Below are 59592 nucleotides of genomic sequence, written 5' to 3' on the forward strand. Positions count from 1 at the left end.
CAGCTCTTGGTCTTAAGTTTACACATCACAAATAATATTTACAAGTCACTGTAACACGTTCTCATGTTCCTTCATTAAGTATTAAGTATTTTCATTATTTCAAATATCATTCAAACACATGTTGCATCCACAATTTGTAAACATCATCGTAAAATGTAATCAGCTTCTTTGTGCATTTGCCTGTTCCAATTTGTATCCAAATCCACTCATTATTAAGATTTTGATGATTTAATTAATCATTTTACTTGTGCCGATGACCAACTGGTGCAAAACTATCTTCGTAACAATAGATAGATAGATAGATAGATAGATAGATAGATAGATAGATAGATAGATAGATAGATAGATAGATAGATAGATAGATATTGATTATTTGATTGATTGATTGATAGGTGAGAAGGTAAGTTGATAGGTAGTAATAGATAGACTGACTGACTAACTGACTGACGGTATGTTGGTTGGTAGTTTAATTGAATTATTCATTTGATTTGATTAGATTAGATTTCTTGACTGACTGATTTAACTGATATGATTGATTGATTGATCGATGCTTGTCTCAATACAAGAAAACTGCTAAATACATGACGACAGAGTTCTTTAGCGAAAATTCCCACTTATGAAAGGCTGTTTGTTATTGCGAAGTTTGACGCCATCGTCATGGTGACCGCTTGTTTGTCTCGATTTCAACTTGAAGGACACACGCACACTCGTTTGAATACACACAGGGCCTCCTGTCTACGTAATACTTACGATTAATGTAGTGATGTAAGTGCAACATGCGTTTGTATACAATTGGAATCACCCAGTGGGTCGAAGGTTTTGAAAATGATGTAAGGTTGAGTTTAGAGAAATTGAGGACGAACAGAGGGGATCTGACTAAATTTAAATCTGTTGACAGGGAGCTTGAAATGATTAGGATTCGATGAGAGAAATCGACATTTGATATGATATCGATCAAACGTCACGTAAAATTGGTAGTTTGCCCCTTTACTTCAAAATGAAATGTCGCAACACTCTTCGGGCGAAATGTTTGAATTCCGGGGTACTTTCACCATATTTGAACCACAGGACTGCTGTCTTTGTGCGAGCACACACTTTCGACGAGTGCGATACCGAGGATAAATCGCTCTTCATGACAGTTCCTGTTACTGGGTCCCTGCCAAAGTTACATGATTGTCTTGACACACATTCAACTCAGCAGTCAACATCCATGGAGTAAAAGTAAGGGAGCATTCTTTTTCACGGGGAGGAGGGTCAGTGGAAATAGGGGGTTGAGTACTTTCACAAAACCGTGTTTTAAGTGGGGTCAAATTTTACAATCAATGATTGGGGAGTCAAATTTATAATAATAATGGTTTATTTGCCTCAAAAATGGTGACCTTTAGGTCAAATTATAAGAGGTACAATTCTAAGATTTATAAAAATACAGAGTCGTACTCTAGCAAAAAATAAACGCATCATCAACAACGACAAACAACAATTGATAAAACGCATTCAATTACGTAATAAATTAACACTATAAACAACTGGGCTGGAATCTTTACGCTTGGTTTTTGATTGAAAACTTCTAATGCTACAGTTTCTCGTTGGATATCTGTGGTTTATTTTAGGTTGAACAAGGTGATTTAATTTGTGGTCTGGCTTTAGAATACTCTCACCAAATTTCTTACAAATATCTTGTCTTCTTTCTTCTAATGATTTTAGTTGAAGCATATTTTGCGCTTCCCTATATGAAGCAAATGGGTAAATAATTTGAAGGCCCTCTTCTGAAGTTTTTCTAACTGTTGTTTTTGTTTTTTCCGTTAACCCTCCTGCCAGACCACACAAGCATATTCTAATGTTGACCTTACAAGTGAGACATAAATGCTTTTCAGATCTTGCACAGATGCACCGAATCTACTTAATACACGTAAGATATGCAACCTTTGTGAGGCCTTGCTAATCAATTCGCTGACATGTCTATCCCACTTCAACTTATTATTTATAGTCAACCCTAGACATTTAAAATTGTCAACTTCACCCAGCTCAATATTAGATAATGTGAGGGGCTGAGGTTTGGTGAACTGTTTTGCGAAACATATCATGATTTCTTTGCATTTTTTGGATTTAATTTCATATATTTTTTGTCTGCCCATGTACTTACATCATCTAAAACTGATTGCATTATGATAGAAGAATGAATAGGTGTTCTTGAATGAAAACTCTCAGACAATGTAGTATCATCCATAAAAATATAGTGAGAGCATTTGATACTCTCTTGGATGTCATTAATCATTATTGTAAAAAGTAGGGGTCCTAATTTTGTACCCTGGGGAACACCCGCCCGAATACCTTGCCAGCTAGACAAACAGTCACCAACCTTAACCCGTTGGTTACGATTGTACAAGAAGTGTGCTACCCATTTAACTAAGTTGGTATTTATGCCAAGTTTCAGTAGTTTTGACATCAAGATATTATGATCTATTTTGTCAAATGCTTTACTAAAGTCTAAAAAGCACACTCTAACCAAATTTCCCTGCCCTTCTAATTCTTCTATCCAATTTTGCAACATATCTACGAGCGCAAATGATGATGATGATCTTTTACCGATGCATATTGTTTTTCATCAATTTTACCCTTTATTTCATATTTTATCCACTTCCCAATGATGCATTCAAATACCTTTGCGATACTGTTTGTTAGTGAAATTGGCCTAAAGTCATCCAGCGATGTTGGGTTACTGGTCTTTGGAAGGGGGATTATGATTGCTTCCTTCAGTTGTGATGGTACTAAGCCCTCCTGCAACGATGCATTGAAAATGTTAACCAAGGGTAGGGCTAACTCCTCAGCAAATTCAGACAGAATTCTATTTGAGATGAGATCAGGCCCCCTTCCTTATTCATCGGTAGCAACTTCAACAATTTTACAACCCCCTCATAAGTTATAGTGGAAGAGCATCATTTACCGAAAGGTCCTGTACAAATTTGTCATAATCAAGTGGGATATAATCCTTAGTTATATTTACAAAGTGTGAATTAATTGCATCAGCCAAATCAGTGCCATTTAATTTCTTTCCATTAACTTCAATTTCAGGTACCACCCGAGATTTAGTACGCCCACATATTCTGTTGATCTCTTTCCACCACTGTCTGCTGTCTCCTTTCTTACAACTTTCTATCTTTCTTGAGTAATACTGTATCTTATTTTGATGTATTGCTCGCTTCACTTTGTTCCTCCAAAACCTGTAGAGAACTAGTTTATTACTATTGTACGCTTTCTGGCGGTTTATATTCATACGTTTAATTTGTAAGGTAATGAAGGGTTTATCCGTGGCATGAATTTTTGTTGTTTTAAGAGGAAAGTACTGATTTATGGCAGAAGTAACAGATGAGAGAAATGAGGTCACTTTATCCTGACTTGACACTCTATGGTAGACTGTGTGCCAGTCCTGACTAAATAACCATCTCACAAACTCACGTTTGCTAGAATCTTTAAATGGCCTGTAACTGACCTTTTTAGCAGGTTTGTATGGAGTATTAATAGTTTGGTAAACTTTTTGACCAAAAAGTATATAAAACACAGATCACGAACATGGCTTCGTTCTGTCTGAACAGCTGATAACACGCAGAAAAGAGCACTTTTGTTCACAAAGATAAAATTTTTAAGTTGACCTCCCGTCAAACCGCCCCCCCGTAAAAAACAAATGCTCCCAAATATTGTTTTCGTAAGCTGTGTTTTTATGCTATACAGTTCATCGGTCTTACAAAGTGATAGCTTTAGAGTCAGTCATATTATTTTTACACATCATAGAATACTACGAGGTCTCGTAACTAAACGGTGTCCAACTTTGATTAGTTTAAACAACGTAAATTGGAAATATTACAGCTTGTGAAAGGGTATCATCACGTGCATTGCCTCAATAGCAATCCTGAGAGAATAGGGCTACCCAATGATAGTACGTAAATCCATTGGCTACTGTATCTCACAAACTGTGACTTTACAGTTGGCAAATGGAAATATGTCTCTATATTCTAAAATCCCAAATTTTCTTAACATTTCATGAAATGATACCGGGCGGTTAATTAGGAAAAAATAATTTAACATCCACAGTGTGTTAAATCAGGCTTTTCAGTACTTACTATTGTCACTTGCCTTGGAAGGTGTTTTCACTGGTTTTGCCAGCGCTCATTTGTGTTGACTTGATGTCACACTTGTAGGTTGAAAAGGGCGAACATTTGTGAATGGACAACTCATCATTTTGACGGTGAACCAAAGTTCAAGAGACAATGAAACAGTCTACAGTGATGTACATGTAATTAGATTTCGGTGTAATACGTAAACATATTTATTTCTTGGACAACATCTAACTGGTAAAGTATATCGAGATTTTACGGTCAATTTAAGAGCGAATTCACAGCAAAAAGCCCTGTCTTCGTGACATTTTATCGTAGTCTCTTATCAACGCATATCAGCTCATTATTATTAAAATTTTGATTCATTTTCCACCTTTCTAATTCAGAAATACGATCTCCCTGAAAAAACTAAATGTGTTGCGATGATCTATGAAGAAAACTTTATCTCAAAACTTTAGCCATTCCCGAGTGGTTTACGCCAAAAGTTGAACTGGTGTGTAAGAAGAATGTAAAGAGTGTTAGAGTTTTAAATCCGAAACCTTGGTCTTCCCCTTCTGATGTTTGTAAAATCAGCCTAGATGACGATAGTTGATGGACAATATAGATTTCAAATATTAGTGACTATATGAACTGTACTCTACTTGTTTTGCTACCATAGCAACGATGTTTTCGCAGACGTTAATTGCCGTAAATTGCTAGGATTTCACTTGAAGGGCACCGGGTAACCAGTCAATCCATCGGGACCATCCTCTGCGTGAGTTGACGAGTGACCTCTTTTCCACCGGTTCACGTGAAGGGCAGCATCTGGAAAACCAGACACAAAGATTAATACAACAGTCCCATTCTTTGTGATGGACACAAACACATATGATTTGACTTTGGCCGGTGTGGGGGTTGGGATGGGAGAGTGACCTGACTAGTCTTTCCGGATGCTTCGAAGTCGTTTGCCTTTGCTACTGGGGAAAGCGCTATCATTACATTATCAATCGGTTGCTCTCAGAAATTACGTGCTACTCGACATAAGCATTAAATATTGTCTGGAGAAGTTAACCGATGAATGCATCATCCACATATGACTTCTACAATATGGACTGCCTATCCAAATTGGATTCCCATGCCAAGTGTGTGATGATCAAATCGCAGTTTCTTACAAAAACGATACAAACAACTAAACACCTCGCGAACAGAATCGGTGAAATGTTATTTTTCATGTTTGTCTGTAACACTGGAGTTCGCCGACATCCGATTCTTTGAAGACGAACGTCAATACTTTGTTATCATGAAGGCAAAGTAACAAAATAAACACAAAACACGCACACGGCATCTACAAACAAAGAAGACTTTCTGTGTTTGCTTTGTTTACAGCGGCCGTATCTAGGTAGCCGGCGGATAAAGGACGATTGAAGTGAGGCTGTATGTACAGGGTTCGATTATCTTGGGAATTTAGCTGACGTCTGCCTTTACCAAACGAACTTTAAATTAGGGTATATTTTTAACATCTAACGGCAGCAACTAAAAACAAGGGCAGCGCTACGTTGTGAGTCAACAACCTTCTTTCCCGTTTGCCGTAAAACTGGCAAGCTGATGTCGCTTTGCAGTTTAGGGAACTGAAATACGCTTTGCCTTCAAAACGAATACTGTTGTTGAAGACATTGTCAAGTATGCGTGATTCCTCGGTTGGGCCACCCGTAGAGGACGCTGTTCAAGCGACTTGTACTTGATTTATGAACACGGTGGCATCGGCTACCCGAGATGGTTTACCCACTACGTTAACTTCCGTTACTTTCCGGTTCACCTTGTGACTTCTGATATTTCAACATTAGTTTTCTTATCGGGATCCCCCTATTTTTAGAGAGTTTAGGAAATAATTCGGTCAAATGCGGAGCGAGCAAACAAACATTGGGATTACATTTCTGCCAAGCTGGAGAAAGGTTGGCCATCAATCAATCGCGAACGTCTACTGCGTCTCATAAACATTCAGTCACTACCCATTAGTAAACGTCACTTAGACTGACATTTTAGATGAGAAACGCTTGTATAAATGCGTGTTTGGTGAAAGAAATTGTATCGATACCACCGTAACTCTGCAACTGTTCCTGTCAAAGTCTGGCCGAGCCTTAAAGTTATTTGGAGTAAATGAATCAATGAACTTTTCTGAATATCATAGGTGATGAGTAAATATCCACCGGAAATATGCGTAAATGCTGTATTGCTAAGTTATTCAATGAACGACTTAAATTGGAATTAGTTTGGTTGAACTGACGGTAACAGACTGGTTAATTCGGGATCTTGCGGTCTCCCTCTACACATCTGCATCGTTGAAATGCTGCGAGTTCAGCGTTATGTCGAACCATTTCGCAGCATTTCGCAATAAAAGCAATTATACGCTGATATCTTGTCAAATCTCTCTCTCTCTCTCTCTCTCTCTCTCTCTCTCTCTCTCTCTCTCTGCAATTTGCACTACCAATCACCACCGGTTAAAATGTTACCACAGTGTACTAAACTAAATTGGTTTAGTTAGATAATACAGTCTGTTGTTTTTATTGCCCGCAAACCACAACATCTTGGATGAAGCGTAGCGTTGGGAACTGTGGTCAATATTAAAACGGCTCAGGTGTGTTGAGATCACGTGAAGTTCCATTAATTTCCCTTTTCGTCTTTTCTTTCATTCTAGCTTCCGGGGCATTTTTTTCAGAAGAAGAAACTGAAAAGCCAACACAAGTTCTACTCCCTCGACGTGCGCTATTTGGATTGAATATACCACCTTTCAATATGATATCTTTTGATTGATGTCTAGATAGATAGGTAGCAAGTAGACTGACTGACTAATTGATTGGTAGATAAGCAAACAGATACACGTTTCAATACAAAAGAGAATGGCTCAATACGGCAGACTTATTTATCAAACTACCGTACAGCTATCACTGAAATAAGGCTGTTTGTTATTGCGAAGTTTAACGTTATCGTCACGGCGGTCGGGATTTTTTTCCCCGTGATTTCAAGAAACACGCACACAGCCAATGCCAATGTCGTCTACATGATTTAATTAGTTTAATAACATGTGTACGTGAGTGTGTTCAGCTTTGAAACAAGCAATTTCGCAATAAAATATATTATTATGAGCTGATATTTGGTTAGTTCACCTTACTAAATGTCTGTATTTACCTGTCCTTCTGTCGCCATTACACAAACACACTCTGTCTGTCTGTCTGTCTGTCTCTCTCTCTGTCTCTCTCTCTCTCTCTCTCTCTCTCTCTCTCTCTCTCTCTTCTCTCTCTCTCTCTCTCTCAGAGAAGGGGATTACGAAGAAAGAAATCGAATATACGAGTAAACGGACAGACAAAGACAGAGAGGGGCTCGACAGAAAGACAATAAGAGATAAGATGAGACAGTTGCTGGCAGGCACACAGATAGGCATAGACAGTAACAGACTTTGGCTACACGATCAGACAAATTGGCGCAGAGGGAACAGTAAAACAATTGCGGCAGATGGCAAGAAAGGCGAAGAAGAAAAAAAGAAAGTCGGGGAAAGGTACTAGGGACAGAAAACATGGCCGGAACTTTACGGCTTCGAGGAAATGAGAACTTGAATGCATCCATGCCGAGTACAAGTAAACAAAACACGACATGAAACACTGACTCTTCTCGTTATCAGTCTGCAGCAAAGTTGGCGTTGAAGAAGCTACGTTGTAGCATGTGCATGACATTTAAATAACTGTTTTCAGGTTATCATGGCGCTCATTGATGTCTATAATGATGTTGAGTTGTACTTTTCAATTTGAACTCCTTCAAATAGATTCCAATAAGCTTATAAACCAATGGATCGTTATGCGCAGACATATCAACACTCACTAACACAACTGGGCCTTGGTAAACACGTAATTAAAAGAAATGACACAAAATTTGGATGATATTGCGTGGAAAGGTGAAAAAATGATAAAAAACTAACGCAGCAACCAGGACTTTAAGCACAAATATTTCCAAATGGAGCTTTTAATTGTCGATTGTTTCAATCGGGGGGGGGGGGGGGGATAATAGCACTTCGCAAAGTTTATCAACGCGGAAATATCAGGATAGCTACAGTTTCTTCCTGGTTTGTAACCCTATGACAAAGATCAGTAAAACATGTTAAACCAAAGTAAAAACGCGGAACGAACACCATACTTCTTTACAACAGATATTTTATACCAATTGTAACATTGCGCCCTGAAAATCTGAAGATTTTGAAAAACTCCTTGTTTTGCTAAAATATGACATTGACAACGCACTTTGCATTTGCATGGATATGTCTTTTAAAAGTTACTTTCTAGCAGCACCATCGAATAAATCACTAAACTATCCGACAGTCAATGTAAATGTTATATGTGATACGACTTGATTTAGCATGGCGTCTTGAATGTAAACATATACCAAATCACAATAATGAATACAAGCAAAATAAGACAATAAGCTTAAACGTTGACCCAATTTATCTAAAACTGCCTACTTTCAATCAATCGTCTTCATTAAATATCCAGTCTAATTTTTTCATCGGCAGCTGATTAAAGCGACACATAGACTACATTGCAACAAATATTTTTGGAGTAGCTCTACATTTCAACAAAAACAGGAACGAAACTAACTCTTTTCCTTCATAGCTATCGGCGACGAAACCATATAATTATACGGAAAATGAATTATTGGAGCTTAAATTTCCTGTAAGCGTACATACATACAAATTTACGGAAAACAGCATCGCGGCAAACAAAGACAAACTGTGCCTAGATAAACAGTTTATTCAGTAAAAGCAAGATTCAAAAACGAGTACTGAAAGCAAAATGTAGAGATCAACTTTCCTTGTTGTCAAACTGATATCTGATACAGGCCAATGAGGAAATGTCGCTAAGTGTCCACGCAGTGTCCACTTCGATTGCAAACTTACATTATCTTCTGTACACTATGTCAAACGTAGAGCGTTAACAATAACAAAAAATTTCATGCATCTTGCAGTCTTTAGAGAGATTCTGCTTTTCACTTTCTCTTTTTCCTATTGGTTGATGATTGGTAAGTACCATTACCTTGCGATTTTAGGTAGAGTTGAAGTTCGATAAATAATATTTGTTTTGATAGCGATATTTTGAGACCAGCTAATCTTTGACCATGTTCACCAGTTCCAACCGAGAAGTATGGTTGGGTAAAATTCAAAGCCAGTTGAGGATTAATTGGATGTGATTAACACTGTGACTCGGAAAAAGGCCGAATGTATGTCCACCCGTTACTTAAAGGGAGACCGTCGTCGGAACTGCGCCTGTGCGAGTTTCTTGTTTACAAACAATGTATTTCGTGCATGATATCTTGATGCACCTCATCATCATAGTTGCAACATTGAAATTATACGATGTAGATTATGACAGACATGTTTTAACTTTCATCAATCACCATCGTACCTTGGATACAGTGTTTACACTACTCGTATGGGTCCCATACGACCTTTGCGCGCAGCTTCGACGACTGTAACCTTTAAGCACACTATATATCTTCCTCATGATGGTGTCGACGTCATTAATGTTCTCAATGAAATTATTCACTTTGTGTTTGAGGGTGGTACTAAACAATAGGTGGTTCCTCCTCTGGGGCATTCTGGATGAGGAAACGAGATACAGAGACTTATTTTACCAAGAGCAGTTTGAAGATGGCGCTTCGACATCTCATTGTTGAGAGCTATTTCCCAGTTGGCAACAAACTGCTCTTTCAGACCATTGGTATTCCGATATGGATATAGATCCTGCACAATTTCGGGCCAATATGAACCCATATCACTATTGGTTGTTTCAGGTACATAGATGTCTTCAAAGTGTTTAAATGCTAGCATTGACTTCGGTAGATCTCATTTACCCAGAATCTCTCTCATTTTAACTTTGAGCACAACAGTATGCATGCTACATTTCTTGAGATCAATATTATCCTTCACCATGGGATGTTTGTTTACAAACAATTTGATAAGAGAGATTAACCTCTCTTCATTTAAGGGTAGCACAAGCTACACTTTTGTTAGAGGATTTCAGTCCTCGTATGAGATGGACTGAATGTTGCACAGGACGGTGATGGAGAAATTATTGATATCATCAGAAATGCAGTCGCACAAGCTGGAAGGTTGTGGCCATGGTGGTGTCTGATCAACACTGCTGGGCGGGGGGGCTAGGGAAAATCTGACTACAAGTATATTGATTTCAAATTTCTGAAATACTCACTAAGGCAAACAACTGATGAACCCCTTATTTTTTCAAGTTGTAAGTCCTTCTTACATCATTCATACCACATATGCTGTTTGTCTATCTCATTACGATGCACTATGCTATATGCTATAGTAGTCGTCCGAGGCTTCACACTGACACGGTTTACATAAGACCTATGTAGTTGATTATGTTAATATGTACTTCTTATAATTAAACACACACACACACACACACACACACACACACACATACACACACATATATATATATATATATATATATATATATATATATATATATATATATATATATATATATATATATATATTATATATATATATATATGCAATTATGTAATTATTTCATACATACTGACAATATTGGTCTCAGTTGCCTCCTGTGAAAGTCCCTACACAACAAATACCTGGTATTTGTGATGCCATTCTGTGTTACATCTAGTACAGACAGGTCAAAGTTTACCAACAGCTTTTCTTATGGCAGCCTGCCTGTCACACGTTAAGTTTGTAATGTTACTGTTAAAACTGCATGTTATTGCAGACTGGAATTTATTCTTAAAATGACATCAATGCATATTGTGCAAAAAAATTGATTGTGTTCGCTCGGCTAATATTCCATAAATTGTAAAGAGATCAAGAAATTTGCCTGTTTTATAGAATAGAAATAATGAAAATATCAAAAGTATAGCTTTGTTGCTTTAAACTTGCTTCATCTGTTCTTCATAACATGCATATTTATTGAGAGACAAGCGAAGACGTGGATAGTTGCCGCTACGCTTCTTAAAATCTTCAATAACGCTATCGGGAAGGAAAGTAGTCGGCATGCAACCTTTGACAATTTGTTTTGGGGTGTTTGGCGTTCAGCAAATAATACTGCCTAATTATTATTATCCAATCGCGATGATTATTAAAGGACGAGTGTCGACGTCTCAACTTTGTTCATGATTCTGGGGAGTATGTACATAGTGTGAATTGACTTACGTTTTTCGAATAGATGCGCGTTGACCACAGAATTAACCGTGATATGAAAGCAAAATAAAGGGAATAATCTGTAGATACATTTTCTGATGTTGCGATTAATGTTGCTATCAAGACTGTTAGAAGTCTCATATGGAGAGACCTGTTCCGGCTTCACATTGCATTCCGCTTGAATAAGATGAAGAGTTGTGTCACAGTCACTTGTGATCCGTCTATTCCGCTCGGCGTCTGTGCCCCCATAGACGTGTGTACATATGCCTGGTTTTTCTCAGGCATATGTACACACGTCTATAGGGGCATAGACGCCGAGCGGAATAGACCGATCACAAGTGACTGTGGTTGTGTGTACTGAAAATCCATCACTGGGATTTATCAAATTGGGTGAAGTGATGGCGTGTATATCCTGGCGGAGTAATGTGCCTTACCAAATGGCATTTGTTTCTACGTGAGTTCCGCCATTCTTGTACAATTGCACCATGTTATACATGCTCGATATGTATACTATAAGCAAGGTAGTCGAATTTCCCCCTTCCTGTTTGGTCAACCGCCAGTTCCTATAAAGCAGAGTTTTAGGCAGGCGTTTTGTTTTGCTTGAAAGAAGAGAGAGAGAGAGAGAGAGAGAGAGAGAGAGAGAGAGAGAGTTATTGCGTCCTCGTTTTTGTTACCTTTAATAATTTTTCCGAACAGATTAATTTTGTTTTGTTATTTCCAAGGTTCTGTAGCTGGTAAGTGGCTGCAAAACTCCCGGGAGTTTATCATGTCGCTGATTGACTTTTCATCCTTCTTTCTTCCTAAATGATGTGCTTTGTGTCATTTACTGAATCCGAAGAGATGCACGCTTGGTTGGGCAAGTGCGTCTGCGAAGTAAACGTACTGACATGAACGGGAGAGGGGGCGCGCGGAAGTCATGGTCACGCCTTGAGATCACGGCCACGTCCTGATGTTACAGTTTACGCGTCACGTAACGTACAAAGTGGAGATGACCTTTTTCAAGGTATGCTCCCGAACATGTAGTGTGACGTAACCACGAGGTGACCTAACGGAGGAGAGATGCACTGCACTGCAAACAGCTGTGGGACCACTTATCATATGTTAAAATGACACGTACAATATCAATTTCAGTGTCACCAAGCGCTCTGTTCATCTACATGTATTTCATCAATAGTACTTCTAGCGACTTGTTAAGGGACACGGACGCGTCTCGGTGTCCTCAAGCAATACCAGCATAAACTGCCTTTATTTACACATAAAACCTGAAAAATTTTACATTTTTTTGCGAGAGATGCATTTTTTCTCGTCAAGTATACAGGTTATCAAGGTTACTATTGTCATTTTAGAGCGTGTGTCGTTGAACGCCTAGATCATATATCATATCACTTTATTTACAAGTGTTCGCCACGGTAGGTGAGTGGAATCTGTATAAATAGAGATTGCGGGCTTGAATATGATGAAGAGCCCATCTGATTGCAAGATCAACGATCATGCGTTCGCCCATTCGCGAGCCAGCCAGAATAAAAATCATATTGGTGCACGCCCATTAGTGGCATTTTAAAGGCTGTCCCCGGTCTTGTAAAATATTTGTCGGCCAATTTCCATTACACCATCAATCATATGTATCTAAGGGTTTCACTGGCCGTTTCTAAGGCGACGGGAAGATACATTGTGACGTTTGTGCAGACAAAACTTCATGGGAACTACAGTATACTATGTGACGTCAGCGGAAACTGCTGACGTACAAAAACGCGGCATTTGTTCAAATATGGGCACATGCGACAACCAAGTACTGGCTTCACTCATGCAAGAATGAGAGAAGTTAAAAATTAATGAATTCAAAAATGATAGGAGCAAGTCGCGAGATTGGGGCCTGTACTCAGTGACCTGACACATCACGACTCGTAAATCTTATCGCGTTCACAGGCTGATAGCAGTGTCTGCAGTAGAGTACATATCAAGTGGCCACTCTCTGTTCGCGTGCCAAAAAAGACACCAGCGCTAAATTAGGCCGACTAATCCCCAAATCTTTATTGTGACAAAATTATCTGCCAGTAGTTCAATTACTGTCGGTCAATGTCTCGTCCCTCTGTGAGGGTGTCGACGAACGCCGTGCACACGCGAGACTGTTCCGAAAAGGACGTGCAGAGCGTGGCGTTTTGAAGGTCGGTGAGGTCAGTGAGAGACAAACAACAGAGTGGTGTGCGAAGGAAGGGCTCACATGGATAGATTTTGGTGTCCGTTGATGTAAGAGCCACAATATTGTTCATATTTTTCAAGCGCTTCACCCGAGGAGTGACCTCTGCAGCTTCTGAGCACATTTCCAACTTTACTGGCACAATTTACTCTTAAATGTACGTTTCAAAAGCTGTCTGGGAGCAATAAAATTGTGGCAAAGAGTCTAGCTAGACTGCGGAGTATCTTTTTTGGAAAGACCGCCATCTAGTAGGAGAGAGACGGCACAAGGAATTGAATTAATCTTCTGGTTCAAGCCTACGTACACAAGTTAATGTTCTGTGTAATTTCGAAAAGTCATTGTTCGCGAAATCGCTTGTAGGCGTGAATTTGTTGTAATCCATACAGGAAAGCTTGCTTTTAGAGGGGTGGAATGCTTCTCGGAGGAGAGAGGCCCGGTGTTTATAACCTATTTGAAAAGGTCGTCTATATGTCCTGGGTGAGAAATGGTATAGAGTCTATCATTCACACGTGACCTTTTATTGCTAATGGCCGAATTATCTTTTCATGTAGTAAACACGTGATCTGCTTCGCCCCTCAAAATAAATGGTTCAGTCCAGGATAGGGTTTCTTCAATGGCTTGATTTGGAACATCGCTGTTTATATTGTGTTCACCGAAAAAAAAAACCATCACAAAGTTTCATCGCTGTCAGACCGACTACTGACAGACTTCGTCAAAATCTTCACCGTATTGAGCGACAGTAATCGTAACCAAGAGACGCGTGACGTTCGAGGGAAAAAGTTTTTGTTTGTTAACAGCGGATGTTGGATGTAAATAGCGAGACAGAGAATGCGTGACCGGGTCGTCTAGTTTATGCATATTAAGCAACACACAGCGAGAAGTCATTGTGTGAACGCTAGTCACTGGGACAGTATAGTAATACTAATCACAGCCGCTGACATCCCCGTCACATTCCAGGCAATTTCGCAGTCTCTCCTCCCCAGTCGGGGCTTCGGCCGTCAATACAATCAACATAGTCGTACTAAAGGATAATATGGGGGATTACGTATCCCCCAAACGTAGAGCGATCGTAGACCGTCTCCGAAAACGGATTGAGTTATGCAGGAGACACCACAACATTTGCCAGGCCCGTTACGAGCGAACGCAGGCCAGTCGATTCGACCAAGAAGCTCACGAAACCTTCCTGCTTCACCAGAGGGTGTTGGAGTCCAGAGCCAAGAAACAGTCAAAGGGGCTGAAACAGGAAAGTGGACAGCACAAGGGAAGCGCACGTTGCGACAACAGTAACAGTACTGGCACGGGAAACGAAGCCAACAATCACTTACGGAATCAACTGCTCACGGTAAGCCCCACTATTATGCATATCTATTATTCTCAAAGTGTTCTTTCATTGTCAGGCCGATCGGCTAGGTCCCCAGTCTGCTCCGTACTTAGAGGCTCCCCTTCCCGCCCAACTCGACCAAACCACACGTAAAAGTTTGTGCAATCGTCGGTGTTGACGACAAAATTCCCCCTGTCGGTGTGGAGAGATCGGAAATAGCTCGTAAGCTGTGTAGGCCGATCTGAGGAAGTGATCAATACATGGTCTATGTTGTGAAATCGGCGCTGCCATTAACAATTACAATAATGTCACTATAGCTTTGTACCCGCCGCGGCTCACATTTCACAGCCGTTTTTCTGAACTCTCTCTCCCGGTCTCTCTCTCTCTCTCTCTCCAATGCCCGCATAGGGCCGAGTTGTTGTTTGGCCTCATCGCTGACACCATTAGAGCAGCACACAAGTCATCAAATATTTTACAGCTTGATAAAGTACAATCACAATAATGATAAACCGCCACTTCGCAATGCACGCACCGGCTGCTATTATGGGAAGCCCCTCTCCTTATGTGGAGTGTATGACCATGATTAATAAAGAAGTTCCCAACAGGAAAGGAGGTTGACATGTCAACGAGGAAAATTTTGTCGACATAATTATGGCAACTAATTCCTCTAGGAAGGAGAAAACAGTTCGAACTTAATCAGTCATGATTGCCAGGATTTTAGTGTAGTCTTTGGCACAGAAAAACCAGCAGGACGTGTACTAGTCATCGCTGTTTAGATCTTAGATAACATTAAATGTGTCAATTCATGTTGACAACAGACAATGCCAGATCATCAAAAAATAGAAATTAAAAAAAATTAAATTAATAAGTAATAGAAATAATGTCCAGCTTTCTTGAGTAATTCTAATATTTCTTTCTTGGCGGGAATGTGTTTTCCTGAAAATGGGCCTCATTTGGTCTTTGAAAGCATTAGAATCTAGCAGTAACTTAATTTCACGAATCGCTTGAGGAAATTTGCATTGACTCTCGGAAGGTATATGGTGAATATTATTACCTGTCTTGGCAGGTAATTCTGTCGAAATAGGATTTAGACAATGTGAGAAGGAAGAAAGCTGATCCATGGGTGTGTGGTCTCAGAGATTTTTAAGTGATCTTAAACAAACTTAACTGTCTTGTCATAGGATCTTAATTGACAACAAATGATATTGTAGTACAATGAATGCAAATAGGGATTTTTTTTCATTGGACAAGAAAGATTCTCTTGGATATGGGTCACTGTCAAGTGTAGTTGTCACTTATTTTGTACATGATCAGCAACGCTTTGTCAGATTGGATCATGTGGTCGCTCATTCATGTTCCTTGCAACGCAATCTGCATTTAACCACGGTCATTATGGAATCAGGTCAACTCGGCAATTTCCTCAGTTTTAAAGCCGCCTAATAGCACACATTTTGACTTCCCTCGAACACATCATTCGTTATTTTGACTGTCGCAAAATGCTGCCCTCAACAACCCCCCACCCAACCCCCCTGGGTTGCTGTTGTTACTGGGCAGTTCCCATAAGATTTTTTTGAATGAGTTGTTACCATAGCAATTTCTTTGATGGAAGTATTCGAGGTATGCCAAATTACAGGTTACAGTATTGTCAGTGTCCTGTTGGAATTGTTGTTTGAGTTATGACACTGCAACTATCTTCTTGTGATGGCCAGTCCACAAAGGGGCCAATCTCTGACCCCGTTCTGATCATCCATGGGTTGGCCTGGGGCTATATGCAGGAAACCGTCAGCCCAATCCCACACACGACAAGCCCACTCCCTAATCTAACTACTGGCACTGTCTCATAGTAAATGCTACAAATGTGTCATCACAACCGCTGTACAATGTGTGCTTACAGTCTCTCTGTTTGCTTGCTGAGAAAAAAACACTTATTAGATATCTATTTTTAGATCAATAGCACTCCTTTGAGTAGATGTGCAGTCATAATGTATATTTCATTAATTATTCACCATAAATGCAATCGGGCAAGGGCCAGTTCACCATAAAATGCACAGATTAATAGCATGCCGTACAGAGAAAAGGAAAATATTGAGGTCACAAGGGACTCAAATGAAAATTAGCTATTAGAAAATGACAAAAAGTTAGTGTTTTGTCATGGAAACTGCAACTTGCCTGTCATTTTATTCACATTGTAGCCCCTCCCCCAAAGTTCTTTCAGGTCAAAGGTTAAAGGTCAGACATAATTTAAGTGCATTTCAGTTCATTGTGAGGTATTTAAGCTGACATTAAGTCAGTCAGTCTATTAGTAAAAAAAATATGCGTGGGAGCGAGATTTGACAATTTACAAAACCTCACTAGTTTTGAATTGGATATTATCCATACAAGGTTGAAGCACTAGCAAATGAGTATGCGCAAGACAAGGCATTTCAAAATTTGTCTGTTTTGAGAACAACTTTAAGAACTTCATGAAAAGTTTATGTATTCATTTGGAGTTTTTGTGATGAAAGATTATTCTTTTCATTGCCTATGGTAAATGTATTTGTTGTCAAGGACACTTATACACCTGTCATGATGATGGTTTATAGAGGTTCCTGGACTCACAAAGGTGTTAAGTACTCGGCTATGAGATCGCTGTATTGCCATATCAGATATGACAATCTAGTCCTTTGTCTAACATACATCATGAAACTTCATCCACCTACAAGTTTCAAGGGTTATACATTTTGTTCAGTAATTTTTGGGGTTTCAAATTACAATTGCAAAATTTTTACGACCTATAGTATTTGCCTTTCAACTTTCTGCCAAGTGATATCTTGCGAGAAAAACATGGTCTGTTGTAAGTTGCAATTGTATGCACCATGGCGCCACTTGTAACGTGCCTGGTGACACCCTTGTATTGTGTTTAAAAAAATAGCTGCTGTGTGCTATATTCATACATCTAGCTAATATGTCAAGTACTTTGACCTGAGCATGGGTGACCTTTGCCCTTACAGCAGACAGTGTGATGGTACAGTGTACACATAAACTGGTGTACTGTAATGCAGTACCTGTGACTACAGTTATGCTACACCGATGTGTTGTCCAGCCAGTGTTGTGATCTGATCTTGGCCAGGGTGATCAGGGCTGTGAAACTCAGAAAAAAATTTGTGTGTGAAAGCACATTGAGGAAAAACTAGCAGTTCTTGCATACCAAAATAAAAATGTTAAGAAAGAGGGACTCAACAGAAGTTCCCTCTTGAACTACCAAGTGAGGGAAATTCAAAAGAGTTTGACTAGTGGAGATTTAGAAATTTACTAACTGACTCTCAACTAACAGCAAGAGCTGTTACACATTGACAGGAAAAAAAACGTAGGAAACAAAAACCCCAAACAACAAACAACAACAACAAAGAAAAGAGGAAATGGTCTGAGACTGTGAAGTTCCTGTTGAAAGTGTATCCACACCCTTGATAATGCCGCTTACTCATAATGGCAGAATACAAGACTTAGTGACGGCAGATTGCTACTCTCTTGTAGCAGAGCACACACGTCACTTCACCGGAAGTCCTTTTTAGAATGGCTCCTTCAAACGGCCATCCAAAGTTCCTGTTGACAGGACGTTAAGACTTGCCCCCATTCATGTAATAACCTTACCATTGTCAACTGGTGCTCAACAACAGTATGATACACTCTTACAATGGCTGCATGGAGGGCTGTGTATGTCACTCACTACCTTGACAAGTAATGGTATGGTTTAGTTGGAAGAGTTTGGCAGCTAGCCCACAAAAACGTTTCCATTTATCTTTGTCCTTTCACTTCTTCATCTGCCAAGTCAGTGAAGAGCGGTATCGAGCCAAAACCATATGTATTTTCACCTACTTGGTATGATATAAGCTCGTTTAAGTCACTAAAATCATGTTTGCAGCATCTCTGTTTTCAGGGGCCTTCAAATGTTCATCTTTGTGAAAATGAAACATATGGGACATGTTTTATGTATATGTCACAGGTTTTGACCAACTTGACTCAATGGTATGACATATGAACTTGGCAGGATATGACTTAATGGGTATAGCATTGTCTTCAATTGGGCTACTGCTTATGACTTAGTGTAAGCATCTAAAGTCAATGTGATAATATCTCTCTAAAATTTTGTATTCGTGTTGCATTTTCATCTTGTTGCAAATCATAACATCTTTAAAGCTGAACTAGCTTGTTTCAAATCTTGTCAGCAATTTCTGTCTCACAATTTAAGCTTCGTTACCACAAAAGTCCTGAATCAACAAACCATAAGTGTTTGACAGCTGCTGCCCGGAAATTAATGTTAATTTTTTGGAGGACATCTGCTAGCGTTATCAATTTTGCTTCAGCAGGTGTTATGTAAGTCACTCTGGCAAGCAGTATTGGAACAGTTGAGATTTCAAATATTCCACATACTAGTAATTTAATCATCACTTGTCATATTCAAATCATTTCATCTATATATGTTGCTGGAAACATGTTGCTAAATTTTTCAATTGAAAAAAAAGGGAAAGTGACCTAAAGAGCGGCACAGTTTGTTTATGGGAAAATATTGCAAACATTCGGATATAGGCACAGATAGAGAAGAGCAATAACCATTGGACACAATCATATGTCACAAGTGACCCACAGCAGGTGATAAGTGGACGCTTCACTTTTTCACGTTTTAACAAGCAAGCTTTTGTGCATTTGCCACTTTGAATATGAAGTCAGCGTATACTTTAAGCCTCTGAAAGTCAGCACTCAGTCTATCTGATCAGCCCGGCACAACGTAAATCAATTTTTTCGCCATATCTTGGTAATCTCCTACACTTAAATTTTGAATTCAGTGGACACTTGAAGAGATCAGTACTCAAACTGCTGCCCATGCGACAACAAGCTTCCATGTGCTGACATACATGTACATGTATTGTCTTGTGTATTATTTTATTATACAAATGGTCTAGTTTCACATTATCTTATTGAGTGGAAAACTTTATAAAACGCTGTCCCTTCATTTCCTTGGTCTGCGGAATTGATAAGACACATTACCTGTAGCACAGTTTAATAACCCTTACTTTATTACTTGCGTGTTTCTAATCTACTTTGGATCGTACATAGTTTTGATTCATTACATCAGAATTGCATGTACCGGCATTTTTAGTCGCAGGTGTAATTTCAGCATGTCATCCACCCACAGGTTTCCCAAGGCCCAGCCCTGCAAAAGGTCGTTATCAGTTCCTATAACTGTGTTCGGCAACCTTTGTAAGGGGGAATACATACGCCGTTGCACCAGTCGTTACCTCACTACAGAGAAATGTAATGAACATATGTGTCTTACTCTGCAGTGCTACTGACATCCCCTTAAAAACCCCAAACCAGCATTATGACACACACACACTCAGCTCAATATACCTCCCTGACTAAATCTCAATCAATCCATCTATTTATACATACAGACAGTCAGGCTGACACATATACAGTCAGTCAGTGAAACCTCTATACTCGCACACATCAAATGATCAAATTGAGATATATACCAAAAGTAGGTATTTCAAGCTGCAAGTAAATCGAGAGAATGCTACCTCCCCGCTGAGGAAAGCCATCAATCATGGACACTAACCATCCCAAATGGTATTCAATAGATAGACAGGTGTTATATATATATATATATATATATATATATATATATATATATATGTATTATCGGCATAAAAAAATCTGACCAAAAAATAGTTACAGAAAATATGTATGATGTTGTATGACGTGTAGCCATATATGCATAGACATTGGTAGATGCGCCTGAGATAAATATAAATTGTTTGCCAGTTGTTGATAGTGATTGATGTGTTGACTAGCTGCGGAATTCTGCTCTGCATTTCAATTGTATGCTGAAGGCCAATCGTGTTGGAAACCTGCATACACACATCAATATTACATTATTCTGTTTTTCAACATACCATGGCCTTCGGGAGTTGATCTCCAAGGACAAGGCTTGGTCATACTGGATCAAAAACCGTAAAAAACATTGTGATTGGAAAACAGAATTTCATGATATATTCTGTGCTGTTTATTAAATGCTACATCAGTGACATTATATGTAAGCAGTGATAAGGCTCTAAAAAAAACCTGAAAAAGTACAAAATAGATATTTTAGTATTGAAATGGACCATCACTTCCGTCCATGATGTGTCATATTTGAGAAATGAACTGCATTATTTGTGCACTTTACAAAGGTTTGATAAAAGCAGAACACCTTTATTTCCTTCTGTGTGCACATCTATCGCTATTTCTATGAATAGGCTTAGTAGTGTTGCAATTTTTGTAGGAATAAAAATTATGGATGATGACTGTAATTGCTTTGGTTTCATTAGCCCTCTCACTGCAATGGTATGGCCTAAACCTATTGTTATCAGTGGTGTTTATTGACCTGTTTAAAAAGAACAAGGGGTTAACAGCTTAACGCTTTCTTTGTAAGGATGTCTTTTGAGACCTGAAATTTTTTTGATGCTGTAAGTTTGTGGACAGAGTATGAAATGGATGTGAAATATACTTCTTGTTTATCAGGTTTCTCATTTCAATGCAACAGAAATGTACACAAATATCACTACATCACCAAGGTTTGCATCACCTAGAATTGAAAGAACACAATACTGGTTCATGTTCCTTCAAATGAAGTCATTAGAACTACGTTAGTGGTTTCAATGCTGCACACACTTCATAGGATTCCTCAGTTAAAAATCCAGGTGCTGACAGAAAGATGGAATATAAATGTCATCAATTTCACCGATACAATTCTCATCCAAAGCTGTTGCTTGAAGTTATACGAAATATGACACAAAGTAATGTAACTTTTACAGCCTGTGCAAGTTTCATCAGCAAGAACTCGTACAGAATTTGGCAACCAGTTCATAGGTTAAATACCAAATTTTATGTGGAAATGGTGAAGTTGTTACACATCTTTATATTTCAAAAATAAAGATGAAGCATTCGGGTGTTTATCAGTTTATGTTGCTATATCCTTTTCCAGTCAGTCCAGATTCAATTTTCTTTAGATTACAATTAGCTCTACCAGGTTACTCTATTTTTCCTCAGGTGCCTGCATGCTGGCGTTTGTCAGACAGTCACCTTTGCTGAGATCCTTGCTCCTAACACAACTTGGCACTTACACAAATACCCGCTGTAACTTTTGTACAATAAAGGTTGTTAATAATATTCACTGAGCATGGTGGAAATATTGTCTTTTGTTGTAATAGCTCTAGGACAGAGAGTGTTCACTTATTTGTTGTATTAATTGACTTTGAAAACTGAATTGTTCATCTGAACAGAAAACTCAAACTCAATAGGGCTGCATTTACTGTATAACTTCCATAAGTCTCATATAATGCATATGTACAGAAGTAAGTGAAAAAATTTGAAAGATTATCACATGAATACCATCAATGAGTAAAGTACCTCTTTTGAGACTGCAGTGTTATATATACCTGTAGTGGAAACATATACATGTACATTTCAACTACATGTATAAAATACTTAACTTCATGTCACTTCTTCTTGCAACAATTATCTTTATTCGTTGAAAAGAAAGACTGTGATCTTGTCTCTCCAACACTGACTCAGTAGGATAAGATTTAAGCCCATTGCAACCTGATGGCTTTATTGAACACTTACCTTGCATTACTAGAAATGAAAATTTCTGCTCCCCTCCACATTCCTAGGTTGAATGTCACCTTTAAATTTAACTTCAGTAATTTGTTTTCCAACTGTAGAGGATAAAAAGATAAGTTGTGCCGGTGTATTTAGTGGACTTGTGCCAGAGTGTTGGGTGTCAATTGGTGGCCATATTCAATCTGAATGTGTTACAGGTGTTACAGTGCTTCTGGCTTTGCCTTTCCTGAATAATTTCTGCCTATGATACCATTGACAATGAGATCACAGTCCATTGTCATTTACATGTAAACTGCAGTGGCATATATGATAGGAATCTGATAAATTTAAAATTTTGGTCAGAATGGTATGTAGGAGGGGAGTAATCAAGTCACAAAATTGGTGGGTTTTTTGTGGTGATGCAGATTGTGGTGCATGGTTTGGTAATACACCTCTCCAAGGTCTTAGTGTTCAATAATCTGCAAAGAATAAGTCTGTGACTGTGAAAAGATGTGCGAGACTGTTCACACGTGGTCCTTTGTTCAGTGTCTGGCACACAATCAGATCTGAAAGGAGAGTTTTGTCTGATTTATAATAGTTTTGTTTTCTTGAAAACACTGTACGCTTGCATGTGGAAAATCGAGACTAATGCTGGTGATCCTTCCAGTCACTTGTGTCTGTTGATATTTCCAGTAGGTTGCGGAGCTGATAATGGTTTTGTCGCAAAAAGTGTATCATAGTTTATTAGAAGTGATTGTACAAGTTAACATACTTGTCAACAAGCAAACTTACAGAAATGGACCAATCGTTTTAAAGCTGACAAGAATACTGACAGGTCAGACCAAAATCCAAATGACTTCTGTCCCACTGCGAGTTCCCTTGTCTGGCACAAACAACTTGCTGTGAATGAATATTCATGAGTCCCATCAGCAGGATACAAAGAAAATTCCTGAACTTCACAGATTAGACTGAAATTGGCCCGTAACACCAGAGGGCGTTTACAAGTTCCATAAGACAGGATTAGCAGTGTCATGTCTATGCTAATGTTTCTTATACTCCTTGAGTACAATCCCACTTAAACTGTCTTTGCAAATCAGTGTTAAGTCCACTACCAATAAAAACATGACATCAATTGAAGGACATAGATATGTTTACATATATATATATATATATATATATATTATATATATATATATATATATATATATATATATATATATATATATATATATATATATATATATATATATATATACTGTATGTGTACGTGTACATGTCTGTCTTTCTGTGTCTGTGTGTATTACACACACACACTTACTTCAGTTTATTAGGTTCTGCATCTACATCTACTTTGGCAGCAAATGAATTTTAATCACAGGATCACCAAAAAAAAAAATGGCAACACTGCTTTAACAAGTTTACCAACTCAAGTCCAACTTTATCAACCTTAGGAACCCATAATTAAGCCACACATAAAATTCTGACATATCACTTATAAAACATGGAATATAAGACATTTAATTGCACTGGCTCATAAACACAACAGATTAGCAAGCAGTTATTGTTTTTCAACTCACTGTGTTACATATCAAATTACAACTCTTCATGTTAATTAGAATGAAATAGCATCGCTATGGTAACTCAGTATCCATTATGTCTCCCACATCACTCATGTTATCAATTCTATATTATGTCTATTTCATCCTGGAATGAGGAACGGGTCATAATTTTCCTCATGGCGTTTGGAAAGAGGCCATCACTGGGCTCCATGGAAAATGCTTTGGCAGGTACTCAACTACAGTGCATTTATTTTTCTCCAAGTAATTGGCCTGAGATTTCCTCTTCTGTTTGTCTTTATTTCATTGTTGAGTTTTTGAAGTGCAGACGGTCCTAATCAGCCTAATGAGCACAGGAACAATACCGGAGTGTTTGTTCATTCTGGCGTACAACTCCAATCCAAATAGTTTGACAAGCAAAAGCGTAACGTCTTTGTTTTTGAATCCTCACGGCAGATAAACACCAGATAGCTCCCTGCTTCTGTGTTGCCACGTCATAATTTTCATTCAAACACCATGGCAATTAGACATAACAGGACCTGTGCCAACCTGAAATATTGATATCACAACCTGTCAAACATTTTGGAAAACTTGTTGCAATGATCTGAAAACTCTGTTGCGTGCTTTGAAAACACAAGAATGTATGGCATTTTACCGGATGAGAATTTTACAGTAACAAAATTTCCGTCCAAAGAGAATTCCATTGTAGCTAGATCACAAAGTGTGACTCACATTTTTTTATACGTGAGAAAAGCTAACAAAGTTGTCAACATTTTAAATAACTGCATCTCCGGAAAGGAAACTGTGTCCTGAATGATATGTGTCCTAAATGAGATGAGAGTCTCCAGCCAGAAATAGAGCTGTCTTTAATAGAATTAAATTAATAGACAGATATATATATATATATATATATATATATATATATATATATATATATATATATATATATATATATATATATATATATATATATATATATATATATATTGTATGTGTGTGTGTACTTGAAGTAATGTTTTCTTGAACTTGTGTGTGTGTTTGTGTGTGTGTGTGTACACCACCAGTTTGCACAAGGATGTTTACATATCAACAGTCAATGAGATGCAACAGTGCATAAATATGAACTCCGCAGTCCCTCCACCTGGAGGGGAACTTGTGGAGGTCAAACATTGACCAAATAACATATAAGAAATCTGTATTAATGTGAAATCATCTCTAACACATGAATTTGTGTAAAAAACCTCTTTGCTCTTGCCATTATAGTACCTGTTAATAATTGTGAGCCTCTACTTTCCAGTGAACACAAGTAACAAAATCAACAGATACACCAACACAAAATCAAGTGGTATATAAATACACGTCAGTGATGATTTGTCAAAGCAACCACCTGGCCCAGAATCTGACTTTTATTTTAAGCAATGACAATACAATAGATATCATTTCAGCTTTGCATGCATACATGAGTGTAGTATTGTATTGATTTATGACAGGGAACGGTGCATGTGTCCACATGGAACTGGTAGAGATCAATGACAAAATCTGCACTCCCTGCATGACTATTGATCAGCTAGGGTTTTCTCTCCCCGGCATATGTGATTTTATTTCTGTATGCAGGGCAGAGCTGTGTTGTAAACTTTCAATCAATGATTGTTTCAAAGGAAGATGGTTCTCAAGGAACATTAAGAAAAGGCATGCAGTGATCATGACTTGTATGATGTGGTAGATATGTGCATGGACAGCAAAATCTGGAAGAGATGTGATTCGAGACTGAAAAGTGGCCCAGACGAACATAAAACGAAATATGAAACCCATCAACTCCACCCATTGAAAAATGTAGATCACTTCAACCCTACAAGGAAAACCATCAAGGTCATATTTTCACAGATTCAATTCCTACCAAATCAGAAATTTAGATACATGTATACCACACTTGTAATTTGGAAACCAACTTTTTTCTTGAGATTTGAATTTGTGACAGATTTTGAAAGCTATTATGGATATAGTTGAAAAGGTACTTGCAATATGAAGTTACATTAAAATCATACATTGTACAGCTGTAAACGTTGGAATCATCATAACCGACCATGAGAGATATAGGTTTCAAAGTTTAATTGCCAAACATTCTGTAAAATCTAACCACATGCACATACATGTGTATTACGTTAGTTCATTTGTGGAGATACTGGAAAGACAGATCACAATTTGAACAAGAGCTACATGCTTCGAAACACTGATATTGTGACAGCGTTTTCAGTTGTTTATTGAAGTTTTTTATTGTCAGAAACTGATGGCAAAAAGAACAACAAGCATGCACAATCTGCAGATGTGAAATTAATATATAGATTTGAAAATGTAAAAGTGGATAAGGAATTTATCAAATCAAATGTTAGCATACATGTATGTAATTTTTAAAACTGAATTGAATACAGTTTGCTCAATGATACAACGTAAGATATGGTTTGATGTGCAATTTACTACATAAGACTGGTACACTCCCTGTACCTGTCAGGAGTCTGTGCATGGCAATTGTACAACTGTATCTCCAACTGAATATACGTTACTAGCTCAGTTGACACCGGGAGTTGTTCCTTTTGATAAATTACCTTTCACTGCTATGTCGATAACCAATCATGACCTGAATGAATTTTTTCCGGAAAGTCAGTGAATGGTTTAAGTAAATCTGACGCAGCTAGTTTTCTTTTGAAATGTGAAATCAGGGAGAATTCCATGGCTGTTGGGATATTCAAAAACTTGACAAATACAACGCTCAGCTTACATCAATAAAACCAGCTCTAATATTATAAATGACGTATCTATTCCGCCTCTCTTAAACAATCAGTGAGGTTTATTCTTTAGCAAATCACTTTAAATAGCACTGTTTTTTTTTTTCTCACCCGGCAAAAACCTTTGCAGTTATTCAGTTCTTGGATAGAAATCAAGACTACAGCAAAAAACAAACACACACAACACAAAAATCCAACCAGTACATGAGATCATAATGTGTGTAGTACCATTTGTATTGTTGGAGGGGGTTCTGTTGTTCGCGGGTTGAAAGCCTGAATGCATGGATAAACAAGAAAAGTGGATATTGGCTGCTTTTCATTGACTAAAGCCAGTTGATGCCACTTTCCCCGCAAAGAGAAATAACGGGCAATGCATTAAGATACGCCCTTTGTTTGTGTGAAGTGAGAATTGTGTAGGTGAAGCAATATGCAGAAGTGAGCTTCTAATGACATCAGGTGTCTGGTTGAGGGCTTATACAAGTAATAATTACTGAGGCCTTTGAAAGGAAGGAGGGTAATACAAAGCAGCTAATTGGTTAAGACAGTAACTACGGTTACACGTATTTGCTGAATAAAGAATGCAATAATATAACGTCAAAAACTGAAATTTGCATCCTGACGGATCATTGCTAATTTGCAAATAGCTTTATTTTTTGCATCTCTTTTTTCGCTCTCCCTGTCTGCGATGAAACATTACTTACAGTGAGAATAGCTATTCAAGCTTGAGACTGTTAAAATGTAAGTCTGTTGAACAGATCAAATATTATCTGTTGAAAATTGCATCTGACATGGAGAAACAAGCATATTAAGATATTGATTAATATCATTGCTGTTGGCCGTGAGTCGACCGAATTGCCTCCGCACTCCATATGTCTTTTAATGCTGTGCTGAGGTCCTTATTTCACTCTTAAACAATTCTCGGAGGCCATGCTACAGAGAGAAAAAAATGCCAGCGATATTGTAAATTATAGACTGACATATTGCAGTATCATAATGACCCGCGTAGATTTGAATTACACCCTTCTTTAATATGCAGAAATAATGATTTGACATTTGCATTGTAATTGTTGTCTAATAATATATTGGCGATTCTTTGTGTGAGAGTTCCAGTCATGTGTAAAATGTCTTTCTTTCTTTCTTTTTTCACCTGATTGGAATTTTAGAAGCTTTTCTGTGCAAATTGAAATCATTTTGTCGAAATGGCTGTTGATCAAACAGCATGACACTTTATTCCATGGTGCCACACTTTAGTTCAAATCCGCTGCTTTACAGAATAAGAGTCAGTCGCGGTGGTGTAGAATCATATTATTTCATTTTGAATATGTCGGTACATTTTGTATGTGTTACCTTATCTCAAAAATAATATTCCACTGAATGCAAAAAGGCAGAAAACAAAAAAAAGGCAGAAAACAAAAATAAAAGGGCAGGTACCTCAACAGAATGATGAGCTTTGTAGAAGTAAACTATTACATTTCATATTGTCTGTAATTTTTGCACACACACAAAAATATATAATACACACAAACAGATTATATATATATATATATATATATATATATATATATATATATATATATATATATATATATATATATTATATATATTATATATATATATATACCGGTATATATATATGTGTGTGTGTGTGTGTGTATCAGTAGTAGTCAAAATTTAACAGTATTTAGAAAATATCATAGTTGGCCAAAATAGCATCATAGGGAAATAAACATACGAAGTTTACATTTTTTGTGCAGGTTTTGAAGGACTGTCAGTAACCCAGCATTAAAATGTGATCAAGCACCCGTAAAGTTCCACTTTGCCACAGTGACAGGGTATCAAATGTTAGCAACATTGTGCAAGTTGACTTTATTAATACAATTATAATCAATTCTTGATAAAATATGCTTATAAAGTCAAATGCATGCAGTCCCTATTACAGCTTCCATATAATCCCTGCCAGTCTATCACAATGACCAGAACACTTGCTGTAAATGCTGACTTTTTCCTCACTGCTGCAAAAAGACAATTAACCTCAAGTAAGATGATGTGGTTTGTCAATTTATGTTTTTGTCTTTACCAATCAAAAAATAATCCCCTCCAAAGACCAAACCATTATTATAGTTCTCATAGTGTGCTGTCGGTTAATTGTATACATGTATACCAGGTAGAGCTCACGGTTGTTTTTTCACAGTGGGTTCTTGAAGTTAACATGGGCATACATGTACAACTGCATGTACATAATACTTCACTAAACCATTTGGTTGAATGGGTTCTGAAGATGTTGAAAATTTGTCACAACTTAACTTACATGTACATGTACAATAGCCCAGTACAGTACTAAGCTCAGACTTTGTACATTCTTGTACATTTGCATTCCCATCTTGGCTTACCCCCAAACATTACTGATTCAGAATAATTATTTGAATATGCAACAGCAATTTCAAAAATAAACTACTCTTATAGGCCCACCGCAAAAGCAGTTTCTCTTTGTTGTATGTTAGTGTCAGCATAATTTACCACATTCAGATGTTGGTCGGGTCAAAGTTCAGACAGACTTGATTAATTACTTTGAGAGGTCTGGGGGTGACAGACTCCAACAGTACCTTTTGGGTCACAAGCATGGATCATTTTAGGGTCAAAGGTCGGTACATTAGGGTCTCAACTCCAGACAGTCTGCATGATTTTTCAGTTTTAAATTCTTTTGAGGGCAGCTTTCTTATGCAGGATACCTGCTGCAAATCAGAAATTTCCTCATATTACACAGTCTGTCATTGATATGCTTGTATTTCTTTGACTTAACGTTCAATCAAAACAAGCATAGGCAGACTTACAGTACATGTACCTTGTTATTAATTAAATCTTACTAAAATACTGAGAAGATTAATTGCGTCAAGGCAGGATGAAAACAAATTAAGGAAAACTGAATTTTCATCATTCTGTTGCATTCCAACATGGCAATCATACTATGTAATACAAACTTTACTCTTCTAGCCACAAACTGAGGGTCAACAAACTGGATAGTGGTTCATTTATTTTGTCTAAGTACTCTGACACTGGGCTAGCATTGCTATTGTACAATTAGAGGTCCTTCAGATTAGCCCTTGAGTATGTTCAATATTGGCAACCTGTAGTGTCTGGTCTAGTACCTCATAAAAATCCAACCATTCCTAAAAATAAAAAAAATGCTCTTTGTTGTTTCCATCATCCCCGACACAAACACAGACAAATATATTGATATTTCAAACAAATTGAAAATGTCAGATAATGTTGATAAATGATTCAGGCATATGTATTATTCAATTGAATATAACATGATGTGTACCGTTTCGATCTTTCAGCATGATAATTCCAAATGAAAATTTTAATGTAAAATAATCTGTGCTGAATGGGAGTGGTATTGGTCATAGATTGTCCCCAAACACGGCAACACATACATGTAGATATTTGTTACTGTGACGTATGTGCCACAGAGCAGCAATACTGTGCGGTACCAGAAAAAGTATCATTCCTATTGTTGATTACAGTGACGGGGCATTATACCAAAAATCAAGGATACAGTCTGAGAATGAATGTCTATAAAAAGCTGCTTTTCATCCATAGTCAAGATTTTACTTTTAAATCCAACTTAAGGTTTAGTTATCCAGACAGTATGAAATACCATGTCTCAAAATCTGGTCTGTTTTATATACCCTTTCTGATCCTTATGATTTCAAAAATTAGTTGAAATAAGACTCAATAAGCTCAATTATAATGTAGCTTTTTTCTGTATTCTTTCACAGCAAAAAATAAAAAGGAAACTGGAGACTGGTGGGTCACCCAATGCCAAGTTATCAAATGGAGATAGTACATCAGTTGTCAATGGGCATGATAACACGCCTTCACCAAAGCGACACTGTACGCAGCCACCACCCCATGGTATGGACGTGTCAGTATCCATCGTACAACAAACTAGCGGTAATGAACGGATTCAGACAAATGTGGATGTCACCATTCAGACACAGCACAATGGACAGGCGCCTGCCGACCAACCCCATGTGAACATGAAGAGTACCGAGAGAAACACTACTCAGAGTGGAGTTTTGAGTCACGGGGAACTGGCAGCAGGAGAGCTGGATAAACCAGTGTGCAAGCAGGAACCAGCCAACTTCAACAATCCTTGTGCAGAACAAGGAGCATGTCCAGATGATTTGAAGGACATCCCCAACATTGATCACTTCCTCAACCTTAACGGCTCACCCATGAACGACAACATGATCCAGCAAATCTTGGAAGATCTCATGAACAACGATCCAGAAAGTCTTGCCAAACTAGAAGAGGACCTCAAGCAAGAGGAAGCAGGGATAGTAGAGAAGCTGAGAGAAATGGATGAGCAAGTCAATTTGGGTTTGAAACAGGAACCGATTTCTGAAAGCAAGCCCAGTATTCCCTGCAGCGGTGGTGCACCAACACCAGTGACTTGCACCAGTGCCGGCACAAGCTCCTATACACCAAACGTGACACCAACGCACTCTACCATGGACGGGTCTAACATGCAAGACACCAACCCCAGTCTGACTCATTCTGAACAGTTGAAACAAATGGCAACACAGAAGTACCTACAACGCCATCAGAACCCGAGGCAGCATAGCATGAACTTCCCGTACGGCAGTCCCATGCCCACTTCAAACGTGGTGAAAAGTGAGACGTACAGCTCTGCTATGCCACAGCCGTCAATGCAGTCCAGCCAACAGCTGACGCAGCACCAAGAGCTGAAGAGGATGCAGCAGTTGCACCAGCTGCAGCAGGCCAAGCTGCATAATCACAAATCAGCAGCGATGGTGCCTACAGCCAATGATCAACACTTGAACTTTGCTAACACCAAGCCACTATCCCACATGCCAGATCACTTAGACAATGGGACAGCACAGAACAATTTGACAGTGTCACAGACAACCATGGCAGCATCACAGAATAATATGGCAGCATTACAACCAATGGGTCCAGGAAACAGGGACATGCAGCAGGGTAGCTTCAAGCAAGAGCCTGATGCTGCACTTTGCTATCCAGGACAGAACTTCTCAAACAGTCAGCATCAGATGGTGCAACAAAACAGGCTGCAGCAGTTGCGAGAGCATCAAATACACCAACAACAAAGAACTCAGTTCATGGCCTTGCCGCCTCATTCAACAGAACAGCAGCAGCCACAACATCGTCTAACAATGGACGAGAGTCTCAGACGCCAGAAACAGGAGTACATCCGCCAGCATTTAATAATCAAACAACAACATGAGCAAAAACTGAGGGAGCAGCAAAGACAAATACATGTACTTGAACAGCAAAAGCAACAGCAGCAACAACAGCAACAGCTCAGAGATGAACGACTTAGGCAAGAGCAGATCCAAAGGTATTTGAATCGTCCTCCACCGGAATACACCCGACCTGCCAGCCAACCACAAACCACACAAGCAGCTGTTCAGCAGCCTCCTCAACCCCAACAACAGCCGCAGCAGCCAAGCTTCCAAGCAAGCAGGCAAAACAGCATACCACAAGTATTAGCTCCAAACATGCGCCAGGGGGCTTCCAGTCATCATTATCCATTGAATAATACTCCAAGTACCAGTCAGCCAGCATACTCACAAGGCAACCGCCACCACTTAGGTCACACTGTGCAACATCCAGCCAGCAACATTCAGGTACAGACATCAACAGCTGCAGCACATCACGGCAACCCCTCCACTCCAGCAGGACCAAGTAACAATATGGCTTCATACTTAGGAATGAACAGCAGAAATCCACCTCAACCACATCAGCAGCAACAACAACAACAACAGCCGCTGCAGCAGCAACAACAGCTTCCAACACAACAGACTCTTATGAGACAGAATCCTGCTCTTGGGCGAGGACAAACTGCTCAGCTAGTCGGTGGCCAAAATCCAGCTTTGGTTACCGGCCAGAACCAAACCATGGTCAGTGGACAGACCTCAATGGGTAGGGGTCAAAGTGCACTCAATCAGTTTCCAGGTTACTACAATGGTGATCATCAGCTGCAGAGGGAGAGAGGTCTGAGTGCTGCTCTGGCACTGAGCAGTAGGAACACGCAGAATACTAGCATCTATGCAAAGCAGGCCGCTGCCGCTGCTGCTGCTCAGCCACTTAATCCATCTGGCCCAGGTTGGAACAGAGACGGCCTTCAACGACAGGCATCCCAATTTAATACTAACCAGCAGAGACAAAGTAGCCAACATAACAATATCGCTATGCCAACCACCAGTAACTTTGGAAACTCAAGGATAAGTAATCCAGGCTTTCATAGCCAAACGCTAAAAAAAGAAACAAGCATGTCTGCCAGTGTTTGTGGGCAACAGAGCCAATTGAACTACGCTTTACAAAGACAACTGAACCAAAGGAGTGGATCAAACAGACCTACTATGCCAGCAGTCAGCCAACACAGGCTGCCTAATGTACCAAGTAATACTGCACACGGAACATTTAACAATGCCAGTGCAGCAATGCAGCCGGACTTCCCACTTGACCCAGACATATTAGACAATGCCACTTTAGGGCCTAGTGACGCTGATATTCTGGATACACTCAATAATTCGGACTGGGACGAAATACTGAATAAATTGCCAGTATGAAAACTGTCAGACCCTGATCAAATATATACCAACACAGCACAATCTTTCCAAAGTGTCAACTTTTGATAACTTATTTTCAACACTGTAAATACAAGTACAATGAAGTTTGTATATAAGTCTGTGTATTTTCCCAGTGTCTTTGTATGTTTCACAAGAAAAGACAAAAAAAAATTACAAAAAAAGATCTTTCATTTTACACCTTCATTTTTGTAATTCAAGTAGCTGTAATAATATTTTCAAGTATATAGATCATTATGATTTTTTATTTTTTTATGCCGAGAGGACCAAATATGATGGAGAGCTGAAGATGTTGGTTCTGTGAAAATTTTGCCCTTTTATTTTTAAGAAGATCGCGTAATTTTGTCATCGTTAAAGTGATTTTAATAGCAGGCTTTTGTACATTTCAAGTAGTACCTTCTAAATGTATCGTTTTTAACTACTCTTTTGTCAACTCTTTTTATTTTTGCATTAATGTCAATGGAATTAGTTAATTTTCCCTACGATGTTGGCTGTATATAGCAAGCCGACTGAGACTTACTCACCCATTGCAACCCACCTTCATGGAAAATGGAACAGTCCCCCTCACATTTCAGTAGACGTTGATTATATCACTGTGAAGTGGGGGTTGGAGTTTTAATGTAAATATTCCCAGTGTATCAAATATTAATGATTGCTTATAAAGCAAGACCATTTTTCACAGTCATTTCCAGATTACACTTTGAGATGTGGCCTCTTCGTCGCTAGATTTTCATAGTCAAATATTTTTTATCAATCCAATAATAATTGTGATTATATCAGTACAACATCAGCAGTCACAAGTATGTCTCTTTTTTTTGCCCCCTACCCATGAAGTCTGCCTCACAGCAATGAACTGTCTGTCTGAGAAAACCCCGTTTTAGTTTTCCGACATATTTTTCCATCAAGTATGCACATCATTCATATGTAATTAATGTTATTCAAGCAAATATGTTTACTTGGCAAATTCTGTCGACTTGTTTTGTGGAACTAGCTTTTCACATATTCCAGTTCATCCAACTTTACACCCATCCAAAAAATGGAAAAGTAACATTGACACTCAGCTCATTAAAACCGATATCAAATCATGATTTTTTTTTAATTTGGAAAATAATGGAAAGAATACTTTTTATAGGTTTCAATAAGAGAAGTCAAAATCTCAAGGTTGCCAGGATTTTGGGTTTTTACATTAAAACCATTGAGCCTAATGCTATTGGTATAATAGGAATTGTTCAATTGTCTTGAAAATACAATGGCAAATGCCAATAGCAAAATTATTTCACAACAGACCCACACAATCTTCGGCATAATGAAGTATGAAAGGAAATTGGGCGACTGTTAATTTTTCTTGCATTTTATCCTGAAGGTACAGTCAACATTAAATGTCATAGCGAGAAAGCCATAAAAAATATGCTGATATAATTTGCCTCCGAGGTTGCTATTTTGAGTCATTTGATGGCAGGCATTACACTGGGGACCTTCCCCTTTCTGTAAATGTTTTGGTCGGCCTGTTTCATTTATCAATTCACTCAAATATTGTTGCTTTAATGAAGCCTCTTATATGACCACACAGTCGTATCATAATTAGCTTGATTCATGTCGCTGACAAATTCGTTTTGGAATATGTGATGGAAAAACACCTTGTCTCATCCCCCCAACTTGCACCCCCAATACTACTGAACAACATTGGTATAAATGACAGGATGGACTTTCTCACATTTCAATTAGCAATGCAGCAATTTTGTTGGTCTGTCGACATTTTCACTCTTTGATTTATGGTTCAAGTTTCCTACTTATCCTTTGGCTTACCTTTAAGAACATCATTACGGCTTCTATATGTTCTGCTCCTACATTGTCACATGAGATATGGTCAGTATTATTGTCTCCTGATAGCCAAGGGCAGTGGTGACAAGATGACTTTGCAATTGTTTACAGATGTCCAATGTTTTAAATTTTCAGTAATTGAGTGTTTCCCCCTCATCACATCCTCTGTGGTCTAAGCACACTAAAATTACCTTCACCTATAACATGTCATTGAAAATAAAATTGGAAACCTTCATCTCCAGAAAAATCAATCATGCTAAACAGATGTTTTTCAGTTAATTGAATGAGAGCTAATTGTCCACTTGTCACACTTCAAAATGTCATCTTTTAGAATTTCATAATTTATACATGGGCCCATGTTGATTCAGGGCTTTACTTGTACTTGTTGGATAGATCTTGGCCAAGTTGGTTATATTTTGGCAGTGTTTTCATATGGCTCTACTGTTAGGAGCTGGTTTAAAATATAAATATTGTATATCGCAGTTAACATTCAGAGGCTGTAGCAAACATTCATTGAGAACATGTCAGTGCAGTATTGGAAAGCTATTTTAACATTTGTTTAAATCCACATTTCTCACTGTGTATAGTGAGAATGACCTTTGTAGTACCATACAAATACCTGACTTGTGCACCGTGCACAGTCAGTCTGTCTGTTTCACTGATGATAGTCAGTATATCGGTAAGCAAGCACCATCGGTCTATTTTTCTTGTGATAATTAGTATATTGAAGCAAAGATGTACATGTATATCGGTAATAGGGTCAGTACACTCCTGAAGTTCGCTGGTTAATTCATTTCCCTACTTAGCCAGTCAATCAACATTATCCCGTCTCATTGGCCATACTTTAGTCTAGTGCAAATATCGGCTGTCTTTCTGTTGTTCTATCAGAACAACATTTTCCCATTCTTCAAATTATGTCAAAATTCCATTAGGTAAAAAAAACACTTGAGTTCAACCCCCCTCCCCCCCACCTAAGGCCCAAGCCAAACTACAACCACCTGCAACACAATCATCCTGAGTATTCTCATTGTAAAGGTTACTAGCCAGCTAGTACATATACATATACTAGTCACCTGACCAATTGCTCAGAGTCATTGGCCATGCCCTGTCTGTTATTCCTGTCTCTTGTTTGAACAGTCCATCAGACTTGCCAGTAAGGAATAAATGAGGACTATTAAAGCCACTATGGCGGATATTGGTATTGTGCTTCAGACTTAACAAGATCTTAAAATTGTAGTCTGACCACTGCATCACTTGAGAGCTGCGAGTACATAATTTGTCTTAAAAACACCACACACAACATAGTGTATCTGTGCTCTCTGTGCTGTCATAAATTCATTGAAAACTAATAATGCACCATTTAAACGAAAGGAGATCTGTGCCCCACAGAACAGGTTATGATCAACCAGCTGTCTTTTCTCAACCAACCTTGCCATGGATACAGGGATATAGGTATCCCCTGCTAGCAAATGTGTGCACACGTCATGATTCTATTGATTGTGTTGGCTGACATGTCAGTCACTTCAGCTGCATTCTACATGCAGTCTAAAAATAATTGGAAATGATAAAATTGATTTTGTAATCAGTACCGCTATTGAGGTGAATATGAATAAAATGCCACAATCAACCACTAAATACCCACTCTATTGTTAAAAAATAGCTTCAAATTTCCCAATAAAAATACATAGTATATCTTTCTCTCCTTTTTTATGTGTAAAAGCTAGTTGTATGCACATTTCAGACGAGTTTAGAGAATTTCACCATGTTCAAAGCCTGCGAATGTATTAATATCAAACACGGTGATATATTTATAGACAGCCAATCTGTCAGGTCTTTGTTTGACAGCAAATAATTCAAGTTACACTGCGATTGCACACTGGCCATATTATTGTCAATGCAGTACAGAGTTTCAATTTGGGATGCGGTGAATCTGGTCGAGAAATTTATTCGCACACATTATTTTATGTATTCAGCATGACAGACAGGCATAATTGGAGAGATGTCACAATGATTGGTGACTTCACAGGACTAGCATGGCCATATTCTCCGTTCATTACCATACATATTACACAGGCACTGATGTTTTTTTCAAAGGGTCAATTTCATATTAACACATGACTGATGGTTTAAGCATACTGCCTTGGACAACTGGCACAGAAATGTACAGTTCCTAAACACAAAAAATGTTTTTTTCTGTTTATCCACATCTTGTGAAAAAAATTACATTTTTCAACTTTTATGGCTCTAACTTTTCTAAATAAAAAAACTGAATACCATTGATTTACTTTCATTGACTGATCGTTGAACATTGCGTAGCATTATAGCTAAAACAAGAATTTTATCCATTGCAGGAATATGGTTTTTAATTTCACATCATGTACAGATTATTTCTACACAGACCGCTTTTGTCCTACTTACAGTCTGAATGAATTGTTAGATAAATGTTGCAATTTTATCCATGTGACCTAGAGTTTAGGGTCAAAGGTTAAATGATGGATGGGAATGTGCAGTGCAGGGTGATCCATGTCTGCACTGATCTTCAATGGCGACATTTCTTTTAACCCGCAGCAATACAGGCTTACCATTTCTTGGGTGTAAGACTGAGACAGGAACGCGATAAAAATTAACATGCTCAACTGCTATCAAGTGATATGGCAAAACTGCATATACATGTATGATACAAAGCAAATCCCGAGGCCGTGGTAACTTTTCATCCTAAAATAAACCACGCAAATCTGCCAGTTTTGAAATCTCTATTCGTTACATTTTTTTTATTTACTTTTTAATCTTTACACTTGGGTCCATCAATGAATAACACATAAGCAAACAATTGGTTGATATTTCGACTCCAAATGGGAATAGAACAATATACTCTGCACTATACTTTTTAATACACGTCTTTGTCATAATCAAAGGGTTCATTTTCAAAAATATTGGTACATGAGATGACGCAAAGTGTTTTCTGATACAGCAACTTGTCAGTAAACTATGCAGTACATGATTACTCTCTTTTAGAAGGTACAATGTAGGCTGCTTTGTTTGAAGAATGACCTTTGACTTCTTGTTGCCAGGACAACTACATGGGGAAAACGGGTCACCACCTTACCATTATTGCAATATCATGGCATCTGGAACACTAAATATCTGCTCATAACTTGCCCAACCATGTTTTTATGTGCATAAATTAATATGTCACCTACGCAGTGTGTTTCCTGAATGATGCATTTTGTGCCAGAAATTCTTGGAAAGTGGGGATCCAAATTCACAAATAGCAAGCAATCGTCTTTCAAGGAATACTGCTTCCAAATGGCAGTATTTATAGTACATTTACCGTTGCAAGGAATGTACATGTTTAAGTCATTCACCCCAGTTCCCTGTATACAGGTCCAACTTTACCATAGAAAACGATGGATTTGGACAAACCATGGTGGTGAAAGGGTACATTAAGTCATAGATCTAAGACTCTTACTCAACAAAAGACTCAAGATTTCATTCAATTAAAACATTTTGAAATTCAGGTATCTATATTTGATTCCATACTGTCATAGAATCTAAATTTAGCCACATAACTGACATTTTTTTAACCAATTGTACTTGGAAATAAATGAGAACAATTTATTTTGTACAAAATGAGACATCTGTGACTTTTTACAATGTGTATTGTTGGAGAAAGCAGGAATAGTATGCTAGCAATTGACTCCAGAACATTGGGCTGCTGTTTTGACCAAAATGTTCATTTGCCTCAATATTAATGATAATAATTGAAGGATTTTTACTCGATATAGCAGGCCGCGTGCAACATTTGCTGCGGTCAACAGAAATCGCGACAATTTTTTGTCTCTCTATACAGTCTTTACCACTGTTATGAATCCCTTGATATGATACTTTTACAGTTTCACTCAAGAAATCTGTGGTATCAAATATCACCAGTCCTGCAAGAATAATTGCTGAAGGTCTAATAGACATTTTCGGAATATTTATATTTGCATCGCAATGATGGAACTCTAAATGACATCATTACAAATCAGCCCTATCATGATTTTTTGAGCCGAATTCAAATGATAACAGAAGTGCCAAGGAAGCTACTGTGTTTCTATTCTGCTTAGTTCAAAATCACACCTGTCCATCTACTGTATTCTTCTCCTGTCCCGTGTGAATGAAAGCTTTCAAGGATTGTTGTGACAGATGTTGACGGCTAAATAAGCTCCGTTAGCTGCAGCAACTGTCAATGTACAATTATTTTTTTGGTATAAATTTTCTCTGTATACCGGTACACAAAGTATACGTTTCTATAGTTCTGCTCCCAAAGTCGCATAGAAATTCCTAAAGTTCAACATTACAACACTTTCTGTACTTGTGTTAAATCAGTATGTTATTGACGACATTATTTCAGTTGGGGTCGAGTCAAGTACCATAGAATGATCAGAGCAATTAACACTGCATAAACACCGACAAAGGCATTGCATGTTCACAGTGCTAATACTTCGCATTCTAGTACCTTTAGGCAAAGAGGAGTTTCACAGCAATATTATACTTTTGCTGGAACAAAATTGCTCATAATATTATTAAAAGCTACAGCTTGAGGAGAGTGTACAAGATTGAATGTGTGCACACACCAAGCAAGTAATGTATCAATGTATGGGATTGGCTGCATATAATATCATTATTTCATATGATAGTTTCAACAAGAAGTTCAATGTTTGTCTCAGCAGAATTACCAATCTTGTATGCAACAGCTATGCAGTTTAATATTGACATGATGATGAAGGTTATGGATGTTTCATGCAAATCAGCATACAGCTACGTAACTGTGACAAAAGACACACAAAACAATCCAATACCCTGGGAGATTGATCATATCAGTGCTTGGTATTCTGTATGCTGTGAAATAGAAATTGACCTTTTCAATGCTAATTTACACATTTGCAAATAGTCATAAATTGCAAGTTTTAATATTTAGAATATATCTTTATCAGCATGTGAACTTTGTAAGAAATTAAGGAGATAATATCACTACCGAAACGGTGAGATAAAAATGGCTCAAAGAAGGTTTTCACAATAATTTTGCTAAAAAAAGTATTATAAATCTGTATATATTCACTTGTGGAAAATACGTGTCCTTCTTTGCTGGTAGAAGATTTATGATTTTATGTGTTGTTTATTTTCATATCTCCTTGGGGTGCATCTTTCAGGTTGAATTCTGCTGGGCTTTTAGGAAAAAGAAGCTGAATGGTACATGCATATTACTAAAAAAAATTGAACATGATTTGCATAATGTTTCTTGTGATCAGACAATGTTTTGTGAACTGTCACTATCGTTATTGTGAAAATCATCCTGTGTTTGTTATATTACACTGTTTCTGAAGGTTGCTGAGTTTGCAAGAATAATTGAATCAATTTAAGTTACCCAGAACAATAGGGAGTCACCCATGGACTCATTGACACACAATGTGAGTTTTAAATTCTGGTTTTGCGTAACAAAATTGATTCTTAGTGATGCCATGTAGTTGCATGACATGTATATATGTAATGACAATATTAGTTTAAAGGTTTTGACAAGACAGAACGGAATGGAGAAGGTTACTAATGAATGACTTCAATGGTACATTGCTTCAACCCATATTGCAATGAAAACAATAAAAATTCAAATCAACAGCACAAATGATAAAAAGAAAAAAGTAATTCAGACAAAATCTAGAAATTATATTGTATGAATTCCAGCTTGAGCTTTTGATAATATCTTTATCGTATTTGTTTTGTATCATTAAATTAATACATTTTCTACTTCATCTCTAACATATTTAAAAAAAAACTGTTGAAATACAAAGTAATTTCCTTGAAAACACACCCTAACATACTTGAAAATACATCAAAAAGTTATAGCTAGGAGAAAATGAAAGGTTCCAGTGATGAACTATGGGATGTTTGGAGAAATGTACAAAGGTTGCCTGCAAGAGAGATTCTTGGAACCTCTTCAAATTGGAGAGAATTCAAACAATACACGGTACTTCAGTGGAATCTAAGTGCTGAATTAAATGTGGATTATCAAGTGATAACTTGAGAAAAGTTGTCAATATGCTCTGAAGCAAAACCTGCATTTCCTACTCAGTAGTCTTGTTACACATTCACTTTTCACATAAACAGTGACAATAATGATATATGACAACATAAACACAATCATGTGATAGTTGGGTTTGAATTATTACCACTAGCAAAGATCTCAGAAAAAAGCACTAAATTGTAACAGTTCAGCAGCAATGATGGTTGGTATACAGGACAAATCTTCAAGTTTCAATACTGTTACAAAGTCTTACAAGTAATCAGGATCTTAGAAAGCAAAGCTTTGTCACAAGAGGGCGCCATTGCTATGATTTTCTGGGATAACTAAACAGTGTGGGCTTTAATAGCACACCAAAAATGGGCAGAAAGATACAGCATTGCAGTACTGTGTTAACATCATCATGGACACTTACAATAATTTTTTTTTTTTTGACTGCTGAAAATTCCATAGTAAAGTTCTACTCATGAAAATGTGCGATAGAAATCTTTTCATTTTACACACTGCAACATCAAACTTCAATGTTTGAATGCATAGGGATAATTGAAGTAATACTATACTGCTTCATTCTTATATGTGGGCCTTGCTATATTTCAGCTCAATGAATGTTAATTTTAGCAAATTTCAATGAAAAAAAATTCAGCCAGGGGTCTTAGGAAAAAAGATGGCTCACTAAGGTGAAAAGAAAAAAATCCATCAAAAGTTACTTTCTGGAACACATTTTATTTTCAGGATGCCCTTCGGGTGCCAATTGAAGACTGTATCAGATACACAATGGTTCTTTGGCAAAATACATTTCGGAAATGCTACATTTAGATTTTAATGTCTTCCTCATATAGCTCGATCCCAACGGTATAATTGTGGTCAGCTCATGTAGCAACTTTTTGCTTTTTAAACTTCTTGTTCTGTTTGTTAGCTTATTTCTTTCCACAAGATTTTGATATCACAATGTAATTTTGGATGTAAACGTAAGATAATAAAAGCATATTACATCTGTTATTGTTCACTACTGAACTGTGATCTTTACGAAATATAAATGAGAATGCTATAATTTCGACAGCTTGCATAAAAATGGGAACTGATTATCTAATGTGCAACATTTTACCCCACACACAATAGAGGACTGTACATTTGTTGTTGGGGAAAAAGTGGAGAGTGTGAGAAAAAAAGTTACCAGTAATCAGAGAGTGAATTAATTCTCAAGAGAGTGAAAATATCAAATGGTCCACCCCTTAGAGCACCTCATATGCAGGTAACTGAGTTCGTATTTAACCCTATGTAACGTTACCAGGTATATTGGCATCAAGGAAGAAATGCTTTCAGCAATAAAGTAAATCTATTCATGAGTAGCCTCACATAAAGTATTACATGTAAGGTGTCTTTGATAATCTATTCCATAGAACTGACATATCTGCACTGGCTTCTGCTAATGTTAGGTGTCTTTGATAATCTATTCCATAGAACTGACATATCAGCACTGGCTTCTGCTAATGTCTTATTACATGTAAGGTGTCTTTGATAATCTATTCCATAGAACTGACATATCTGCACTGGCTTCTGCTAATGTCTTATTACATGTAAGGTGTCTTTGATAATCTATTCCATAGAACTGACATATCTGCACTGGCTTCTGCTAATGTCTTATTACATGTAAGGTGTCTTTGATAATCTATTCCATAGAACTGACATATCTGCACTGCTTCTGCTAATGTCTTATTGCATTTAAGGTGTCTTTGATAATCTATTCTATAGAACTGACATATCTGCACTGGCTTCTGCTAATGTCTTATTACATGTAAGGTGTCTTTGATAATCTATTCCATAGAACTGACATATCTGCACTGGCTTCTGCTAATGTCTTATTACATGTAAGGTGTCTTTGATAATCTATTCCATAGAACTGACATATCTGCACTGGCTTCTGCTAATGTCTTATTACATGTAAGGTGTCTTTGATAATCTATTCCATACAACTGACATATCAGCACTGGCTTCTGCTAATGTCTTATTACATCACTTCTCTCTTCTCATCAAGAAAAAAATGACTTCATATATTCACACTTAATCTTTTTCCCTAATTTTTGACTTTCAAAGCCTTACACCATACTTGACTCAGTTTTTTGGTTTTGTTTGTTTGTTTGTTTGTTTTTGTTTTTTTTGTGGTTTTGGGGTTTGTTTTAGGGGGAATGTGCATCATTTAGTAAAATGTTGTCTTGGTTCTCATAACATTCACATCATACAATTGAAATTCTTAAAAGTTTGTCGAGACTGTTTAGGGTTACCATATTTTTGATAAATATACATAGATCTACAGAACAAATCTATATTCAGTATATCCTTCAAGAACGTCATCTTTAGTTGCTTGAAAACTGAGAAATAATATATATATATATATATATATATATATATATATATATATATATATATATATATATATATATATATATATATATCTGAAACTAATTCAAGTACAAATTAATGATGTCTTTTGCAATCTTCAGACAGATCAGGCATTTCTTTTCTCTTTTTTGTCATTTACATCGTCAGGACATATCATGGTACTTTCAAGTCATATAAATAAGACACAACAAATTACAGATATTGTTACTTTGCGCTCAAAGTAATTCCTGTTGTTTTTTGTTTATAATGCTCTGCTTTAACTGGCATTGAGACACTGTGGATCTCCATGGGGACATCTGTGTAACTGTTAGATCTGTATATCTTTCCCATCTCAAGGTATAGATGTCTCGACAGTACCCTGAACAATATGGTAACACTAACAGATTTATATACCTCTGTATGTGCTAAAGGTTACATACCTCTGTATGTGCTTAAAGCTCTCTGTATTGTAGAGACCGACATACTTCAAGAACGTCATCTTTAGTTGCTTGAAAACTGACTGGACTTGTTTCTGTCAAACCATATTATCTAAACCAAAAAATGGACAAGATATTATGGAAATGGCATAGGAATAACCTAGCTTGTATCAAGTGGCGCCTCTTGTAATTGTAAAACTGAACTTCACTTCCTGGGACGAATGAGGTAGAACATGTCAAAGAAACAGTGACCATACATGTAGAAATGAATGATAAGTCTAACCGGACAAAACCTGAGACAGAAGTCACCATTCAATTGACATTCTATTGGACATGGTGACCCTCTCATTAATGCAGTAGACATGCTTGACATAGTCAACCTTGTCAAAATCTGGATTTTTAAAAATATCTATGAACATCATTAGAGACCTTAAAAACGGACCGTTTTTAAGGTCTATGAACATCATTACAGTGCCATACAAAGGGATGATGTTATCCTTGTGTAGAGTTGCCATAAAAACAAAAGATTAATTAATAATTTGCAGTCTATATGAGGGCAGTATACATAAATATTGCTGAAACATTCTTCTACCCTCATGCATGCATGAACTTCAATAGCAAAAATTTCTACAATGAATAAACATGTCCGTCCTTAAATTTTGCATTTTCTAGATAATACAAAATAAGCCTTTGCTACCCTCCAGTGATTTGATTTCCCTTTATTTTGGGTTTACTTATTCCAATCGTCTATTTCATCATTTTCATTTCAGTCTGCAGTATAAAGATCATTGAGGCCACTGCAGAATAGCCTAATCCCTAAACAAAATATTTTTTGCCTCGGAGATTTTTTGGCCTGGAGTATGGGCAAAGGCCAAAAATCTCCCAAATCAAAAATACTCCATCTTGGGACTAAGCTACTGCAGAATGGTATGTAATTGCATAAACTGCACCCTTTTGATACCATATTTTACACAATGTAAAAGATATAGCTGGAAATTAGGAGATATAATAAATACACTGTTCATTTCTGAGGCAAATACTGCTGATAACATCTCCCTGATTGTGATTGGCTATGGCATCTTATAACTTAAATCAAATCTGAGATCTCATTGGTTATCACCTATGAAGACTTGCCTGAAATTTGAGATCTCACTGGAGGATGTCTGCAATAATTCACATGCCTCTCACTAAGCTAATTGCCTTCAAATGACAGAAATGGATATACAACAGTTGAAGCACATATAAGATCAGATGCGGACCATAGCAAAGCAATTAAATGATACAATGGCACAGGAACTCCAATTACATGATGCTGGTGAGAAGAATATGAGAGGACAATAACAACCGTTCTTGTGAGTCAAACCCGTTGTGATGTTGTCAAAGCTAAGCTGCATATCTACAATGAAATTACCTTGTGATACTTTGCTTCTTGTGTAGTCTTGTATCACATGTTCTAGTACGTTCCTAGCACAAAACAACGACAAAATTTTGCCATAGAGAAACACTGAAAGAATTCAATGTGTTGAATTCCAATTGAATCTTTATAATAATTTCAAGATAAGCATAAAGATATACACGTATCACTCATTTAGATCATTTCTGATCAACATACTTGTAGTTCAGTGTGTTGTTGCAGTTCTTTAATCTCCACAGAATCTCAAAAATATATCTTCAGTAAATCTTTAGTTTTGATAATAATCCCCATACAAAGAAATCTTGTTGACTTCCATCCTAAACACTGTAACTAACATTATAATAACAACCTGAAAAATTAACATATCCCTTATGAAAATTTTAGCCTGCTGCAGGGTTTTACATCACTTTTAACTTTTGAGAGTCCCTGGGACTCCTGGTGTTAGAAAATGGGAGTCCTACATCAAAATATGGGGGTCCCAATTTATTTCACAAAATATTTTATAGTTTATCAATGCCATGGTCTTCACTGTGTTCAATTAGTATTAAAACACACAGCAAATAGTTGCATATTTCTTAAAATAATTCTACATGAAAATTCTAGTTCACAGGAACATCACCCAAATCACTAAAGACGTCTCTGACAGTGTGTGAATCATTAGTCATTCTATTCAATGTGTAGACTGAACACTTTTTTTGATATAAGAGGTGACAGAATCTTTCTGAAATGTAAGGCTCAAAATTCCAATGACAGTAAGAACATCAATCAATAAGGCAGTGAATAGCAGACACAATGAATTAGAGATAAATTTCAACAGCTCATCAGCCTTTCCCCTTTTTTTGTCACTTGCAAGTGCCAAGGCAATTGGCTCAAAACTGATGAAAACCATCTTGACAGCTGATTCGACCGACAGCCAGCGAACAGATGTAGCCTCAGTAATTCGTTTTGCTTTCCCATTCAACAGAGTTTGAATTCCCTAAGTTTGTCATATCTCACACTAGAGTCAATGAAGTATTTATACAATGAATGGATTATATTATGATATTCTTTGCAATATTCAATATCTCTGCCTGCTTGGGAAGCAGCAAGATTCAATCGATGTGCAACACAATGCACTTGAACAAGGTTGGGATTTCTGGCTTTTAATTTTGCACCCAACCCGTTCAAACGGCCGGTCATTACGGCCGCCCCGTCTGTTCCTAGTCCATATATTTTGTTCACGGCTGCGTCACAGATTTCTTTCCTAGTCAAAAATTCAATCAAGGCGTTTTCGATCTCTGCAGCAGTGGCATCTGTAATTTACTGGTCACAGAGGAAAGAAACATTCGCCTCGCCATTCTGAATATATCGAACATATATTGCAAGTTTCTTATGAATGAAATGTCACAACACAAGTCTCATCCAACATTATACCGATGACGTCACTTGCATGTATGCTATCAATCAGGGACTTCTCGATCGCACGTTGAATACACTCTTCAAACTCCATAACTATCTGAGGACGTTTGTAATATTCAATGTCTAAGCCGTTCAGATTCTGCAGATGAATGATGTCAGTGAATACATCGCATGGAAGGTCACGTTTAGCGATCAGGTAAACAGTACGTAATTGTGCAGCGTACGCCTCGAGTTCGTTACTCTTACCGCTACGTATCACTCCACTCGTAACTGTGCTCTTACCCTGCAACTGCCGGTCCTCATGCTTAGGATTTTAACGCTTGTGAGACGACTTTTCGAGTCCTGATGACGAGTGAGAGTTGAATGTTGAAAATTACAAAACCTTCCATGAACGGGCATGTAACATTTGCTTTCAAACATACACCGCACTCCATGACGTTTCGCTCTTCAGAATATCGAAGCCATTTATAGTAAATCTATTGAGTCAACTTCTGTTGAATGTTCGTAATTTTGCTGACTTGGTCGGGGGACCTGATTATCAGTATCGCATGGCGTAGCTGCCGTTTCGGCCTCGACCAAACCTGCATGGTGCTGGTTGCTGCGGCCGCCGAAAAACTTTCGCAGATCGGCCTGTTTTGACACGACCCGCCCTGATGCATAAACATGTGTTAATCAACACAAACAAGAAATCGACCAATTAAGAATCAGTTTACATTTTGAAAGTAACTTTTTACAGCAATAGAATTTGTTTCCGCGGTTACCATTGGTTATGAAACAGTGGAGGCCAATGCACTATGGAGCATTCCATTAAAGTACGGGGTCGGTAAGGTTTACTGGGATGTGTTTTACGTGTTCAGCAGCTTCGCGAGGTGTACACCAGCAACAGATATTGCTGCGTCCCAAGGGACGCGTGGTTTAGTTTTTGAGGGGTCCTGCGTCCGGTTTTATGCGTAAAGGACGCAGAAATGCGCGTCATGTAAAACCCTGCTGCTGCACAGTGTTCCTGCACAGGTGCGGCACTAGTGCAACAGACACTTACTGTAACTCAACTGTAAGGCGACTTTTTCGCATGCAAATTAGCTGCTGCCGCACAGGCGCAAGAAATGATAAAAACAGTAACTGTGCGGCAGCTTTGTGCAGGAACTGTGCAGCAATATACAGCAGGTTGCGGCAGCTCTGCTGTAAGGCGATTTTTTCTCATGCAAATTAATTGCTGCCGCACAGGTGCAAGAAGCAATGAAAACAGTAACTGTGCGGCAGCTTTGTGCAGGAACTGTGCAACAATACAACAAGTTGCAGCAGCTTTGCTGTAAGGTGATTCTTTCGCATTATACACATTAGCTGCACTGAGCAAATATATAGTGCAAGAAATGCTGAAAACAGTAACTGCAGTAACTTTGTGTTGGTAATGTTGAAGCCTGTGTTTGCACAATAGCCATTTGAACTACAGAGTACCTGAAAGACTGTGCAGGAACTTCACAGAAAATTGTGGCATCTTGCAGGACAGCTACCAGGAGTCGGTAAAATTTGCGGCAAATTATTTTGCATGTTACTGCAGATTTGCCGCAAACTACAAAATGCAAAATTTCCTTCATAAGTTGGCATAATTCCACAGCAGTCAGCTCTGGGATAAACTTTTACCGATTTCAGCAACAGTAAGAAAACGAAATACATTATTAAATAGACGAGAGATACTGAAAACCAAAGAAGCAACACAATAAGTGAAAGCAAAATTTCTTGTATTGTACCATAGGTACAGTACCATAGGTTTCAACGTTTTTTTCTTTTCCAACGATATAATACGTTCAGCTCAGATATGTACACAGAAGTTGTAAAATCGCTTGTGTAAACATGGCCAATGTTAGTGACACCGTTGAAAACCTGACAGACTGTGGAAAGCACAAGATGTGTTTTATCCAACTAAGCTCTGAAATACCAGTTTCACAAGAAAAAATAGTCAGCGCAAATAAAGTTATTGTTAAATAAAAAGACATAGAGAAAAAAGATTAAATTCAAATTGTGGTACGATTTATTTTAAATGCCATGTTCATTTCATGCCACAAGTATCTTCAAGAGATTTTCTTTTGACTCGAGAAGTTTCATGTAACATTTACATTACTGTCATAGGCTGCGATTTGGCTTTCTGTTCTCTGAATTTCTTGTCCCTTCCTCACTATGCATTCTGAAAAATACAAATCGTTCAGGGAAGAGTATAAGTCTTTACCGTTTGACCACACATTTAAACATCGCAATTTGATGAAAGACATCAATAATTATTTGACAAGAGACAAAAAAGTTGAAAACTTGAAGCAAAAAAATGCATATACATTTATGATTATTAAATTAATAATGATCAAATGTCAAACAGCCGACAGCTCGCCGTATGTTGTTTACATACCAACGGCGGCGACGGGCGACAATCTGCAAAAATCTCAGCACTTACTGTAACTGTTGTGAAACGAAAGTGAATTCAGTATGAATCAGTACTCAACGAAAATTTATCTGTAGCTAAACATAGCAATGCAACGATTACAGAACATTATAGCGATGAACAGACGGACGGCACATTGACTTACCGGTACATTTGAGAATGGCTCGCAGAGGCTGGATGATTCGATCCCGGTTCCGGTTGCAGGTCTCTCCGAACCGTGTGTACATACTTAGAAAACATAGTCAGCATTTTTACTGCTGTTCGCGTTCACAAATTTTGAAACCCGTCTATCTCTGGTGCTGTATACACGTTTTTCCAACACTGTGATATCATTTGCCTGGCGATTCCAAAGAAAGATCACGAAATTGTCCACTAGATAACTCCCTAACAACAAGTACACAGCCGATGGTACCAAAATCTAACTTCGCGCCGATCAAGCCTCATGACGTTAACGGAAGTGCGATCTATAAATCATTACGCGATATATAATGTAGTCCCGTTTTTAAACGTTGGAATCGACTCTACATTATTCACCAATCCGTTATGTTTTATACTTGATAGAGCACCCAATTTACAAGTATAATGAAACTGGTTATTTTCATCATAGAAAGACTCAAAATAGAGTAAAATTTCTTTCAACACGAAGATTCAATATCAATGCGCGAACTGAACTTGATGAACCGTGACCTCAGAGTGTAAACATGTCGGCTGCTCTCTCAGCACTGGACGTCCGCGAAGTAGCGTATTGGATTTTCGTACAGCGGTCGGGATGGGGTGTGAAACACCCCAAAATTGTGCTCGGCAATTATCTAACGCTGAAAACATGGACAAAAGCATTGAATATCAATCCAGTCATAACAGAAAGCGAGATTTTGTTAGCGATGACAGGACACAGACTTAGCTTCCAGTGCTGGGCACTGTACGTACTGTATACACTGCTATATAGCGTGAAGTCTGAGCACGTCCACGGCCCTGCTTGGAGCCAAGGTACTAGTAGCGGGTCCTGCGACATTGAAGTTTATTTGTTTGTTTCTACAATGAAAAGTTCTCATCTGTCGATATTTTTAAGGTACAGATTTGCAGTAACAAAAGTCTACGACGCGTCCTTACACAAGTTACAGACCATCATAGATTTCGTTCGAAACTGTTTCAGTGCATTTTGGTATCACTCGCAGAAAATACAGAGTTTAACTTGCAAGTCAGACAAGTCCCTGTTTTAAAAAGTTGTTTCCCTAAAAATTCAGTTGTCGATTGAACCTTGATTTACCAAACCAGATCGTCGAAGGGGGTACTCATGTAATGATGTTACATGTCACTGCTGTATAATACAGATGTACTCTTTATATCCATCATCCTGCGCAATGTTGTTGAGTTTAGGCCTGTGTCGCTTTCACCAGCTGATCTGTGCTTTAATGTTAAAAGCTGTCCATTATCTAATAGTTTTTATAATTTAAAAGTTGGATTGTCTGTTATAAAATAAATGAATGTAAAATATAAATGAAAGGTCAGTTTTGTTTTCTTAAATATGACTGGTCACGAAGTGCAATGGTACACTGTACTCCCGGTAATGAAATAGTCGGCAATGTGCCCATCATGTGTTGCTCCATATTTGCAGCAATAACCAATAACAATCTGTACATGTAATGTCATTTCTGGCACACAAGCTGCACACTTTGATAGTCCGTGGGCTAGAGGGGTCTACGTGCACCCCCCCCCCCCCACAGGATAACAAACCTGTATTTTTCAGAACCCTTGGGATCCCTAGAATACGAAATGGAATTTTAACAGAAAAAATATAGGGACGCAATAGCTGTTATGGTCATGTTTTGAAGGGTACCGCAAAATCACGATTTTCCAAGCCAAATGCATTTTCGTCAAATCTGTCTTCTTGTAAGTCATGTGCTGAGCTCATTTTTTAACATAACCTCACTTGTTTGGTATCATTAGAAAGGGAATTTATTCTTCTTTAAGATGACATATTGCATTATGCAATATCTGTTACAGTTTTTGTCAAATATTACCAAAACGTACCCCTTACCCCAAAATTTAACATTACAAATTACAGAAAATCTCAAATTCTACCAATTTTTTAGCTAGGCATAATAAAAAATGCAATGTTTTGTCTGAAATCTATTTTATTTGATACAGGGACATGTCAGAAATATGAAATAGACTTTTAACAGAAAAAATATTGGGAATCTACAGCTGTAACAGTCATATTTTGAAGGGTACCGCAAAATAATAGTGTTGCAGATTGGCATGCATTTTTGTTAAAACTGTCTTCCTATAAGTTATCTGCTGAGCTTGTTGTTGAATATAATCTGGCTTGTTAGGTATCATTAGAAAGATAATTTACTAATATTTAGAATGACATATTGTAACATGCAATATCTTCTATAGTTTTCATGATATGTAACCCAAACTTACCCCATACCCCAAAGTTTACATTGAAAATTTCAGTCGTAGGTGAAACCAAGTTCTACCATTTTTTTAGCTTGACACAAAAATCTGGCCGTTTTTGCTATTAAATCTGTTTTATTTGGTACAGGGACATGTCAGAAATATGAAATATACTTTTAACAAAAAAATATTAGGAATGTACAGCTGTAACAGTCATATTTTGAAGGGTACCGCAAAATCACAGTGTTGCAGATTTGCATGCATTTTTGTTAAATTTGTCTTCTTATAAGTTATCTGCTGAGCTTGTTGTTGAATATAATCTGGCTTGTTAGGTATCATTAGAAAGATAATTTACTAATCTTCAGAATGACATATTGTAACATGCAATATCTTCTATGGTTTTCATGATATGTAACCCAAACTTACCCCATACCCCAAAAATTACATTGAAAATTTCAGTCGTAGGTGAAACCAAATTCTACCATTTTTTTAGCTTGACACAAAAAATCTGGCCGTTTTTGCTATTAAATCTGTTTTATTTGGTACAGGGACATGTGAGAAATATGAAATATACTTTTAACAAAAAAAATATTAGGAATGTACAGCTGTAACAGTCATATTTTGAAGGGTACCGCAAAATCACAGTGTTGCAGATTTGCATGCATTTTTGTTAAATTTGTCTTCTATAAGTTATCTGCTGAGCTTGTTGTTGAATATAATCTGGCTTGTTAGGTATCATTAGAAAGATAGTTTACTAATCTTTAGAATGAGATATTGTAACATGCAATATCTTCTATGGTTTTCATGATATGTAACCCAAACTTACCCCATACCCCAAAGTTTACATTGAAAATTTCAGTCGTAGGTGAAACCAAATTCTACCATTTTTTTAGCTTGACACAAAAAATCTGGCCGTTTTTGCTATTAAATCTGTTTTATTTGGTACAGGGACATGTGAGAAATATGAAATATACTTTTAACAGAAAAAATATTAGGAATGTACAGCTGTAACAGTCATATTTTGAAGGGTACCGCAAAATCACAGTGTAGCAGATTTGCATGCATTTTTGTTAAAATTGTCTTCTTATAAGTTATCTGCTGAGCTTAGTTTTGAATATAACCTGGCTTGTTAGGTATCATTAGAAAGATAATTCACTAATCTTTAGAATGACATATTGTAACATGCAATATCTTCTATAGTTTTCATGATATATAACCTAAACTTACCCCTTACCCCAAAGTTTACATTGAAAATTTCAGTCATAGCTAAAACCAAATTCTACCAATTTTTTAGCTAGAAACAAAAAATCTGGCCGTTTTTCCTATTAAATCTATTTTATTTGGTACAAGGACATGTGAGAAATATGAAATAGACTTTTAACAGAAAAAATATTGGGATTCTATAGCTGTAACAGCTGTATTTTGAAGGGTACAGCAAAATCTCAGTATTCCTGATTCGCATGCGTTTTTGTTAAATCTGTCACCTTATAAGTCGTCTAATGAGCTTGTTATTGATTATAACCGGGTTTGTTTAGTATCATTGAAAAGGTAATTAAATAGTCTTTACAGTGACATATTGTAACAGGTAATATCTTGTATAGTTTTCATGGAATATGACCAAAACGAACCCCATACCCCAAGGTTTATATTGAAAGTACTGTCATAGATAACGTGATCAAATTCCGTGAATTTTTAGCTAGACATGATAAAAATAGCTCTGTTTCGGTATTAAATCTGTTGTATATGGTACTGGGTCATGTCAGAAATGTGAAATAGACTTTTAACAGAAAAAATATTTGGACTGTATAGTTGTAACAGCCACATTGTGAAGGGAAATGCAAAATCGTAGTACCGCAAATTGGCACCTTTTTTGTTAAATTCTTCTTCTTTTAAGTCATCTGTTGAACTTATTTTGTGACACAACCTGGCTTGTGAGGTATCATTAGTAGGTAAATTTATTCTTCTTTAAGATGACATATTGTAATATACAATGTCATACATAGTTTTCCTGGAATATGGTCAAACTTTACCCCATACCCAAAAAGTTCAAATCGCAAATTACAGCGTATCTAAATTCTACCATTTTTTGCTGCACATAATACAAAAGGCAATTCTTGTTTAAAATCTGATTTATTTGTTACAAAAGTATGTCAAAAGTATAAAATTAACTTTTATCATTTAAGATGATACAATTTAGTAGCCATTTAGTAGCCATTTGGATCATTTTTGGAGGGGAAGCCATATATTGCAAATGTATGTGTTTCGGCAAATTTGCCCTGATACCTGGGTACCCTTCCAAATATGATCCAAAAGGCTACAAAATCATATTATGTTCCTGTTAAAAGTTAATTTTATTTTTGTAACATACTTTTTAAAAAAAAAACATATTTCATAGATTGCATACAAGCATTGCCTTTGTATATAAAATTAATAAATTGTATAAAATGGTAGAGTTTCAGATTTGCAGTAATTTGCTGTGTAAACCTTGGGTATGGGTGAGCTTTGGTCCTATTTCATGAAACCTAAAGAAGACATTGCATATTACAATATGTAATTTTAAAGACCAGTAAATTACCTTTCATTGATACCTAACAAGCCAGGTTATGTCAAAAATAAAGCTCAGCAGATGACTTTTAAGAAGACAGATTTTACAAAAAAGCAAGCGAGTTGGCAATACTGTGATTTTGCGAGAACCCTTCAAAATATGACTGTTACAGCTGTAGATTCCTAATATTTTTTCTGTTAAAAGTCTATTTCATAATTCTGACATGTCCCTGTACCAAATAAAATAGATTTGATAGCAAAAACGGCCAGATTTTTTGTGTCAAGCTAAAAAATGGTAGAATTTGGTTTTAGCTATGACTGAAATTTTCAATGTAAACTTTGGGGTATGGGGTAAGTTTTAGTAATATTTCATAAAAAATCTGTACAAGATATTGCGTGTTACAATATGTCATTCTAAAGATTGGTAAAGATTGGTAAATTATCTTTCTAATGATACCTAACAAACTAGGTTATATTCAAAAACAAGCTTAGCAGATAACTTATAAAAAGACAGATTTAACAAAAATGCATGCAAATCTACAACACTGATATTTTGCAGTACCCTTCAAAATATGACCGCTACAGCTGTAGAGTCCTAATATCTTTTCTGTTAAAAGTCTATTTCATATTTCTCACATGTCCTTGTACCAAATAAAATAGATTTAATAGGAAAAACGGCCAGATTTTTTGTTTCTAGCTAAAAAATTGGTAGAATTTGGTTTTAGCTATGACTGAAATTTTCAATGTAAACTTTGGGGTAAGGGGTAAGTTTAGGTTATATATCATGAAAACTATAGAAGATATTGCATGTTACAATATGTCATTCTGAAGATTAGTAAATTATCTTTCTAATGATACCTAACAAGCTAGGTTATATTCAAAACTAAGCTCAGCAGATAACTATAAGAAGACAATTTTAACAAAAATGCATGCAAATCTGCTACACTGTGATTTTGCGGTACCCTTCAAAATATGACTGTTACAGCTGTACATTCCTAATATTTTTTTGTTAAAAGTATATTTCATATTTCTCACATGTCCCTGTACCAAATAAAACAGATTTAATAGCAAAATCGGCCAGATTTTTGTGTCAAGCTAAAAAAATGGTAGAATTTGGTTTCCCCTACGACTGAAATTTTCAATGTAAACTTTGGGGTATGGGGTAAGTTTGGGTTACATATCATGAAAACCATAGAAGATATTGCATGTTACAATATGTCATTCTAAAGATTAGTAAATTATCTTTCTAATGATACCTAACAAGCCAGATTATATTCAACAACAAGCTCAGCAGATAACTTATAAGAAGACAAATTTAACAAAAATGCATGCAAATCTGCTACACTATGATTTTGCGGTACCCTTCAAAATATGACTGTTACAGATGTAGATTCCTAATATTTTTTCTGTTAAAAGTCTATTTCATATTTTGACATGTCTCTGTACCAAAAAAACAGATTTAATAGCAAAAACGGCCAGATTTTTTGTGTTAAGCTAAAAAAATGGTAGAATTTGGTTTCACCTACGACTGAAATTTTCAATGTAAACTTTGGGGTAAGGGGTAAGTTTGGGTTAAATATCATAAAAACTATAGAAGATATTGCATGTTACAATATGTCATTCTAAAGATTAGTGAATTATCTTTCTAATGATACCTAACAAGCCAGATTATATTCAACAACAAGCTCAGCAGATAACTTATAGGAAGACAGTTTTAACAAAAATGCATGCAATCTGCAACACTATTATTTTGCGGTACCCTTCAAAATATGACTGTTACAGCTGTAGATTCCCAATATTTTTTCTGTTAAAAGTCTATTTCATATTTCTGACATGTCCCTGTATCAAATAAAATAGATTTCAGACAAAGCATTGCATTTTTTATTATGCCTAGCTAAAAAATTGGTAGAATTTGAGATTTTCTGTAATTTGTAATGTTAAATTTTGGGGTAAGGGGTAAGTTTTGGTTATATTTGACAAAAACTGTAACAGATATTGCATAATGCAATATTTCATCCTAAAGAAGAATAAATTCCCTTTCTAATGATACCAAACAAGTGAAGTTATGTTAAAAAATGAGCTCAGCACATGACTTACAAGAAGACAGATTTGACGAAAATGCATTTGGCTTGGAAAATCGTGATTTTGCGGTACCCTTCAAACATGACCATAACAGCTATTGCGTCCCTATATTTTTTCTGTTAAAATTCCATTTCGTATTCTAGAGATCCCAAGGGTTCTGAAAAATACAGGTTTGTTATCCTGTGGGGGGGGGGGGTGCACGTAGACCCCCTCTAGCCCACGGACTATGATGGCCTGCTGCACACAAGCTGCACACTTCAAGGTCTGTTGTACACAAGCTGTACACATTTTACATTTGCCGCACACAAGGTGTACAGTATGGAGATTATTGCACAGAAGCTGCACAGTTTTGTCTCCTGCTGCACAGTTTCTGCTCAGATTAACACTGTGCAGAAACTGTGCAGCTAGCTGCATTTTCCTGCACAGCCTCTCTTGCACAGCTTTCCTGTGCAGCACTAGTGCAGCAACTCTACAGCAGAGCTGCCGCTAGTCTACAGCAGAGCTGCCGCACAGTTTCATTTTCATAAGGGATGTCTTGCTCAATATTTCTGCTTTTCTGGTGTTCTTATGAATTTTTCGTACCAAGTCACATAAATGCATGATCTATTTTCCAGAGTAGAAATACACACATTTCCATGGCACCCACTGGCAAGGAACATACTATGATCATAATTTAGACTCATCTCAAGTGTAATCTATTATTACATCTGGTGTAACTGTGTTTTCTCTAGGTCGGCAGGTTATGTTCTCAAAAATGAGGATGCTATGATAAATAACTTCTCACAAATTGTCTCATGCAATAATTACCGAAGAATTTTTTTCCTCCTAAATGATTAGGCCATCCCAGTACACCCTAAATTTCACTGTATTTCTTGAATTGATCATAATTGATACAGTAAATTGAAGCAAATAATACATTCATAAATTTGAACTTGAGAAAAAACCAGAGAAAAAACTGAAGAGTCTGACAATAATGTAACAATTAGTAGACCTGCTGTTATCAATATTTTGTTCTGTGCAGCACTATTGTCTATAGTTCTGTTCCCTAAATGACAATTAAATTCCAGGTATGAAAGGCAAAAAATTAAGTTTGTTTCTCATCCTCAGTCTCCCATACAAAAGTAATGCGGTAACGTGCTTTTTCATATCATATTCAGTTTTTTTTGTGAGCTCTAGATTTATGCAACTTGGGTCGTACACGTTGGCCTTTGTTGCGTACAAAGTGCAGTGCTGGTTGGACGGACTAGTTACGCATCGAAAAGACAATAATTCACATAAAATAAAAATACACAAATGTAAACCAATAAATAACAATTAAAGGTTTGATTCACCGAACAAATAAAACATTATCCACATTCCCAAAACAAGGTTAAAAGAAGATGCTTCGCAGAACCCTGCTGAATGAAATAGTTCCCGATTATGTTGTGTAAGGGTTTTGTGCGCTACCAAAATGATTGAGAAGCGTCAGATCCAAAATTGCTGAAGTGCCTTGACATGATGGGTTAAAAGGTGAAATTCGTCACCAACATAGATTCATCCAAAAAGAAAATGCATATATTTTCACAGTGTTCTTTGTAAATTGTATCAGCAAGATATCTCACAAAATGGTTATTCCGCCTGTATTTTTATAAAGCAAGTTGACAACAAATTTGCACATTCCCGAAACAGCGATTTAAGGGTAAACCGTAATTACAAAATTAGCTTGGAGACCATGACATTAGCCATTTATGATTGTTGTGTATTAATTTTTAATCTACAGAAATAGTTGGAGACTGGGATTTTCTCTCAGTTCCCTTCCACGGTGATCTTTAATTAGTTGTTTAAAAATGAAAAGGAAAAACTGATAAAATAAATCAAATTTTTGTTCCCTGGCATCTCAAGTGTGTAATGTGTCTGTGGCCATTTGTACTGAGTGGACATATCATAAATATAACAAATCACATTATAAAACTTCCACACATTGACATTAATTGGGACCAGTTTTACGAAAAGCATACCAAGCAACGAATAATTTTTATCAAATATATAAATCTCGGCACCCTTACATATTCAAGTAGATGACTACATATTTGTACACATGGTATTTCTGGATCCGTATACTGTATGTCGATCAATGATACAGCATTGAATTTGAATTTGAACAAAATTTCATCTATTGATTTTTGCCTGCAAGCTGTTTGCGACATTTTATTCTCACAATATTACAACTCAAATTGTCGTACGGAAGCCGACTTGCGAAGAGAAGTAGTTTTAATCTTGCACGATGGCAGAATATTGCGAATATCCATCCCCACCAGGCCCCAAAGCTTCGCGTGCCGAAACACCGGACACATACCTCATCAGGCGAACGGGTCAGAATCCTGATACAATTTTCCCTTCACAAATAAACACGGACCATTGAAGGATCGTGTACAGCGGGCTTACCATGCCATGCATACTTGATAGGCATTTATAGAATCCAAAAACCAATATCTTAGAAGGCGTTCTTTTTTCTCTCTTTCGTACATGTGCCATCACAGTCCCTGGCCGGTCAGAAAGATACAGCGAGCAATGCGCGATTTACACGCACGCTCTTGCGAAAGTTGTTTGACCTTGTAAACCGGAGAGAAACCACACGCGCAAATCGCATCGAGGGTATTTCTTCTCTACCTCATGTTCGGGTCACAGGAGTATAATTACTTTGGACCAGTATAAGCGACCTTTTAAGTATCTAAACCCGGAAGGATCGTGGATTCTGTAATTTTCGCCCGATTTTCACCGAAAGGTCGTCTTTTATCAAACGAACCCAAAATTTCGGCAAGGATTGAACGCCATCAGGGGGTGACTCACCCCACTGACATAGCCTGGTCCCCGGGGGAACTCCCATAGAAACGGTATACGGGTATGTGCCTCCCGAATGGGTCACATTTACACGAAAAAATCCCTAAACTACATGTATGATGGGTCGATTTTTCATCTGAAAAACCTCTAAACATTGGTCTAAAACAAAGCAAATCCCCCATGCTGTAGGAAAACCTTCACATCTAACAGAGTAGGCCCCTAAAGTTGAAATTTCCCAAAATTTGTCAAAGAAATCCCTAATGATGGGTCATATTTTTGGAATAAACGTGGGAAGAAAAATATTTATTTACAAAATATTTATTTATTTATTTATTTATTAGCCGTGTTCACAATAATGACATTGGCTCAGAAAGAAAGAGAAG

At 37.3% G+C, this 59592-nt stretch overlaps 1 protein-coding gene and 1 long non-coding RNA gene across 2 annotated transcripts; one reads left to right on the plus strand and one right to left on the minus strand.

Moving 5' to 3' along the window:
* Window positions 1-13234: 13234 nt before the first annotated feature.
* Window positions 13235-34215, plus strand: LOC139130811 (mastermind-like protein 3). Its single transcript, XM_070696609.1, has 2 exons — window positions 13235-14852; window positions 30570-34215. Exons 1-2 carry the CDS (start codon window positions 14544-14546, stop codon window positions 33405-33407), a joined length of 3147 nt encoding a protein of 1048 aa, XP_070552710.1. The 5' UTR covers window positions 13235-14543; the 3' UTR covers window positions 33408-34215.
* Window positions 34216-48938: 14723 nt separating this feature from the next.
* LOC139130812 (uncharacterized) lies at window positions 48939-50715 on the minus strand. The gene is made up of 2 exons (XR_011551986.1): window positions 49509-50715; window positions 48939-49114 (listed from the first exon to the last, which is right to left on the minus strand). It is a non-coding gene; the product is annotated as an uncharacterized lncRNA (long non-coding RNA).
* Window positions 50716-59592: the final 8877 nt, after the last annotated feature.

Source organism: Ptychodera flava, chromosome 4 (genome assembly GCF_041260155.1).
Source record: "Ptychodera flava strain L36383 chromosome 4, AS_Pfla_20210202, whole genome shotgun sequence".
NCBI lineage: Eukaryota > Metazoa > Hemichordata > Enteropneusta > Ptychoderidae > Ptychodera > Ptychodera flava.

Coding starts and splice junctions, on each gene's coding strand:
- LOC139130811 (XM_070696609.1), top strand. CDS start 14,544: ATGGGGGATTACGTATCCCCCAAACGTAGAGCGATCGTAGACCGTCTC. Junction 14,853..30,569: donor TACGGAATCAACTGCTCACG/GTAAGCCCCACT, acceptor ATTCTTTCACAG/CAAAAAATAAAAAGGAAACT.